At 46.8% G+C, this 64,000-nt stretch overlaps 2 protein-coding genes across 11 annotated transcripts; one reads left to right on the top strand and one right to left on the bottom strand.

Moving 5' to 3' along the window:
- The first annotated feature begins 7,653 nt into the window (after positions 1-7,653).
- Positions 7,654-24,308, top strand: TXNDC17 (thioredoxin domain containing 17). 4 transcript variants are annotated; one of them, XM_078769468.1, is made up of 5 exons: positions 7,654-8,025; positions 19,296-19,443; positions 19,750-19,831; positions 23,748-23,823; positions 23,988-24,308. In XM_078769468.1, exons 1-5 carry the CDS (start codon positions 7,687-7,689, stop codon positions 24,039-24,041), a joined length of 699 nt encoding a protein of 232 aa, XP_078625594.1. In that variant the 5' UTR covers positions 7,654-7,686; the 3' UTR covers positions 24,042-24,308. The 4 variants fall into 4 exon arrangements, with proteins under 4 accessions (XP_078625594.1, XP_078625593.1, XP_078625591.1 ...); XM_078769467.1 differs by having other exon boundaries at positions 7,655-8,025; positions 24,028-24,308; XM_078769465.1 differs by having other exon boundaries at positions 7,658-8,025; positions 23,748-23,813; positions 24,022-24,308.
- Positions 24,309-27,142: 2,834 nt separating this feature from the next.
- VMP1 (vacuole membrane protein 1) lies at positions 27,143-56,614 on the bottom strand (the record flags this gene model as incomplete). 7 transcript variants are annotated; one of them, XM_078769459.1, is given in 12 exon segments in its annotated part: positions 27,143-27,857; positions 28,946-29,092; positions 31,381-31,477; positions 32,374-32,435; positions 35,389-35,505; positions 36,058-36,141; positions 37,585-37,710; positions 42,445-42,612; positions 47,828-47,938; positions 51,039-51,129; positions 56,276-56,423; positions 56,529-56,614. In XM_078769459.1, coding segments are annotated over 11 exon segments (1,231 nt in total), but the record flags the coding sequence as incomplete, so codon positions are not given.
- Between the last annotated feature and the right edge of the window lie 7,386 nt (positions 56,615-64,000).

The following is a 64,000-nucleotide window of genomic DNA, read 5'->3' as shown; positions in this document are numbered from 1 at the left end:
GAGTTTAGGACCTTCCCATACCTCCTCCCATCTTCTTCCCCAAACAACAACTACAACAACAACTACAACAACTACAACAACGGCGCGCGCGGGGAGTGTGCGTCCTCACTCCGGCTCGGTTAGCCGCCATTACCCATGTGCACCGACGGGGTTACCACGAAGGGGCTGCCTGTCGGCCCCTCGTCAAGGGCGGAGCCGGTAACCCCCGCACCCAATGAGAAGCAACAGGCCGATTCCATCTGGGGCGGAGCTAACGAGCCGAGGGCGTGTCACTCCCCGCCGGATATACGCAGCGACTTACCGGACGTGACGTGGAGATGCGCCCCCAGCTTGAGAAGACAAGTCACCACCTCCGAGCGCTGAGTGAGACCTCCCGCATCTTTGGACTGGACCGGGTCGATTTTGCCCCTGAGCCAAGGTGCACCTTGAGCCATCGAAGACCTGCCCCTCCTTGCCATCAATCCCCGTGTGAGTCAGTTTTGTCCCGTTTATCTGTCGTCTGTCGGGGCTAATATAAGAGTGTGTCTAAGTGCCTGCCTTTCTATGCTGTCCCTCTTGTCGTTGTAATCTGACCTTCCGCCCTAATATAACCTCCTCCGGAGGTCTTGAGAACCGTATCCCTGGTGTCGTGTCATTTTAATCCCAGCCGTTGTGTCCTTTTCCTTCATTGATTTAGCGTAGCGCGACTCGGCAACGTTCGAGTATAATCGGGTAACTTGTGCGGACACGGTGGCCATTCCGCTCGGCCCACCATAACATCAAAGTCGTGTCTGTAACAATATGTATATATATGTATATATGTATATATATATGTATATATGTATATATATATATATATATATATATATATATATATATATATATTGTTGCGAATATGGAATTTGGCCTCCATATCCGCTTGTAAATATTCCCCTATTTCCCCAATACTCCCCAACTATCCCCAATCCCCCATTCCCTAGTCCCATTGTCTGTAAACAACACTCTGTAGAACCGACCTTCCCCTTTTTCCCCCATTAAATGTCGTGCCCAGGTCCACCGCATCTCACGTAGACAACTTTCGGACATCTTGCTAGTTATTCTTAGTCTGTCAGTTAAGGACTCGTTTCCATTAATTCTGACTCTTCGTTGCACCAGAATGTGATTATATGGCACCAGTAGTGAGTTCAGGACCTTCCCTTACCTCCTCCCATCTTCTTCCCCAAACAACAACAACAACAACAACTACAGCAACAACAACAACTACAGCTACAACAACAACTACAACAACGGCGCGCGGGGGGAGTGTGCGTCCTCACACCGGCTCGGTTAGCCGCCATGACCATGCGCTCCACGGGGTTACCACGAAGGGGCTCCCTGTCAGCCCCTCGTCAAGGGTGGAGCCGGTAACCCCCCCGCACGCACCCAATGAGAAGCAACGAGCCGATTCCATCTGGGGCGGAGCTAACGAGCCGAGGGCGTGTCACTCCCCGCCGGATATACGCGGCCACGTACCGGACGTGACGTGAGATGCGCCCCGAGCTTGAAGAGGAAGTACCAGTCATGACCTCCGAGCGCTGAGAGACCTCCTGCATCTTTTGGGCCGCGCTATCCTGTCCCTGAGCACAAGGTGCACCTTGTGCTGGCCATCGAATACCCGCTTTCCTTGCCATCAATCCCCGTGTGAGTCAGTTTTTGTCCCGTTTATCTGTCGTCTGTTGGGGTTAATATAAGAGTGTGTCTAAGTGCCTATCTTACTATGCTGTACCTCTCATCCCTGTAATCTGACCTTCCGCCCTAATATAACCTCCTCCGGAGGTCTTGAGAACCGTATCCCTGGTGTCGTGTCATTTTAATCCCAGCCGTGTGTCTTTTCCTTCATTGATCTAGCGTAGCGCGATTAGTCAACGTTCGGGTATAATCGGGTAACTTGTGCAGACGTGGTCATACCAAACCGCTCGGTAAATAACATCTAAGCCGCGTCTGTAACAATATATATATATGTATGTATATATAATATGTATATATATATATATATATATATATATATATATATATATATATATATATATATACGTGTGTGTGTGTGTGTGTGTGTGTATACGTGTGGCAGGCGGTACTTATCGCTCCCATTAAGGTACAGCAAAGCTGGATGGGATACCTTAATGGCGGTTCACCACTGATGGTATGAAATCGCATAATAACTGGTATATATATATATATATCTTCTATAATAATAATAGGCAGTGTCCTTCCATCTGTCTCCTCCAAAATCATGAAACCTGGCGGCCTCAAACTTTGTATGCATACACCTGGACCGACAACAAATTGCAATGATGAAAATTATGGTGTTTGGGTGTGTTATAACGCCCTTTTGGAAGATGATTAATGAAGTGCTCAAAAGAAAAGAAAAAAACCCCGAAAAAAGCTTCCCAATATGGCGGCCTGCCATCTTGGTCAGCCCACTGCACCTCGCTGGGTTCTTAAGCCGCCATTTTGTTTCAGCCTACTCAAATGTGCTTTGCCTTGGAAACACGATCAATTATCATTGCATAAACGAAGCATTTCATCAAAATCTGGATTCGGATATAAGGATTAGATGCTGTAGAATAAATAAATGTCCAAATCTGGAGTGAAATCTGACAAAATTTACCATTTCTAGCTATTTTTAAAACTAAGTGTATATATTCATTTATTTAAGCGAGGCTGTCATTCTCATTCTGGGGTTAATTTTTTTATTTAACTTAATAATAATTTGAACTTAATTCATACTTCCATGGGATAGGGTGTCACTCCATTGCACCTGCGATCTGCTTTTAAAATTCCTCGGCCATTTCAACCATAAGCAATCAGCTTGCTATCGCTTGCCAAGCCAGCCGTTCCTTATCACCCATTTCGTTGGAGTGCTTGCTAGAGTGTTTAAGCCACTTGGCGAGGGCTCTTAATTGGTCACAAGGCCGGGGAGGTTTAGGTGTGTTATAACACCCTTTTTGAATATGATTCTTTTTAACTTGATTCATACTTCCATGGGATAGGGTGTCACTCCACTGCATGCACTAGTGTACAAAATCTAGTGAGTGGGGAGGGGGAGGGGTGTTGGAGAGGGAGAGTTGTATGAGGGTAGAGTGGTGGGGGGGGGGGGGGGAGGGGAGGATGTCGGTCCCTGTACATAGTCCCGACATGGCAGTGCTCGTGCCTTTATTGTCCCCCTAGTCAGGGGGACTATGTTGTGATATAAAGACCCATGGGATTTAAATAATTAGAACATGCCACCTACCTAGGTAGACTATTTAGGTCCCAAGGAGTAAGAAAATCCATGTTGGCAAAATTGGAAGTGTTGCAGATGGCGGCCATCTTGGATTTCAATTTTTTTTTTTTTTTACCTTAACCCTTTTGTGACCGACTTTCTCAACTGCCTTTCTCAAGAACATGTCTAGCACATAGATTAATGTAAGTTTACACAATGATAAAAACCTAATTTCACAAAACAGATGCAATCTAAACTACAAATGCTCATGTTACTTAACCTTTTTTTTTTGCAGTGTGAAGCATGCGACATGGCAAAACTTGCAGTGATACAACAAACTGGATAGTATTCTCAGCATGACTAGTATGGACCCACCTTCTGCAAAAGTACCAAGGAAGGATACAAACTTTCTGCTCTGCCTTATATGCCAGCAAGAAACATATGAAGATCTTGTAGCTACACCTATAAAACACAGCAAGGTTTTAGAGTACATCAGAGAGCGGGCAACTTACGGTGACCGTAACTTCTCTGAAATCAGTAGACGGATCGGTGATGCATCGGAAGAAACCTTACTTGCCCAAGGTGCAACCTGGCATAGGAGCTGCTACCAGGAAACCTGTCATCCAAAAATGTGCAAGAGAGCAAAAGAACGCTATGAGAAACAATTATCACAAAAAGAAAATCTCATGCAGTGCCAATTCCTTTACCTTCTGCTACCACTTTCACCCGCTCCCAGTCCAACCCATATGATAGTTCTGCATGCTTTTTCTGCGATGAAAAATCATCTAGAGGCCATCCGCTGTTTACAGTCAGGACTGGCAAGGCTGGCTGGCATCTCCATTCAGCGATTGAAGAAAGCAACAAAGATAAATTCCGTGTGAAGCTCAACACGGCAATAAACCCAGAAGACGCACATGCGATAGACATACAATACCATAACAAATGTTGGACAACACACGTAACCAATGTTCTCCGCAAACAGAGTACAGAAGGGTCAAGGTGCAATGCAGCAGATGAAATAGGAGCAGACATTGAGTTCATAAGCCTGGTGGAAGAAGCTCTTCTTGAAGGCGAATTTCTCGATATGTCTAATCTGCAGACTGCATATTATATGTGGATATCCGTGTTGCCAACTGTGTTAGAAAACCAGAGTGTGCACGGAAGAAAGTTAAAGAACCTATTTTAAGTGAAATACCTGGAGTAGAGTTCCATAAGCCAAAACAACGGAATAAGGCTGAACTAGTAAGTGTGAAGGATACCAGAGATAAAGCAGTTCAGATTGCTTCAGCTTCTCAAGATAGAAATGTGGCAGCTGACATGAAAGTACTCTTTGATGCTGCCATCATTCTGAGAGATACTATAACAAGAGCAGAAAGGTGGAAGTTCAATGGTGACCTGACTGATGTAACTGATGAACATATACCAAAAGAGCTAAATACAATTCTTTCGCTGGGTTCTGCAAGGAACAAAATCTAATCTATCATCTGATATGTCAAGAGGCAGAAGAGCAACAGTAGATAAACATGCCCAAATTCTGGCTGAGTGTACAGTTTCTCATCATCTTTCAGATCGTCAAAGTGGACACAAAAGTGATGAAGTAAGACACCGCCATGAAATGCGGCGGAGCGAAAGGGGGACTATGGTTTTCCCCTCCGTCCGTGTGTCCATCCGTCCGTGCGTGCGTAAGCGAAGGACCGCATTCGAATTTGGTGTGTGGGTGCAACCCACGTCAAAATCCAAGATGGCCGCCGCCATATATGTCTGATGCCATGTATGTCTGAACCTTGTGAGCTGAATATCTTGAAAAATAAGCAAAGTACCAACTTCTAATTTGGTGTGTGGGTGTATCTCGGCATAAGGAAGAACGCTATTTAAAATTGGATCGCCACGTCAAAATCCAAGATGGCCGCCACCATATATATGTCTGAACCTTGTGAGCGAAATATCTTGAAAAATAAGCGAAGTACCAACTTCTAATCTGGTGTGTGGCTTTATCTGGGCATAAGGAAGAACGCTGTTTAAAATTGGGTCGCCACGTCAAAATCCAAGATGGCCGCCGCTATGTATGTCTGAACGTTGTGAGATGAATATCTTGAAAAATAAGCGAAGTACCAACTTCTAATGTGGTGTTTGGGTGTATCTCGGCATAAGGAAGAACGCTATTGAAAATTGGGTCGGCACGTCAAAATCCAAGATGGCCGCCGCTATGTATGTCTGAACGTTGAGAGATGAATATCTTGAAAAATAAGCGAAGTACCAACTTCTAATCTGGTGGTTGGGTGTATCTAGGCATAAGGAAGAACGCTATTTAAAATTGGGTCGCCACGTCAAAATCCAAGATGGCCGCCACCATATATATGTCTGAACCTTGTGAGCGAAATATCTTGAAAAATAAGCGAAGTACCAACTTCTAATCTGGTGGTTGGGTGTATCTAGGCACAAGCAAGAACGCTGTTTAAAATTGGGTCGCCACGTCAAAATCCAAGATGGCCGCCGCCATGTATGTCTGAACCTTGTGAGATGAATATCTTGAAAAATAAGTGAAGTACCAACTTCTAATTTGGTGTGTGGGTGTATCTAGGCATAAGGAAGAACGCTATTGTAAATTGGGTCGCCACGTCAAAATCCAAGATGCCCGCCGCCATGTATGTCTGAACCTTGTGAGCGAAATATCATATCATAGCATGTTTTCTGCGTCTTCCACTTTGTCAACTCACATCACTTCCCCGACGGGGGACCGAGGCGTAACGCTTGTTTTATTTTATTTTATTTCTGCGCACGGTTAAAAACTAAAATGTGATACGCTCTACAAACTCTTAATCTGAACCGATTTTCAAATTTTATACTGCAGAATTGAGTTTAACAGCAGTTCCAACTGCTAAACCAGAAAGTATCTGATAAACCAGAAAAATGCAAAGCCCATCCACATCCGTTTGTATTCAGACATCTTCTTCTTCATTTTCCGTATGCTCAAAATAACAACAGTTTAAAAAATACAAAATGAAAAATGATGATTTTCTGCAGCCTTGACCTTTGAGCTTTAGATCTAAAAAAACAATCTGCTTCTAGCTTTTGATTGGTGAATACATTAATTGACCCAATATGCAAATTCTTAAAATTTCAGGTCAATCGCATGAAAATTGATGATTTTATGTGAGGCTGACCTTTAACCTTTTTACATAATTATTAATTTGCCTTTTCCATATTCTCATGATAAAGCGTTGGTGAAAATTTGATGACAAATCTTCAATGGTAAAAAGGTTACAGCCCTGACACGGATACTGCACGCACACACACACACACACACACACACACACACACACACACACACACACACACACACACACACACACACACAATCACACACCATTCAAAGACTTATGGGAAGTTACAAGGGGCGGCAATTTGACATCTCACCCCAAGCGTCATTTTTCCTCGATATGCCACCGTTCCACTGTACCTGCAATGTGTTTTTAAAATAACCTCTAGAATCTAGATGATGGACCTAGATTGCGTATGTCATATTCCCGTATGTATGTATGTATGTACTGGTGAACCGGAACGGCAGATCTTTATCTTCTTTCATCGCTGCAGTGTACACCAGAGTCGCGCGGTTCTGTACGATTTAACACTCACGGGAGTGAACAATATAAATCTTCTAAGTGTTTGCATTTTGTTTAAATTTTATGTATCCATTCATGTGTGTGCTGTCCTTCGGATGGACGTTAAACTGGACGTCCCATCGCACACTCACGTCCAGGCTGTGTCTAGCCTTGGTCAGAATCTTGGTCCACATCCCTATTTTCTCCATGTCACCCTCCACTTTATTTTGTCAATCTTCCCTGCTCTTGGTTGTTTCCTCCTGCTGTTCTTTTTGGGGGGTTTTTCTGTATCAATTCTATGTTTCAGCTCATCCACGAGCCTTGATGTAAGGGGGAGGGGGCAGGAAGGAGGCATGGGGAAGGAGGAAACTTGATGTATGGGGAAGGAGGCAATTTCCGAGTCACGAACAATTTGACCGAGTTACGAACAGTGGGTGCTCCGACATGTTTTTGTTTTTTTCGGTGCTGTGGATTCTGGGAGTGGAAGCTGTTGTTTTGTTGTTGTGGTTTGTGTTCTTGCTGACTGGGCGTGGGGGTACGTACGCATCCAAGTGTAGTTGCTGCATGTGGAGGCGTATGTGCCTCTGCTGGCCCAACTTAGCTAACCGTATTGAGGTTGAAGGGCCGAAACGGGATGATGCTGAGGACTTCAATTGAAGGCCTGGTCAGTGAGGCACACTTGGTTGTGATCAGGTGTTTTGAAATTATACATATATGTGTGGGTGTGTAGGATGTTCCAAAAAGACCTGGACAGCTATGGTTGATATATTTAGTTGATATATTTAGTACCCTTTGTTTTATGTGATATGGAAACTCAAAGTTTTCTTTATTTTCAGGTCTGGTGGTTTAATGTAAAAGAAAATGGCGACTCCTCAGGAGAAATTTCAGTGCGTCGAATGGTTCATCGAGACGAGATCCGACACGCAAGTTCAGCGTAATTTCCGTACAAGGTATGGAAGGAAGCCGCCATCGCGGACTAGTATCAGAGAGTGGCACAAGAAGTTTAAGGAGACGGGAAGTTGTCAGAAACAGAAAAGTACCGGTCGACCAAGAACAAGTGCAGCAGACGTTGAACGAGTACGTGAATCATTTCAACAAAATCCAGGAAAATCAATCCGACGCACATCCAGAGAGCTGGGACTACCAACCACCACTGTACACAGGATTTTGCATAAAAGACTGAAGCTTTATGCCTATAAGGTGCAGATTCGTGACAGAGCTCAAATTGAAGTTTATTGATGGTGTGCACAAACCTAAGTTTCTGTATCATATAAACCAAAGGGTATTGTTGTTACATTTGTGATTCTAAATATATTGACAAAGTTGTCTGGGTCTTTTTCGAACGCCGTGTGTGTGTGCATAATATATACTGTATATATATCTATCGGCACCCTGGTGTTGGGCTGGCGGCTAGGGTGCCGGCTTAGGATCCTAGGATCCTGGGTTCGAATCCCGGTCGATCGCTGAATTAACGCCAGGGGGGTTGACTCAGCCTGTCATCCTTCCGAGGTCGGCTAATTGAGTACCAGTTCACTGGTAATTCCCTGTTTGTCGTTAAAGGCGGCAAAAAGGGTTGGCGGCAGGAAGGGCATCCGGCCGTAAAACATTGCTTCAAAAAGGGGACCAAAAAAAAACAACAACTACCACGGTTCCCGAAAAGGCCAACCCCCGCTCTGCAGGGAAACATGGCCTCTAAACGGTGGTATATATCTATCGGCACAATATTTACACCATATTACAGAGGAGAGAGTTACACATTAATCGTGTGCAGGCTAAAGGAACCATGACACTTAAAACTAAGCAATAGATGTACTGTATAATGAAATTATCACTTGTGGTTCCCAATCAAAAATAAAATATAAAATATTGATTTCGTAAACCAAGCAACTCCACTCCCCACATCATATCCCCCATCTATAATCTTCTCCCCTTTCTCTCCTTCCCATGCGAAGATTTCCCGATCGTCTGTGAACCAGGCTTTTTCCTTAAACAGAAAATATTAACCTGAGATCTCAACCCTTAGGTGAAAAGGGATAATCAACCAAATAAGTCGGTGGGTGGGCGGGAATTTTTTTTATTTTTTTTTGCGCATGCGAATACGTAGGACTGGGAATGTAGAAGCGGACGCATTTCTTCAACTGTGAATACACAGAACCGGTGAATGTTGGGACCGTGAATGTTGAGGTCCGACTGTATATGTATATATGTATGTGTACATATTGTGTTATGTTTTTGGGGTAGGATAGAGATTACCTGAGAAGAGATAGAACTGTGTAGCATAACATGGACCACGTATGAGTCGGAAACCATTCTCGATGTAAGGAAGTAGGGATTTGTTAGCTTAAAGATTGTGTTTGAATGTGCACGATACGAGGGTCATGCTTGTGATAAGATATAGATGGATAAAGGTTAAGGAAACGTGTGTAAAACTTCATGTAAACTTCCGCCATGTGTGCCGGGTGACATCTCTGTTGAACATTTTTCACAAAAGCCCAGAAAATCGAGGGTGGAAGCTGTGGCATTCTGCTCGGCAGGAGAGAGGGGGCGGAGCTATAATCGTCCCCTGGATGGGGGTGGAGCCCAAGGGCTGTCAAGGGAGATGAGGGAGGAGCTAAGAGCAGTCGGTTCTGTGAGGAGAATCGGGTGGGATGAGTGTGAGGAACTCGCAGAGAATGAGGAGAAAAGGGAGTTTTGTGTGAGGAGAACGGTGGTGCTCGCTGCATTTGTGAAGAGAGCGGAAGAGTTCTGAGGAGAACTGAAGGAGGAAAACTTTAAGGAGGCCATCCTGCCCGCCCGCCTTGGTCCCTTGTGCTGTCTTCTTCCTCCCCCCCCCCCTAACCTGTGGTTTTGTCCTACGAGATAAGCCGCCTGGTTTTGTCCTCCCACTCTGTCTGTCATTGTGACAGGAGAGACGCAGTAGTTTTTAATAGGATTTATTTCACCCTTGTGTCGCTCATTGTATATAGTCGTTATTGAATTCATTTTCCCTGCTTGTCGTTTGTTTGGGAATAACCCCGTTTGGTTTATTTAAAAGCTTTGAGGTTCTCGTGAGTCTCCTCATCTGCGCGCACGACCTTATAATCACCATAATTTGGAACGCTTACACTGGAATCAAGACCGTTTGGTACATTGCGGGATTCTAATCTTCCGCCGAAATGTGCTCGACGTTAGTTGAGGTGTTGATGCTACAATATAATGACAATGCATGGTTTACTAGTCTGTGCGAGTTATTCTGGCGCTAATTAAACGTGCTTCCTAATTAGCCGATTTGATGAGCCAAGGTTGAGACTATTAATCTCAGCAGATAGTCTACAGTGGTATATTCTTCTTGTCATTGGTGTCGATGTTGTTCTTGTTTGTTTGTACGAGACTATTCAAGACTAATGATAAATCTGTCCGTTTAAATGCCAATGATGTGACGTTGTGATTATGTCTATACTGTATTCTCGTCCAACATTCATTCTGTGGTCCTGTCTGTGTTTTCTCTGCCTGTGATCGATTGGTCGTGATCTACCTGCGGTGTTTTCTGAAAAATCAACAAACTATACTCAGTGAGTACAGTCTTGATTGGCTCTTCATGCGCTTGGCAGTTTATCAAAAAAATCTCTCTGGCTGAGACTTTGTATTACCTCCGCCACCAAAGGTGGATGGAGGTTATGTTTTCACCCCTGTCTGTCTGTCTGTCTGTGTCCGTTTGTTACTTTCCGGAATAGATTCAGGCAAGTATGTTGGTTGGTCGGTTTGTGTCTGTTTGTGCGCAGTACTACGTCTACATCGTTGCACATAGCATCGACATACTTTACACACATATTTGTCTTTCCCTGGAATAGACTGTGCCCAATTTTTAACTATCTAGGCCCAAGGTCAAGCTCAAGGTCACCCAAAACGTGAAATCAGGGGGGTCGAGTTTTCATTTAAAATATATTTCAAACCACTACAGTGCGTATCAAAAAAAAGGTAATCCGAATTCAAGGGGTTAATATGCAAAGGTTATTTATTTTGACAATTTACATGTGGTTTACTAATTAAGAGGAGATCCTCAGCTTTCCATCGATACCTTCCATGCATCATTGCTGTCACACATGACCGAGTACATGTTCATTGAAAATGACAAGTTCAAATCGCATTTTTACAAGTTTGGCTAATCGGTACAAGACAGGATAATTGGTGCAAAATGAACGTCAGATGTGAACTTTTCTCAGGAATGATTGGCCTTTATGCACCCACACCTTCAACATGTCCACCTCCCCTTTCAACACAAAGCTCACAGCGGCGGAGCATGCCCTGAACTGCTCGTCTCACCATAGCCGGGTCATTGTGCAAAGCATTCACTTCATGTCGAATACGGCCCTGCAATTCGTCAAGGTCATGGGGAGGAGTTACGAACACCTTGTTCTTTAAATTGCTCCAAAGGAAATAATCACATGGCGTGAGGTCAGGTGATCTTGGCGGCCATTCCACTGCATGGTTGAGGGCGATGACTCGGTCTCCAAAGAGTTCCCTCAGTCGATCTCGGACAGCGATAAGACGATTTGCTGGGGCGCCGTTTTGGGCCAACCAGAGATATCTGAAGACACCACGAACCTGTTGCTCAAAGTTCTCCTCCAGCTGCGGTAAAACATCATTGATCATCTGCAGATACCTGTTACCATTGACATTCCTTTGAAAGAAAAATGGTCCGATCACCTGACCACTTCCACAAAGTCCCAACCAAACAGTCCACTTTTGTCGATTCATGTTGGTGTCAAAATTAAATTCCGGCGGTTGTCCTGTCGGTGCATATTCAAGAACATTATGGGTATTGACCTTGCCGTCCATGGCGAAAGCAGCTTCGTCGCCGATAACGAGATACCACAGGAAATTGACATCTGCTTCACAACGTGCTATCAACCATCTGGCAAGCACCAGCCTCCTGGCAAAATCCCCTGGTGTAAGTTGATGCCGGATGTGAATCTGATATGGATGTTGGTGGAGGTCCAGTCTTGTGATTCGGTTGAATGTTGCCGAAGGCAATCCCGTCCCATTTTGTCTTGCGCTGGTATCCCAAGGATGCTCCAAAACTTGCTGCCTTACTGCTGCAATGTTCATTTCCGATCGCCCAGTGCGCCTCCTACCAGAATTCCCCTTGTTGCGGTTGAGGCTAGTGCCATGCTCTTGGTATTTTCTAACATTCGCCCAGATGGTTTTGGCTGCTGGACGCTCCCGTTCTGGGAAACGTTCCCTGAACGCATCATGAGTTCGCTGCAAACTTCCAGTTTGGTGAAAGGTTGTAACCACGAAGGTCCGCTGTTCAGTCGTAAGTTGAACCATCTTTTCAATGACTCAGACTGTCTCTAAACCCATACACTGTAGGCCCATCTTCAACAAAGGATGACGCAACCGACGATTACCAGACCAGCTTAACAATTTTACATAATCAACTTGGCAGTCGACAAGTAATGCGTCCATTTCAAACTGTCTTGCACCGATTAGCCAAACTTGTAAAAATGCGATTTGAACTTGTCATTTTCAATGAACATGTACTCGGTCATGTGTGACAGCAATGATGCATGAAAGGCATCAATGGAAAGCTGAGGATCTCCTCATAATTGGTAAACTGCATGTAAATTGTCAAACTAAATAACCTTTGCATATTAACCCCTTGAATTCGGATTACCTTTTTTTTGATACGCACTGTATAACTCTAAAAGTACAAGAGATATACAACAACACAACAACATGCATTTTAAAAGGCCATTTTCCCTGCTAGAGCGGGGGTTAGCCTTGCGGTCCCCATGACAATCTTCTCCATTTTGCCCTATTTTCTGCATCTCTCCTTGTTAACCCCCTTGCCCGCATTTCTTCTTCCACCATCTTTAGCCAAGTCTTTCTCGGTCTTCCCCGTCTTCTACTTTCTTCTACATTCATTTCCATCACTCTTCTCAACCAGTCACTTTCATCCTTCCTCAACACATGACCAAACCATCTCAACCTGTTCCTCTTCACAGCATCAATCACAGGCTCTATTCCCATCATCTTTCGCAATTCATCATTTGTCTTCCTCTCTCTCAACGATACTCCGCACATCCGTCGAACCATTCGCATTTCCACCCTTTCCAACCTTCGTTGCTGCTCTACGTTCATTACCCATGTCTCGCTCCCATAAATCATAACACTTCTCACACATGCAGCACACACCTTTCCCTTCAGCTTCAACGACACGCCCCTCATCATCAGCACGCCACTCAATTCCCGAAACTTCTTCCATGCACATCTCACTCGAGCAACCGTTGCCGAGTCTGATCCACCTTCTCCATTCAGCATGTCTCCGAGGTAGCAAAATGTTTTCACACCTTCCAGCTTCACACCGTCTCCAAGATCCAACTCAACATTTCCTCCATCTGCAGCTCCCTCTGTGCACACCTTACATTTGAATGTAGCTGCCACACTGGTTAATGACCCTCTCAGACCACTACATTTTTGATGAACCCACTCAGCGCACATTGTACACTGAATGGAGTTCACTCCGACACCCTTCCTACACACAGCACAGGGCCACTTCCCAGTTCTTTCCACCTCACCACATGCTTTACCACTTGCCATCACCTTCGTCTTTCCGATATTCACCTTCAGACCTTTTGTCTCCATACATTCCTTCCACGTGTTCATCTTTTCCTTCAGTCCATCCATACTTTCCGCAATCAACACCAGATCATCTGCATACAACAACTCCCAGGGTAAACCCTCCTTTACGTTCTGAGCCAGCACCTCCATCACAGCTACAAATAGTAGTGGACTTAGTACCGACCCCTGATGCACTCCCACCTTCACCTCAAACTCACCACTGTTCCCGTCCTTCGTCCTTACAGCTGTGCACGCTCTTGTACATTGCCATCACTACTCTGATCAACCATTCCTCCACTCCTAACTTCCTCAATGCCCATGTCAATACTTTGCGTGGAACCCGATTGAATGCTTTCTCCAAATCAACAAACCCAAGAAACAACTTCTTCCTCTTCTCCATGTACTTCTCCTGCAACTGCCTCACAATGAAAAGCACGTCTGTCGTTCCTCTTCCTGGCATAAATCCAAACTGCATTTCGTCGATCTTCACTTTCTTCCTTATCCTCCTCTCCAACACCCTTTCCAATACCTTCATTCCATGCTCCAATAACTTTATCGCTCGGTACGAGCCACACTCCAGAGGGTCACCTTTCCCCTTGTATAGAGGGACGAGGGTACTCAGTTCCCAATCCACTGGAATGCGGCCTTCTTTCACCACCAGATTACAGATCTCTGTCATTCTCTTCACACCCCAGCTTCCTGCTGCCTTCAACATATCTCCCACAACTCCCGTCGGCCCTCCCGCTTTTCTACCCTTCATTGCTTTTATCGCTTCCTCAACTTCCTTCTCAGTTATCTTCTCTGCCGGTCCTAAAACTGGGTTACTCTCTATGTTGCCATCCCATTCATTCTCTGTATTCAACAGCATTTCCATATATCTTTTCCATCTTCCTTTAATTCCATCTGGGTCGACAACGATTTGTCCCACTTCATCCTTCAAGCAGCTCACCCCCATCACATCACACCTCTCTTTCGCTATCTGCTTTGCAATCCTGAATACCGCTCTCTGACCCTCTTCCGAATCCAAGCGTTCTCCGAACATTTTCCTACATGCCTCCTGCGCCTTTGCTACCTCTTTCTTTGCAGCCTTCCTGGCTGCCTTATAACTTTCATGCTCTGCTGTTTCTGCTCCCGTACCCTTCGCCTTCTGCCACTCCTTGAACTTCTTCCTCTTCTCGTCAATCCTCTTTCCAACTTCATCATCCCACCACCATGTTTCCGAGTGCCTCGGTGGTCCTTTTGTCCATCCACATACCTCACCAACGACTCCCAACAGACTAGCTTTCATTGACATCCAACCACTTTCAAGCTCAACCACATCATCCTCGACCCTACTCAGCCTCTCTTTTAATGCCTCCCTTACTGTCACCTCTTTCAACCTCCACACCTTCATTCTCGGTTGGTACTTCACCCGCCGAGCTCTCCTCGCACCTTTCACCCTTACGTCGCAGACAACCAAGTGGTGCTGTGAAACAGCCTCCTCCCCCGGGATCACCTTTGTGTCTCGGAGGTGCCCCCTATCTCGCCTACGCACCATCAGGTAGTCAACGGTTGTCGTCGACCCACCTGACGTGTATGTAACAAGCTTATTATCCTCTTTCTGGAACTGAGTATTACAAATCAACAAATCAGCTCCATCAGCAAACTCCAAAATCCTTTCACCTTCTCCATTTCTCACACCATATCCGTAACCCCCATGAACTCCGTCAAAACCATCCATACTCCTTCCCACATGTCCATTTAGGTCTCCTCCTACCACAACAACTTCCTCATCTTTCACGTTTTCCATCAGCTTCTCTATCGCACACCAGAACCTGTCCTTCTCTTCATCGCTCCGACCAACCTGCGGAGCATATCCCGAGATGACGTTCACCAAGAGCTTTCCAATCATCATTTTCACCATCATCAACCTATCACTCACTCTAGTCACACTCACCACACTGTCTACAAACTCCTCAGAAAACAGGACACCAACACCATTCACACCCTCCAGGCACCCTTGCCACACAAACTTGTATTTCTGTCCCTGCCTACCCTTCACCATTCTCACACCACTTCCCTTCCATCTCGTCTCTTGCACACAACATATGTCCACTCTTCTTCTGACCAATACTTCCACCACTTCTCCTGATCTCCCTGTCATTGTCCCTACATTCCATGTCCCAAACCTCAGAAACCGATCTCCACTTCGGGCTGTACCCTGCCCACATGTAGTTGTAATTGTCATGGTTCTCTTTTTGAGGCAATGTTTTTTTTTTTATGGCCGGATGCCCTTCCTGACGCCAACCCTCTTAGTCGCCTCCTACGACACGCAGGGATACGGCATACCTATTCTTATCCAGGGTACACACTGGGAAACGTCTAAAACATGGAAATCCTGGGGGGGGAGGGGGGGATCACCGCTGCGGTTTAAACATATTTAAATAAATATTTAAACAAAACCATGAAAACAATCTGGGAAAAGTCTCTAAGTGAGAACGTGGATTTGAGAAAGCAGGAGCAGAGGTGAAAGAACAAACGAGAATATAGGGGGCGGGGCACAAGTCGAGACGAGGAGGCCGCACGAGACACCAGGCCGCACGAGGCGCGGACAAAGAAACGACTAATTACACACAAATTTGCAACAACTACAAAACCAAAACCAAATAGAAACACACAATAACACATACGCAGCGGAAATTTGACAAAGAAACGAACGGGAAAACACTCAAACTTTGATGCCGTGGAGAGATCAAAGCAAGCCCCGTCGCTCGAGGGACCGGAACCAGTACAAGAGATATGCATACACTTACTGTTACTGACATATAGGAAGTCACATACGACATTTCATTTGGTACCATGACCTTTGACCTTGAAAGGTCAAACTCAAGGTCAAAAATTGTTTTTTTTACTCATAACTCTGTCAAACATTATCCGATTCCCTTCCAACCAACACCAAAATGTTCATTATTCAATTCCCGAAAAATAACATGTGGCATAAAATGGTCAAAAATGCTTGTTGTAATTATTTTCTGGGGTCAAAGGTCAGGGGGCCAAGTTTTCATTGAAAATTTATTTCAGACCACTATAACTCTGAAAGGACAAGGGATATGCATACACTTACTCAGTTACCATTGCTTAGCGTATATACATGTATAGATTTCCAGCCATTTTGGATTTAAAAAAAAAAATACATTCCGGCAAGTCCTCGGTCTCTGACCGATTTTTCATCTGTCTGTCTGTCCGTTTGTGAACAAAATATCTCAAAGTTGTGGACGGATTCGGACGAAATTTGGCGGAGATGTAGCATAGGTGACATGGACGAAATGATTAAATTTTGGTGAAGATCCGGTTTTGGCTCCGGCAACTAGAACTTTTAATTGATTCTTCACCATTGGGAGATCGGGCCAAAAACGATACATAGCAGGATATCTCAAAAAGTTGTGGACGGATTATGTCAAAACTTGGTGGATGAGTTGATTAGATGTCAAGAACAAACCATTTCGATTTGGGTTTATGTCTGAATCCAGATGTGGCCTATCAGTGGGATACAAAATAAACTGTGCAGCCCGGTCGGTGGAGGTATGCTCTCTACCGAGTGCCGGTCCAGTTCACATTTGAAATGGACCAATGCAACATTTCTTTTCAACTAGAACAGCATACCTCCACCTGGTGAACAGTTTACGTTTTGTATCTCAGAGTCGACCAGAAAATCACAATACAGAATCACATTTAATCAAAATCAATCACAGGAATCACCATAGGTCCAGTCTTTCATACCCTGATCTACACCTCGTTTTTGGCCATATCACTCAATGGTGAAGAATCACGTTTAAAATTCTACTAGCTGGATCCGGATCTTCACCAAAATCTAATCATTTCGTCCTTGTCACATATGTTACCTCTTTGCCAATTTCGTCCGAATCCATCCATAACCGTTTGAGATATTTTGTTCACAGACACAGATGGGGTTGAAAACATATTCTCCATCCACATTCGGTGGCGGAGGTAAAAAAAAAATCTTGCCATGAAGGATGTTAAGGGAGAAAATTGCAATTTTGAATAATGTCATTTTTTATCCTTTGGTAAATTGCTTTCATCGAATCTTTTTTCATACCATTACTAAGGCCAACTCGTAATGCATATTTGTCAAAATCTCGCTTTTCATTCCCCAGTAAGGACTCGTTACTTTTCCCCTCTACCCCCAATTCCGAACCAAAAAGTGTGATGCTGTGCTCGTCATTTCCTTTTCCTTCCACAAAACTGGAGAATATCTCGTGGAGAACTTTTGATCAAAGATTTAGGAAGTCAAGCGCTATCAATTGTTGTTAAAGAAAAGCTTCATCCCATGATTTTAGTCCAAAAATCATTTTCTAGCCACATTTTTCATATCGAGCATCTAAATATATCAGGTTTCATGAGATGACTTTTAAAACCCTGATCACACATGTTTTTTGTACAAAAATAGTGCATTGGGTGTAAACATTGTTGACATGTTTTTGCGATCATTTTCCTGACTTGTGATTATGAGTGATTGATGAAGTATGGATTATTACCTTCGCAGGAGCACATGGTATTGCACTTGAGGCTGTTTGTTATTTGGCAAAAAAATAAAATAATAATTTGCAAGTATGTTGATCACTCCGGTTTGTGTGTTTGTTTGTCTGTCCGCTCACTTATACTTGCCGACAGGTTAGTTTTTTCACGAAACTTCACCAAATGGTAGAGTTCGTGGTTTGACAAATTCCTATATATTTTTGAGCTCAAACGGTCAACATAGGCCAAAGGTCAACCACTTTTTTTCAAATTTCTAAAATCCTCAATTTTAATCCGATTGACTTGAAATTTGAATAAGATTTTCATGTCAGCTAACTGAATTCAACCTTCAACTATTTTTGAGATCAGCATTCAGCATAGACCAAAAGGTCAACATAGGCCAAAGGTCAACCACTTTTTTCAAATTACTAAAATCCTCAATTTTCATTCGATTGACTTCAAATTTGAAAAGGATTTACATATCGGCAAACTGAATTCAACCACCAACTACTTTTGAGTTCAACATATGCCGAATTTCTAAAATTGTCAATTTTCATCCGATTAACTTAAACTTTGAAGCAGATTTTCATATCAGCGAACTGAATTCAACCACTAATTATTTTTGAAGTCAAAAGTATGCTCCACCGAGTGCCATTCTACTTTGTCCTGTTTTGCCAAGTGTCGCTCTTTGAGTGATTTTTCATTTGTCTGTTTGTCAGCAACAACAACAACATGCATTTTAAGGCCATTTTCCCTGCTAGAGTGGGGGTTAGCCTTTGTCAGCACAGAATAGCACTGTCAGTTAGCCTGCTGTTTGTCAGCACAGAATAAATATGATTTTCTCTGCAACCGTTGGTCCGATTGACAGGAAATTTTCACCATAGGTGCAACTCCACCTGTATAATTTTCTAATGATAATTATGACGTCATAGGTCACGTGGTTCGGCCGCCATCTTGGAAAACCCGAAAAACTTTGCACCTCTATATCTCCGAAAGTGCTGAATAGAAAAAATTGAGACATGGCTCATTGTAAAGAACTCTCCATGGGGAATAAAATATGTTAATGATTATGTCATCGGTGCCTCTATTATGACATAATTTGACAAGTACAAAACTTCATCTGATCAAGATGAAATTTCTTGAGCATAATCTAGGAATAAATTAGGAGAAAAAACAATTTAATGATGACGTCATCGGTCACGTCGTTCGGCGGCCATATTTGTTTGAACACAAAAGCCTTTAAAACCACTTAAAATACATCCTGGTGAGGGTCTGCAATCTGATTGCTCTTGTTTGTTTTGCATTTTACCGGTATTGTGGACCTTTATCCGTGCACGATTGTCTGTCTGCAGGACACGATGGTTGGGCAACAGGTGCAGGTGTCGGGATATCAGGAATTGATGCACCAAGTGCAGGAGAGAAGCAAGCAGACACTCTTTGTATATTTCTGCAGCAGTAAAGGAGCCGATGGTACCAGCTGGTGCCCAGACTGTGTTGAAGGTCTCACCCGCCTTGTTCCCAATTTGTGATTGTAAAAACCCCTATAGGCAGTCACGCACTCCAACACCACAACAGATACCACAGCATTTATTTAAATATCATATGTTGAATCAAGTAAACCATCCAGTGTAATAACACCAGTCATTGGAACTGCTCCGGAAGGACTGAACCTGCCTTTGGGTAGAGAAACCAGAGTGATGATGTATAAATCGTTTATGAAAGTGTGACTTTTGATATGCAGTGTTTCTGACACTGACACACACACTGACACACACCTCTCTCTCCTCAAACCCTTTACCTATGTAGCTGAGCCTGTTGTTCAAGCTGAGCTGCAAAATCTTCCAGCAGGCAGCACCTTCATTTACTGCCAAGTTGGAGATCGGCCTTAGTGAGTATTCAATGGTTTTTCTCTCACCTCACACCTTGTTACGGGGTCCTCCCCTATCCCCTGGTCTCGGTAAACCTCCGAACCCCGAGCGGGTCCCCGGCAGAAAAATGTTATCCTTTGTTGAAATTAATCAATAATGAAACTCTCAATGAAACCATAAAATCAATAATGAAACCACACCAAGGGTTATGAACAAATCTATATAATAATAGCGTAAGGACTCGACTTTGTTATCCCTTTTACGCCGCACCCAGTGACCTGATGCCCACGGCACTAATGGATTTACGATCTACGAACCTCGCTCTTTATCACGTACAGCCATACTCGAAAAATCTGAATTAGCCGACGTTTGGGGCCCAAAAGCATCCGATTAACTGCCGATACGACGCCATCTTATGACGCCATCGTATTGGCGTCTGCTGGGCGAAGGCGAAGCAAGCCGTCCGCTGAGTGGACAATCCAGAGCATGCATTTGTGCCGGTGTCGGCGATCGTTGTTCATATACGCACTCTTCATTCTCATCTTTCTTCCTAACTCTTACTCGGACAAGCAAATCCCCTATGCCATTCATAATGGTACACTCTATCCATACACCACATCCTCCCTTCCGTGGATGTTCCACGGGTTTCGGCTAGTATTATATTAAAAGCACACCAAAAAGCACCCCACAACAATGGGGCAATCACCCCTGCAATCCAATCTTAAGATGGTACCCAGCTCAGACTCACGGAACCCCCAGGGACTGAAGCAGAGCCCTTCTCAATGTCTCTAGCACACAACGGTGCTCCTGGCGTGGAGGCGATGGCGATGAGGCGGGAACGGAGATGTAGGTAAGGTGGGGACCGTCACGTGGTCCCAGCCAACTCCAATTGGCGGTGGAAAGAGGAATCCCCAAAGACGCTATCCAACCGTGCACCTACACCGTGCAGTCGCTAACCGCACCATATTCTTCAAAGGCCGCTATCGCGCACCCACATCCTCGGCAAACCACCGGAGGGCTGGACCAGTGGACGCGACTAATCAAGGGTCCGCGAACGACGCGCGAGGTCCCCGAAATGGCGGTATCTTCTTCCTCGGGTCGCAGCCACCAGGCAAAGATTTTCCGGAATCTCCCACCTGTACCTGGCTTCACAGGCCTTTCCATGACCCCAGCGGTATCAACGATCACACGATATTCCTTTCCAGGCCTCAAAGTTCCCTCTCCATGGACGCTCGACCAAGCTCGGTGCGGAGCTGTTCCCCAAAACGCCTCGTTTTTTCTCCGCCTTACGCGCTCTTCCTCATCGCTCCCTTTTGCCTTCAGGGTCACCATCCGATTTCCGGCCACATTTTACCTGGAGCGCTTTTAAACCTTTTGACCACAATAACCCTTACTGAGAACCAACAATAAGAATAATACCAACAATAATTAGGGCCGAATCCGTAACACTTATATTATGCCGATGGGATCGAAGTATGCCAATCGCCGTGGGAAGCAAGAGGAAACTGGTTTTTGCTCTGAAGAAGGGTTGGCATACCTCGGTCGGCGTCTTGTTGATTTATTCCAGGCTTTAAACATCTTACTTAAAGAAAATCTATTATAAAAGTGTTTCCAAGATCATTTTGAAGTTTAGGAAAATTAACAGACATAGCAATACACCTTCATATTTTGGACACATGCGCTAGCTCACTGGGCTGGCATGACGGCGTGGAGGTAACCCAGAAGGTAACTTGCGTCTGAGCAATCTAGTCTGGGTTTCAATATCAGCCCAACTATAAACTGCCGTCCTGGTGTTTCGCATTCAGGCCGATGCATCGATTTGTGGGCCGTCGCCCAGATGGATGTGAAGTTGGGAGTACCATCTACTAGCATTAGTTGGTGAATGTTAAAGATCCCACGGTGAAGAGGCGAGTCATCTCCGGCATCCTGACCAAATTACAAATCCCTAATCGAATGAGCATCAGAAACAGACACACATCAGATGCAACCAATGGGCTGTAATCAGATTTGAATCCCAGTACAATATGCATTCGCTCGGATGGGATTTGAACCTGGTGTCCCAGTATTGAGCTCCATCATTTGATGTGAATGCCAAACGAGCAAACCCAAACTTTTTGACATCTTCCTCTTCGTTCGTATGCAGCGCAAGGCTGCGGGGTAGCGTCATTGGCTGAGGGAGTAGCTGTACCGCTGATGCAGTGCCCTCTGTTGGTCAGGGCAGGAATTTGTAATTTATTCAGGGTGCCGGTGATAAGTCGCCTAATCTTCACGAAAGGCACCATGGGATCATTAATGTCCACCAACTAACGCCGGCAGATGGGACCCTGCCTGTGAAACACCAAACTGTCAAGTTTATAGCTGGGTCAGGATTCAAACCCAGGTTGGACCGCATAGAGGTGTGTGTACCTGTGTACATCCTGCCAGCCAATTCATTTTGATATTTGATCACATCCACTTTTGCTTTGTTTTGGGTTTTTTTCATGTTAATTTGTCTTCAAATAATTTCAGAAATTGAATTTCTAGTTACAAATCCAGTAGTTATAATTGATGGTGATTGTGCTGTTTGAATAATATTGTTGCGGATCTGCCGCCGGCCTTCTCCCCTTACCAAGGGGGGATTAGTCCCCTTGTCTTTGCCTGACATGGCGTGACCCGAGACCTATCACGTCCCTTCCGGACAGCGCTAGATAGGGTTTCAGGACCAAGTTCGCTGTTACCTAAGTACTAACGCTGCCCCGAAACGAGGAGATAAGCCCCGCACGAACCACGTGTGTTGGTGATACGCCGAGCGGTTTGCGTACACGTGATTCGCGCTATTATCACTTACTAGACCCGATTGGAGCGATCGTATTCGTACCACGCTTAGTCAATGGAGAAATCACAGGTACGATCGAATCGGGAAAGAAAGGGAGAACAAATGGTTTAATTACTATTGCACGTATTTACAGTACAGGATGCAGAGACACAGAGCAGCTTATACAGTCTTATTCTTAATCCCAAGGACACAGGCCCGTCTCACACACACACTCACACGGGGATTGCAGATGGCAGGACGGTGTTCAGAGCGTCCAGGGATGGCTCCTGTGCAGCCCTCTCTCCGGTCCCCGGCACGTCCCGTGTAGATGGAAGGAGGAGAAGGCAGGAGCTCACCGCGTGTCATCTGAACGGAGCGGGTTATCACGAGGCGAATGGTAGGGAGCGGACTTTGGCATGGCTGGCGGTTATGGCCGCGCTTACTCGCGTGGGTGAAAAGCGCAATATGCGTTACCGGCGCATCTGGCTGCGCCCGCGTACTTTGTACAGTTCAACGCCTCTTCTTCTCTCTCTCTCTGCGCAAGTCCTCAAACGACGCACGTATCCTCTGCAAGTCCTTTGCAATGTGCTTATCCTCTGCAAGTCCTTTCCTTTCGCCACCGCGGTTCAAGTCCTGCTGATAAGTCCTCTCGAGGGCTTTTCGCATGGGCTTTTATAGACCCGCCCCGCGAACCCTCTGGAACTCACCAGACGCACCTCACCCCGCCCTCACGCCATGCCGCGAGAGCCCTGATTGGCTGGTGGCTCTTACCATCTCCCCCACGTCGCTCACCCCGACCCCGCACCCCTCCTACTCAGGCCTACCTCATGTTACTCGACTAGTGGCCAGCCGAATGGGGCGCGGGATCAATTACGCCCATAGAGGTAGAATTGCGCCCATCCCATATTACACCCATAGAGGTAGAATTGGAGGGTGGACACAAAATGAATGCGGCTTACTCTCCTGTCTTTACACAACACAGGTACTAAGAGGGGAAATGGCCTATTCTTACACATACTAAGACATAACTATACTACAAATGGGCCTTTGTGTTGCTCGTGTGACTAACTATGGGGGGGCAAACCTTTAATGCCTTCAATGTGCCAATCTCAAAACCGCAGCAATATACTTGTGTTCTGCAGCTGGAAAGATGGGCATAATGAGTTTCGGAAGGAGCTCAAGGTGACAAGCATTCCGACACTCCTCAAGTACGGCACGGTAAGAAACTCGTACTGCTGGCATGAATGTTTTGCTTTGTAAGAGTCTGGAAATGAAGTTATTTTTGTAAGAGATGATATTCCAGTGGCTTTGCTTTTTTGGGAAATATTTTGGGAGGGAAATATGATGTACAGCTGCCACATGTGCTTCCATGCTACATGCAGATCGACAGGAAGTTGTTACCTGTCACCTGTTCAGTCACAGAAGCTGGTGGATAAACAGTGTTGCCAGCCGGAGCTCGTGCGTATGTTGCTCACAGAAGAGGTTTGACATCGCCCACGACATGAAGAGTGCAGCATCGTCTTTCACGGGAAGCAGTGCAAGCAAGCCTTGGATTTGGAAAGATGCAAAAGTGATCTTTCGGAAAACCGAGCGCTAAGCGCAGAGATTATTTTCGAAATTAAATGCTTTGCGAGAATGGCATTGGTCATTTTGAAGTAACATTTGTTGCAGTAAAATTAAAAAAATTGATTGAAATATTCAAATGCATCCTTTAAACTTTTTCATTGGTTTTGCGATTTTAACTCGAGCAAGGACGCAAGGTTATTTGAGTGTTGGTGTCAACCATCCACACTTTCATTGGAAGGTAAAGGAGGTGAGCAGTAATTCTGGATTTGGGGGTTTCACTAGAAAAGGGTCGATGATGGAAACCTGTGGGGGACAAAGCACGGAAAGAGCAGAGGGTGCAAAAGCAGAAAGGAGGTGGTAGAAGACAGAGACCACAGACCTGTCTGCAATGGGAAAGCGATAGGCCCATAGACTCGGCTTCCTCGTGGCAGATTCCAATAATCCTGAAGGCCTTGGTTTACACGGCGTCAAGCTGAGCAAGATGTGAAGCAGGGGAGCCAGCCCATAGCAGAGCAGTACTCCAAGCTGTGGATGAAGGCCTTGTCGGTGGATAGGAATTCAGGTGTGCCATGGAAGGACTTTGTACAATGGAGGATGCCAAGTCGGCACCTGGTTTTGGAGGCCAAATTTGAAATGTGGTTTGCCCAAGAGAGATCATGGCTGATAGTGAGGCCCAGGAGTTGCAGTGATTGAACTTCAATAGGATTGTTAAGAAATTAGATGAGAGGGTTTTCCAGACGCTCCTTTTGGAGTGAGAGATTTGTCTGGAATGAAACAAGATCTGGATTTTTATTTTCCCCAATGTTGTTGTGTAACTGCACCGGTATTCCCAATCCCAAAAAGTACTCCTCTGTGTGATCTCTATCACAGTGTACTTGAGGGATTCTGTACAGACCGAGTGATAAGAGACATGTACAAAATAGCATTGATCCCAAACAATATGGCGATGTGAAGGGCAGTTCAATTGTGCATGACCTTGCAAGTTTGCTGGAGTATTCATAGCGGTGTTAACCTCACGGCAATCGCCAGATTTGTCATGTGCCAATGATCTATTGTGATCTATCTTAGCATTCTTGATGTGGGATCCAATCAGAATGTTGAAATTTCCAGTTTCATAATCGACTCTCTTGTTGATTTGGTGTCATGATAATGATATTGTCACGTTCCTGGTGATTAAAATCTTCCAAGGAATCGGATTTCCGAACGGGATTTAACTCTGAGGCGTTCAGTCAAAATATAGCGGAGAATACGCGTGGGGGAGAGGCCAGAGCGCTTACCTTCACGGATTCCACCCGACATCCTCGACCCTGCAATAAATCAACTCAAACGACACAGGATTTAAAATGTACAAATAAATGCCGGCTTTATTAAGAAACGCCGGTAACCAAATTAAACACGTAACACTGAATTCCTAAATTGAGGGACCCTCCACACAGACTTGTATATGGACAAAGGGGAACAATAACTGAAAATAAATGTCTGTGTGCACTTAGCTCTGAGCGTCTCTGAAATCTCGTCAGGGATCGTGGAAAATTTGGTGGGAAAATGCGCTCGTTCGCATGGGCTAGGCCTCACCGCGCGTCTGCTCACTCCTGGCCTCGACGTGCTGCAGCGAGCGGGCAGCGCCTGTCCACTCGTCGTTCTTGCTTGGACAACCACAGCTCTTCCTCCTCATGACCACCAGCAAGATGCCGGAACATGGCCACCCGCGATGAAGCCTCCCCGCGATGAAGCCTCCCCGCGCAAGAGAAGCAAAGTGCAACCGTCCACTATGGATCCAGGATCAGCAGCCCAAGGAAGAGAGAGAAAATGTCCACCAGCGCGTTCCTTTAGCGTCCAGGCTCTGACGTCATCTGTCATGCTTCACCAATCTGAGTCTTTTCTTACCAGTCGTCCTTCCCGTAAATAAAACCCTAAACCAATCGCTGCTCTTTGGGCATGTCTCCACGGCCCTGCCTGTCCTGCATGCTCACCAAGTTGGGGTTGTCAGCGGTAGTGCTTGGTTTTCAGTGGTTTTTATTAACTGGTGTTTAATGGGCGATTTTGGCTCTGTGTCCAGCGGGATCATAAGGAACAGAGGAATAAATTAGAGGCAACAACACACACAGGTGATTAATTTACCCATAATCCCTCGCTAATTAACAAGCCTCACCCCTCGTGATGGGGACAAATATACAAGCTTACCCGACATCCGGTCTACACGAATTTCCCTACTTATGGTACATCGAGGTTTCTTCTTCTTCACGACAGCCAGAGCACACTACCGAAATGCACTCTACCTGAACTAATGTATCCCTACCCCCACAAACATAACAATATGAAGATGAACCCAGTGAAAAAGAAATCTATTCAGACGCAGTCCGCCACCTCCCGTTCAACCGGAGATCAATGATGTCTCACTGGAATGATGGCATAGAGGTGTGTGCAAACTCACCTCTAAGTCATCTAACTTGGGTTTGAATCCCGAACAAGCTAGAAACTGTCATCCCGGTGTTTCACAGGCAGGGTGATTCAATGTGTGTGCCTCGGATGGACGCTAAACCGGACGACCAGGCTGCCGGCATGCATCACACGGTGTCCTTTACAAAGAGTAGGCGAACAAATTACATATTCCTGCCCTAACTACTTATAGTTCTCAGCTTCAGCCTTGACTACTCTATCCTCGTCCTAATAGTAGTCCAAAACCATATCAGCTTCCCAAACACCCATAATATTTCACAAGAATTACAACAGTGGACTTTACATCAAAACTGCACATGACTTTGGATATGACATCCCAGCATCACAAAATATGCGCTTAGATGGGAACGCCAGTCCAAATGGACAAACTACCGATTTTAATGGCAATTCACATTAAGGTATACTCAAGATGAACTGTCCGCAATCCATTCGTCTTGATGATCCCTGCGTTTTCAAACCAAAGGTGAGAATGGCAGAAGGTAAAATTCAGGACACTTCTCAACTTCAGGCATTAGTCTCCAGCTTGCAAACCTCCAGGTTTATTTCATGAGCAAACAATGATCATTTATTGCTGCGAAACATAAAACGAGTGCGAGCACTTCGGCTCCGACGTGCAAACACTTGTAGGACAGAGCGCGTTGTACCAGGAAATATTAACATGGAATGAAAGAAACTCCAATAACACAGATGTACCTTGTGTGTTGATCCGCTGCTTAAAAGGGTGAGTGTTCATTTGTATTCTTGCGCAAGTATAATCGGAAAACGAGGCTTGGTCAGCACAAGCTTCGGCGTTTGTACACGAGAAGATGCTTTAGAAAGATGAACGTAACGGACAATATTTAATACCTTATTGCAATATGCAATGGCGGCACCAAATTCTCACCTCAATCAGCCATAGGCCCAAAAATATAGTCTTTCTTCCAGCTTCTCTAAAAACTGCAAAACACTGCGACAGTCCCAGCATGCTGTTCGTTTTGGACATGAGGTGCAATCTCACTCTGCCTTCATCGCAAACACCAACGCTTTCCCTTCGTCGTCGGAAAACGCCGTTACGTCAAAGACAGAACTCTTGGAGGGTTGGGAGAAAATCAAATCCTGAATTACGTTTGCCAAAGTTACTCTTGCAGCAGGTGCAAATTTCAAACGAAGCAGCGGAAGGGTTTCGGTCGGAAGATTCCTGGAGGTCAGAACGTCATACGCAGAGAAGGATGAATTGTCCACGAGAACTAGAAAAGACAAATGCAATTCCATGAGGAGAAAATATCCACTTTCTTCTGGAAATGTCGACATTCATCGCGCCTTTAACTTTTCCATTTTGCTCCTGACCGCGTTATATGTGTAAGATTAGTCACGATCAAATTTACAACAATTTATATGCACTCAATGAGCAATGCACAACTATGTCTTCAGCAGAAAATTTACAGATGCTTGTATCATGTGATTTCAAGTACTGCATATCGGTTTATCGAATCTAAGACGTCAACTGCAGCCGTTCGAGCCGGTGATCGACGGAGCGCCATCTGTGAACGTGAAACAAATTCACTGCTTGCCAAACGCAAAAGCATGCGCGGTCAAGAACAGGCCATGCAATAAATAAATAAATTCACACACAGGTGGTCTATAATCATGAAGCGGGTCATTATTGCTCGTTGACGTTAACATACCGATTGATCGTACACAAGTCACCGTAAAGGAAAGTGCGAAAATGCCATGACGAGGAAAGTTATGCGAGTGATGGTGTCGGTGGAATGTAATCGAGTCTTGCACCATGGATGTATATTCCCGATAAATGATTGTTACAGCTGCACATATGGACAGTGGCAGAAGCAAAGCTTGAATTCTGAACGATACGTCAGAAACTAACGCTCATTTTGGGATCGATTTCTAATGCACCGTCAGCATCACTTCCACAAACTTCAACATCAGACAAATGAAGAGGGAAGAGACACACAAAGCTTTGTGGGGCGGGCGCACTATTGAAGTCCGACACCTCAAACAAACTTTTAAAGTTGAAATTACAAATCGAATATGTGCAAATAAAGTTTGTGAGATCTAAAGTACATGTTTTGGGAAAGAGCAAAGAATGAAATTTGTTGGTTTGAAAACAGCACTTAGTTTGATTACTACCCACAGTCGAAAAGAGGTTATAAATCACAACACTGAGATATCACAGCAAACTAACATGAATTAGAGTAAGAAAAGGTTAATCGTCAGGTACCCGATACGATATGGGGTTTGGGGCACTTCGGTGGAATCGCAGTTGCAGCCGCACCACCTATGAAATATCAAAAGCTCAACCAGCGCTATTGTTCACCCGTCTTCATCGCTTTTTGGCTTCCGCAGCACGCTGCTGCAGTCGTTTGGCGTAGCTCTGCGCCATCGAGTTCACAATGGACAGCACAAAGTAGCACACCATGAAAATGATCAGCTTCTCAAAGGCCCAAGATAACCAGCCGTCAGCCTGCACAGACGTCACATCATTTATCAATAACATGTATCTCACCTCAATGCATCACATGTATTAACTTAAATTCAGTTTTCTAGCATATTATAGAAAAAGCCAACAGGAATACGATGTCACAGCATTACAAAATAATCTTACCGCTGGTGACAGAAATATGCAACACCAGCAGAAGCCTGTGGTAAAAATACAACGATATAAACGAGGAAGCCTTTTATCCTTAATCTTGCACTTGCACTATTCGTCCATTATAATTTTCCCATAGGTTTGGATTGATTTGAAGTAATTTTATTTGGTAATTTAAGCGGTGAAGCCACTTCAATATTTGCCTATGTCCTTCTTTCCATCCATCCATAAAAAATGAAGAAGAAGAACCTTTCCAACCCACAGTGTTTAATTCAAAAGGATACTACCAAAAGGCCCATGGCACTGCAGCCAACCTCCCTGGACGTGGCCACAAGAGAAAACTTGATTGAAGATTACAGCGAAGGATTGTTTGAATGGTGGAGAAAGCACCTCGATCAGCTGCCAAACAGATTCAAGCTGACCTTCAGGCACATGGTACGACAGTTTCAACTTGCACCATCCGTCATCAACTCAATGAAAGGGGGGTCTATGGTAGGAGACCCAGGAGGACCCCACTGCTGAGAGAGAGACATAAGAAATCCCAACTGGAGTTTTCCAAAACACACCTGAACAAGCCAAAATCCTTCTAGGAGAATGTCCTGTGGACAGATTAGACCAAAATAGAGCTTGTTGGTAAAGCACATCATCTCTATGTTTACAGAAAACAAAATGAAGCCTTCAAAGAGAAGAACACCTTCCCTGCAGTCAGTGATGTTTTGGGGTTGCTGTGCTGCCTCTGGCACTGGGTACCTTGAATGTGTGCTTGGCATCATGAAATCATGAGATTACCAAGGCATTTCGGAGCACAATGTTCAACCCAGTGTCAGAAAGCTGGGTCTCCGTCGAAGGTCATGGGTCTTGCAGCAGGACAATGACCCCAACACACTTCAAAAAGCACCCAGGAATGGTTCAAGACAAAACGCTGGACTGTTCTGAAGTGGCCAGTAATGAGTCCAGATCTAAATCCCATTGAACACCTGTGGGGAGATCTGAAAACAGCAGTTGGGAGAAGGCACCCTTCAAATCTGGGAGAACTGGAGCAGTTTGCACAAGAAGAGTGGGCCAAACTGCCAGGAGAGAGGTGTAGGAAGCTCATTCATGGCTATAGGAAGCGCTTGACTGCCGTTATTTTGTCAAAAGTCTGTTACCAAATATTAAGTACTGAATCAAAAACAAAGGATCTGTAATATTAACAGTGAAATAAAGAATTGTGGAGACCAAATACTTTTGTCAATTTCAACTTATTTTTAGAGAAGATTGTGAGTTATTTGAAAAAAGAGCAAGGGTACCAATATTTTTGGCCAAGACTGTACACAGGCATTTCACTCCTGACCAGTTTTTTGTCTCCTCTAATGTTTATTTACTTCACATAATATATGAATTACATGTCCGTGCACATGGGAAATACGGTTTGTTTATAAATCCTGGACTTGCACACTATTCAGCCTGAAAAACTCAGGCGAAAACCAAAAGTTTTTTTTTTTAATTGAAGACCACTATTTTCTTTCCTCTGCATTATGAGACTGTACCTTCTGTGGGCAGTGTATATTAGACCACTGCTGTGATCACTCAAAACAAAACACGCATTACCTTGTTTCCTCTACACGAGTGGTAATCAAAATGCACCTTTGTGTCCTCAAATCGATACCTTTGTTTCATGATAGAAGACGCGTTGTTCAGTTTTAAAATGTACATGATAGGCCTGCAAGGCCTGAGAACAAGCACGGAGCAAACAAAATGCCAGCAAATGGACTTTACAATACAACCCTGAGATTTAAAATAGGCCTATTTTCACTTAAAATGCATCTTTGGCTAAAAACACCAATTTTCATCATATTTCCTTCCCACTTTATACAAACCGAGTGTTAAACCATCTGTGACTATAAAAATGAAATCAGATAGCAAATTGGAGTCAAAATAAAGCCATGAGAGAGTAAGAAAGTGCAAGCCTTACAAAAGAGGCCTATGAGGCCTGGGAACATATAAGGAGCAAACAAAATGGCGGCGATTTGATTTTGAAGCCGCACCCAGATGGCCAGACAGAGGCACAGATAGACTGGCAGAGAATATATATATACATATGGATGGAGATAGATTGGTGTTAATTTGACTCAATGTGTCTATCCATCTGGTGTATGCATTGCAGTCAACAACAGTCTTGCCTGTGTGATGCTGTTGGGGTGGTGAAGCTTCATCTTTTGATTCTCCAAGTATTCGGTGAAGGGTTTCTGCAGTGATGGGCCCACAGCAGGAATGAAGCTACGGATTAAGGAACAGATACATGTAACTACAATTGATTTAACACAAAATATTTTGAATACAACAACACAACAACAACATGCATTTTAAGGCCATTTTCCCTGCTAGAGCAGGGGTTAGCCTTGCGGTCCCCATGACAATCTTCTCCATTTTGCCCTATTTTCTGCATCTCCCCTTGTTAACCCCCTTGCCCGCATTTCTTCTTCCACCATCTTTAGCCAAGTCTTTCTCCGTCTTCCCCGTCCTCTACTTCCTTCTACATTCATTTCCATCACTCTTCTCAACCATTCACTTTCATCCTTCCTCAAGACATGAACACAAAATATTTTGAATAATGTCCATTAACCAAAGTAAGGAAGCAGTTTTCTATCATAGTGATCACATGCTCATGCTCGACCTAGAATCTGCCAAAGCAGTGTATTGGCCTGACTAAGCCTGCTGTGAAGCGGGTGAAACGTCGCCCGATACCGGGTCTGCTCTTGCTCATTTGCTGAGTAGATCCAATTTTACTTTGTGGTTGGAAGCGCCTTCTTCCTTTAAAAATGTGTAATCTCAACTGCCCCAATCTTTTACCATATATGTTTGTTTCAGTGCAGGAGGAGATGGGAATATAAATAACTAATGCAACTATCCATTATTACAATCAGCATCAGAAACAGACAGTAAATGATCAGATGGTCATACATTCTAGATCATAAATCAAAGTTTAGACGACGAAGTTTTATGCTTTACATTTGCTTTTATTTAATCCACAACGGTGAAATAATCCCATTTGTGTCAGTAAAAAAAAGGAAACTCTTAATTCTAACTGAAGCACAAACAACTCCCTTGAAGCCCTTTCTTAAACAGATGCCCATATTTATTGCAGGTATGTACAAAAAGGATGAGATACTTACCCGACGAGTGTGACAATCTGCTCCACGATGTGGTTGCTGAAGGTCACGATCACAAAAAGTTTCTGCAGAAAAGATTTAAAAGAAAATCTCTTCAAGTCAAAAAGAAAAAAAGGAAGCAATTTGCAAAACTTCCCAAGGATGCATCATTGAGGCAATTAGGAGACAAATCACATTTTGGCTCATGGTGGAACCAATCACAAATTAAAACAAAACAAAGCCAATGATAATAAAACTAGAACACTGAAGTCACAACGTCAACCAATATGCCTCCACCCAAATTATTACATCATTATACTTACTTCTACCAAGTTTGGTTTAAATGCATTCAGCTGCTCCCAAGTATCACAATTTTACCTGACCTCACCAAAATCATCTCACTCCTCACCTTTGATATAACAACAACAGGCATTTTAAGGCCATTTTCCCTGCTAGAGCGGGGGTTAGCCTTGCGGGCCCCATGACAATATTCTCCATTTTGCCCTATTTTCTGCATCTCCCCTTGTTTAACCCCCTTGCCCGCATTTCTTCTTCCACCATCTTTAGCCAAGTCTTTCTCGGTCTTCCCCGTCCTCTACTTTCTTCTACATTCATTTCCATCACTCTTCTCAACCAGTCACTTTCATTCTTCCTCAACACATGACCAAACCATCTCAAACTGTTTCTCTTCACAGCATCCATCACAGGCTCCATTCCCATCATATTTCGCAATTCACCATTCATATTATTTCTCTCAACGATACTCCACACATCCACCGAACCATTCGCATTTCCACCCTTTCCAGCCTTCGTTGCTGCTCTACGTTCATTACCCATGTCTCGCTCCCATAAATCATAACACTTCTCACACATGCAGCATACACCTTTCCCTTCAGCTTCAACGACACTCCCCTCCTCATCAGCACGCCACTTAGTTCCCAAAACTTCTTCCATGCACATGTCACTCTAGCAACCGTTGACTCCTCACCTTTGATGCCAAAATATAATCAGTTCATCTTTGCATTATAATATATACTTTGCATTTATTTATTTATTTATTTTTTTGTATACAAGATCGAGGCTCATGAAAGAGCTAACATTGATCACACAAAAAGTCAAACCGACACATAAATCACAAAATAAGGGGAGCGGTAGACAAGATGGGGAGAGAGGGGGAAGGACACAAACACAACATTTGAGAGCAGGGACATCGAGAGAACTGTTGGAGGCAGAGGGCTTGGGGGGAGTTGGGAGAGGTATAAAACATATGGACACTGCAAGGACTTCCAGGAAAGAAGTTGGAATTTCAAAAAAGTGTATCTGGGGTGAATTAGCAGGGGTAGAAAAGATCAAGGTTTTGGATGGGGGAAGATAAGAGATGGTGGTGAACAGCTGTTTTAAAGACCTGGAGGGAGGAGTGGGATTGAAGGGAGTGTGGGAGTTTGTTCCAGAGGTGGGAGAAAAGAGGAATGAAAGAGTGAAGGTGAGCAGAGAGCCGAGATTTTGGCAGTTTAACCATCAGAGGGTTGCTGGCAGATCTTGTGCGACCTGTAGGAATACTAGGGGGGACAGAGCACAGAGAGAGCTGGGGGAGCAAGGCCGGAGAGGAGTCCGTAGGACAGACGGTAGGACAAAATAGGACAAAAGGACAGGACAAAAGGAGGACGGTAGGACAAAAGGACAGAAAGACCACCAACCTGCCTGCGGTGAGTGAGTGAAAGGCCCTCAGAGTTAGCTTCATCGCAGGAGATTCCAATGATTCTGAAAGCTTTGGTTTCAACAGCGTGAAGCCGAGCTAGGCGTGAGGCAGGAGCACCGGCCCAGAGGGGGAACAGTATTCCATTGAGCTGCGGATGAAAGCCTTGTATGTGGTGAGGAGCTCAGGTGTGCCAAGGAAGGACTTCGTACGACGGAGGATGCCCAGTCGGCGAATGGCTGTGGCGGCCAGCTTGGAAATGTGGTTTTCCCAAGAAAGATCATGGCAGATAGTGAGACCCAAAAGCTTGAGCGACAGAACTTCTTAGCGAGGATTGTTGAGAAAGTAGATGGGAGGGTTTTCCAGTCGGTCTTTTCAGAGAGAATCACATCACTGGTTCACAAAACATCACAAACAAACACATCATAAACTTATACCAAGTTTGGGCAAAATCACATCACTGGTTCACAAGTTATCACGGTAACAGGATTTTTACCGAATGTGACCTTTGACCTCTTGACCCCCAAATTTAATCTGTTCATGTTTACATTGTTATACATACCTGTACCAAGTTTGATTGAAATCCCTTCAGCTGTTCTCAAGTTATCACATTTGTACCAGAATTGACCTCTGACCTCTTAACTCCAAAATCGAATCAGTTCACCTTTGCATCACATTTACTTTTACAAAGTTTGCTCACAATCCCATTAATGGTTCACGAGTTGGTGTGGCCTATCTCCCAATAGTGAAGAATCACTTAGAAATTAAATAACTCTCGTATACAAATTCATATTCAGATCTTCACCAAAATTGAATCAATTCTTCCTTGTCACACACACAACCTCTCTGAGGTTTTGTCCAAATACGTCCATACCTTTTTGAGATATCCTGCTATATATCGTTTTTGGCCCTATCTCTCAATGGTGAAGAATCACGTAAAAAATTCTCGTAGCCGGATCCGAATCTTTACCAAAATCGAAACATTTCGTCCTTGTCACATGTGCTACATCTCTGCCAAATTTCGTCCGAATCCGTCCATAACTTTTTGAGATATCTTCTTCACAGACAGACAAACAAACAAACAAGACAGAGACAGACAGACAGGGGTGAAAACATAACCTCCATCCACCTTTGGTGGAGGAGGTAATTATGAATACTACTCCCTTCGTGTGGCTAGAGCACCTGTCACTTCTTTTCCAAACAATGTTTTTGTCCTTTCCAACAGAAAAGTGAAATAGTGTGATACTCGATGTGTGACCGACTTTTTCAAGTGGGAGGTATTCCATCACCTAATATTTTCACAAGATTTAAGTTGACGCGACCTGCAGCAGGAACAGAATTACCTGAATGTGCATTTTGATCACCGCTTTGCCGAGGAGCGTTGCGCCAAAGAACGTCCAAAAGGGCACCAGAAAATGTCCGCACGTAATGCCAGCGAGGTCAAATAATGGGTTCGGAATCTGTCACAGTCAACACATCATAAAAGCTATTGGGATGTAGCAGACAGAATAACAAGCAAAATATCCTAAAGCGTTTGTAGGTTTATACAACACCTTGCAATCTAAGCTCCATGAATATGAATATATACTGTCAACATTCTTCCTCTGAGAAAAAGTGCAAATAAAATTCACAACAACAATCTCACATCAACAAAGGCTCGTAGTTTGCAACAAGCTAAGCAAATGACCAAGTGGGGTTTCCAATCCCGAGCATTCCGACCTGTACTTTGCACAACGTCGTCGAAGTAAAGAAAAACATGTTTAGGTCCAGTTTGTTTTTCCTTTATGGTTTGCTCTTTCTCAAGTCAGGGCCAATGGACTTGCTTGTTGAAAACGGAATTGAAGACAAAGTGCAATTTACAAAAAAGCTTGAACATATCGAAATGCTATTCAACAGTACAATGATGGACAATGCTAGAATAATTAGTGCCAGACAATGGGAACCACAAGGTTTTATCTATTGGAGAAAATGCATCATTTCAGCCGGAAGCGAGTGCCGCAGTGAAATCTCACCGAAGCGCAGGCGAGAATACCAAGAAATCCGACACTCTGCACCAGGTGTTGCATCCCGAGCTTTGCACGTGTCACAAGACCCTGCTTTCGAGGACACCATGTTAGCTTGACAGGAATAGTTTTATGCCCCAAACAGGCAAAGGCTGCCCTGTCAGTGCTTTGTGAAACTAAAGCATATTTACGTTTAATTGTACTTAATGCAATGAGGGGGAAAAATAAAGAAATAAATCACAACTAGAAAGAGCAATCAGAGAGTAATGTCAGTCAGAGTACCAAGTAATGCTCTAGACTAGAGTCTAGAAAGTTCATATAAAGGGGCGCCCTACATATATCGGTTGAAATACATTTACTTCTTCATGCAGCTGTATGAATCAAATTGGCGCCCCTTTATATGAACTTTTCTGTAGCATTACTTGGTTCCTCCTAAGAACACAAGGGTAGTCCAGCATGCACACGAGATCTTTTTGAATGTCCCTTCTCCTTCTTTTCTATTGTTTGGCATTTTATACAAGCTATGGAATGTCCCTTCTTTTCTATACTTTGCCACGTGGCGCACACCATATAAAGGGGCCTTTTCTGTGCCCCCTGACATTTTTCCCAATAATGCCTTCTAGAACAGCGTTTCTCTGTCCATCTGGTGTTTGTATGTATGTCCCTTCCGCCGACATTTTGCAGGTTTATTCCCTTTAAAATTAGTCCTCGTAAAATTTGGCACCACCCTTTTTGGCGGCGCATTCCTCATTGGCCGTCGGCTTCTGTGGACATGCCATCTTATAGGCAGTCTTGCCCCATGGGGCGGTCCCAATAAAAAGTCTTACACCATACTCCAATGCTCCGCAACCAATCTCGCTGCCATGGCCAGCCGTCCACTCTCCAAGCAGTCAAAGCTGTTTCCTCCTAAAGCGCAATATGCTTTCCAGTTATGCCTTTATGCCCAAGTCCTCTCCTGGCCTCACTTACACAACAAACTTACTCTATACTGTCAAGGTTAACACTCATAGCCACCTTGGTGCAAGTTTTACAAGATGACTTACTCTGACATTTCCCCTGTTACAGGCCGACTAAGCTACACGGTCACACTGTCCATGCTATCCTTACCACAATTTAGCTATGAACCCCCACACCTCCCACCCCCAACCCCCTTCCACATAACATTATGCTTTGCAAAATCGCAACCACATTTACATGTTAAATGCAAGCATCGATGAACATTCTCAAAAAGGCAAATTTATGGGTGTTACTAAAGTTGGATTTTCAATATAGTCCCTTCTTCTCCCTGCCCTTTGCTTCTAAAATACAATTGCACCACATTCAGAAAAAGGTGTTAATCGCTACAGGAGCCTTTTTGGTTATGTTATTGCTTTCAAACAAGATCCAGATGTTTGCATTTAAACTTTTAATTTATATTTTCTAGTTTATTCCAATAATGCATTTTGAAAAGTGCCAATTCAAACCCCTTGCACTTGACCAAGTGAAAACAAAAGCCAACGGTAGGACACGCTCAATATGCCGGCAATGTGTGCTCACTGGCTGTGGATCCTGCGCATGCTCCTGGATCTCCTCGTATTCTTCATCATCAGGCTCCAGCCCTGACAGTCGTGCTGCCCGAGCCATGAAGTATGGGGGAAGTTCACCAATCGCTGTGCCTGCTCCCTGCAAACAAACCACCACCATTCCTTACCATCTTTAAAAATACTAGGGCATGCCCGTACTATATCTATATCTAAAATTATATCCCCCCCCCTCTATTTACATGAAATGGTTTGGTCCAAAGCGAACGGCTTGCGAGTGGTGACAATCCCCCCCCTCTATTTACATGCAATGGTTTGGTCCAAAGCGAACGGCTTCCGGAGTTTGGTAAAGAAATCGCCATCGCGTGCACAAACGCGCAGGAAAGCGAATGAATCGCAAATTCGTTTTTATTAGTTGTAAAACATAGTTTAACGCCAACATAGTTTGCAAACGTGAAATAAATGAATACGCTCTCAAATGTGCCATCCGAGGCAGAGTGTGCCCGCCACGTTCGGCACACGCGATAGTTCGCTGCTCTCTGATTGGTTGAATCGTTTTTTGGACATAGCTCGGTAAGTAATTGTCCGATTAATATGAAACCTTGAAAAGGCACATCCTCGGGTCCCCAGCAATATACCTGGCAAGTTAAAAGTATATCGGACCCGTGGTTGTCGAGAAACAGCGGTCACAGACAAACGTACAAACGTACAGACAGAGATTACTGGAATTATAGATAGATATATTCAAACCTCTCCACAAACAAGTTTTTAACTAGAACGGGCACTCGGTAGAGCGCATACCTTCGCCGCAGCTACTGTTCTGTACTTGGCATGGGAGTGTAGGGAACAGAACAGTGAACAGTTTGGTGCTGATTTCATGCAAATCGGATAAGAATTGACCGAGTTATGACAAAAAACGCACATTTTGCAAGGTCGTGACCCCCCTGACCTTTGACCCCCAACCGCTAACAAGGGTAATGTCTTCACTGGGTCATGTCGTATATCACAAGATCGGGCATTGAATTCTGAACATTTTGGCATTAGTTGCATGCCAATTGGATAAAAATTGACCGCGCTATGGTAAAAATACGATTTTGACCTTTTCGTGACCTTGACCTTGACCTTTGACCCGATTGCTCCCAAAATCTAATCAAATGTGTCCCGTATAATAACCAATCATCCCACCAAATTTCATGCAATTCGGTTGAATACTTTTTGAGTTATGCGAATAACATACACACACACACACACACACAGACATACAAATAAATACACAGCGATCAAAACATAACCTTCCGCTTTTGCGAAGGTAATAATAACGATAATGTGGTGGTTCACATGCAAGCCTGTGGCTGCTTGGCTGCATCACTTTCTAGGGGTGCGGATGTGCCGCTGATGCAGTGCCCCCACATTACCAGTAAGCTGGTACTCATTTTTCCGACCTCAGCAGGATTTACTAAAATCTATTACTATTACTAAAAACCATCCATTACTAAAAGGAGATGAGTGTGTGTCTTGCAAAGAAGAAGAAGCAGCACAACTGTGAGTTCCAGCAGTTCCTGCCATAATACTAATAATAACGAGTTTATAGAACACGATACCCCACGCAGTGTTCAAGTATGTAAAGTACCGTACTTCAATTTAAATAAAGTAATGATTTTAACGATCGTCAAAAAAAAATCTGAAAGTTTAGTGCTAAATTTAAGTCGTCCTTTTTATACACCACCCCATTTTGAACTTTTATTTAAATTGAAATATGGAAATACTGGAGCTTCTTGGAAGTATTAAGAAGGTGATTTGTGCACAAATGTTAAAGTAAATCATTAAATTTAAATAAAATAAAGATTAGAAAAGCCGTATAAATAAATTATTTCCGGGTTTTACCATCAATTCCCACAGTGTCTATTACACCACCCCATCTAAAACTTTACATTAGTTATTAGTGCCTGTTATTTGTGTCCATTATGACATCCTTAAAAAACAGCAGGTTTTCTGTTTGGAATGATTTTCACTTTTGTTTGATTGCCAGGCAGACAGATATCTCGCTCGGGTAGCAGACAGACAAAAATATCTTCACTCCTCTCTGCATATATGTGATCGGGCCAGATTCTGAGCCAAGATACTGTAAAACGAAAGGCTTGTCTTCCTATTCATGTTCCGATTTGTGTTCAAAATATAACATTCAAATTTAAATAACAAAATATAACTCACTTTAAAACAGCTGTTCACCACCATCTCTTATCTTCCCCCATCTAAAACCTTGATCTTTTCTACCCCCGCTAATTTCACCCCATATCCACTTTTTTGAAATACCAACTTCTTTCCTGGAAGTCCTTGGTGTCCTTGTGTTTATACTTCTCCCACTCCCCCCCCCCCCCCCCTCCTCCCCTTCCCATGCCGCCTCCCCCCAAGCCCTCTCCCTCCCACACATTCCCGATGTCCCTGCTCTCAAATGTTGTGTTTATGTGCTTCCCCTTCTCTCCCCATCTTGTCTACCGCTCCCCTTTTTATATATTTTGTTTGTTTGTCTATTTGATTTGTTTGTGTGATAAATGTTAGCTCTTTCACGAGCCTCGATTATGTATACAAAAAATATATATATATATATTTAAATTATAACTCCTTCGATCATAAACTCACAATCATAACCTGATAGACAGACTGTGCAAGCAGGAAACTAGTTTGTGATGTCTCTGTAAATCCAACAATGCCTTTGAAAGATCTACATAGGTCTATGTCCAAGATGGGGAACAGTGTTCATCAATCAACAATATCCCATTCCGTTCACAAAGCTGGCCTCCATGGACAGGTAGCAAAAATAAGCCATTAATGATAGACGCATCTCAAAGCTCATATGGAGTTTGCGAAAAAGCATCTTAATGATACTGCAGGCACGTGAAGAAAAGTTTTGTAGTCAGACGAGAAAATAATTGAACCTTTTGGCCTAAATTCAAAGCGTTGCGTCTGGTGCAATCCTAAAACTGCACATCACCCAGTTAACACCATCCCTAATGTTAAGCATGGTGGTGGTATAACATCATGTTATGGAGCTGCTTTTCATCAGTAGGGACTGGCAAGCTTGTCAGGACAGAAAGGCCAATGGATGGTGCAAAGTACAGGAGAATCCTTGATGAAAACCTGCTTAAGTCAGCCATGAATCTGAAACTGGGTAGGAGGTTCACATTTGCGTAGGACAATGATCCGAAGCCAAAGCTCAAGCCACACTGGAGTGGCTCAATAAGAAGAAAATAAATGTTCTTGAGTGGCCATGTCAAAGTCCTGACTTGAACCCAATTGAATATTTATGGCGAGACTTGAAGATTGCAGTCCAGCAATGACATCCATCAAACTTGGCAGAACTGGAGCAATTTTCACATGAAGAAAGGGAAAATATTTCACCATCTCTCTGTGCAAAGCTGGTAGAGTAATTCATCTACATGTGGCATTATTGGTTGGGGGTGAATACTTTTGCAGCCCACTGCACTCTGGGAGAGAGATATGGTATCAAAATATCACTATCGTATTGAACACTGCTCACACTATCCAATGGTACTAATACTTCCTCTGCCATCGACATGAAAGAAAAGTCCAATCTTGAACCGGCATATTCTGCCACATATAGTGCAAGTAAAACCATTTGTAGCTTGATTCTGAGCATTGACTTCATGTCATATTTTCTTGAGCTTGGAGGAAACATTTTGCTTTGAAATTTTCAAGACCAGTATAACAGGATTTTTCTCCATTTATTCCGGTCAAGCGCATCATGCTGACAAGAAGCAATGTCCATTCAGCAGGCTTCAATGTTCGATTTCCATGTATCTATAAAGTATGGACTTCCCACCACCATCAACACACCCATGAAACTTGGTCTTTACATGAGCATCATGGTACCAACCGCAATCTATGCCGGTGAGACATGACAGTAAATGTGATAAGGCTGGACAACTTTCACCAGCAAGGTATCCACAAGATCATGGGCATCACCTGGAGAGACCACATCACCAATGAGGATGTCCTGGCACAGAGTGGACAACAGCACCAGAGAGGTCATGGTCAGAGTGATATTGCGACGGAGACACATCTGAGGTTGGAGGTCATGTCCTAGGACTACCCGAGAGTCACCCTGCTAGAGTCACTAAAAAAAAATATAACCACCTTTAGAGGCCATTTTTCCCCGCAAAGCAGGGGTTGGCCTTTTTCGGGAACCGTGGTTGTTGTTTTTTTTGGTCCCCTTTTTGAAGCAATGTTTTACGGCCAGATGCCCTTCCTGCCGCCAACCCTTTTTGTCGCCTTTTACAACAAGCAGAGAATTACCAGTGAACTGGTTCTCAATTTGCCGACCTCGGAAGGATGACAGGCTGAGTCAAACCCCCCTGGCGTTAATTCAGCGATCGACCGGGATTTGAACCCAGGATCCTAGGATCCTAAGCCGGCATCCTAGCCGCTAGCCCAACACCAGGGACTACAAGATAAGAATCACTATAAGAGTCACTATTGAATGGATTACACCTGGCGAGAAAAGAAAGAGAGGAAGGCCAAAAAAGACTTGGAGCCTGAGTACCTTCAAAGAAGACTTGACTAAGACAGCAACCACCTGGAGCTGAGCGAAAAAGCTGGGCTGGCTTGGAACCAGATTCAATGGAGACCATTCGCTGCCCAATGTCACAAGCGGGACGGGAGGAACTAGCTAACTATATCTCGTATGTCAACCACAATTCCTTGTACCATCTTTTAATTGCCCATATAACACCAATAATGCATGCAAAATTATTTTTATAAGTACTGTATTGTGTGTCAATTAAATTAGTCATTAAACTTAAAAACTTTACAAGCAATTATTTTCTAGAAGGCTACGTAGTGTCACTGCAATCCTTACCCACATGCAGGCCTCAAGCCGGACTTTTGACATGATGGTCCACAAAGTCATGTGCTCGGGCAACACGTCACCGTTGGGACAGATTATCTCATCTGGGTAAGGCGGCTCAGGGAAGTTTACCGAATCGCACTCGTATGCCGCCAATGTCACCGATGCTATGTGTGGGCCCTGAAAATATATCGCACAGCCAAACAGAAATGTTAGCAGTAAAATTACCTCCAAGTAAAACTATCAAAGTTAATATTCCGTTGTCCAAATAAGATCCCTCGAATATAGTATTGTCAAACTGCAATTTACTATCTTGAATAAAAATGGAAGCTTCTAGATTGACTTCATGTAGATATCTTTCCGGTTTTACAATTTTAACTCTCACCACTCGAGATAGCTGAAGATCAATCTCTAAACGTAGCACAGTAGACAAGAGTAGCTGCAATGCAACTCCTTGCCACAAGTATGTCTGTGGTGAAAATGTAAGTTGAACCCAGGTGTGACGCTCACTTAAACCACTGGGCGGTGTCTATAAGACCTCGGGACGTCCGCGACTCGAGGCCACTCCTGCGACTTTATCCAATGACATGTAGAATTGAATGGTACGTACCCACTTATATTCTAGGCTTGCTTGCATTGACTGATATATCCAATCTTTCTCATATGATGCCTTGATCCTGACATATATGTTGCATGGTGTATTTTACAGGATGATGTTACGATCTAATTGAAATTAAACCTATCTATGGACGAGTTGTGGATCTGGTTGATTTTTCACAACACTTAATTTCAATTATGATCTTCGGAAAGGGCGGGACACGAGTCTTGCGATGGCCGGATGAACGCAGATCACAGACGAGCGTTCCCGACATTCTCTGCGCTCCTGCGAGGCCCACCTCGGAGAAGGATGACCGGCGGAGGACCCGTCGAGCTAGCTCCAGCTACGGAGCTCTGACTACTCTCGCCGCCGGTCTGCCTCAAAAGGACCGGATGCGATGGGACGTCGCAAGCCTTTTTGCGGGACCGCGTCGACAAAACGCAAACTGCTCTCCTGAGGCCCGAACGCCGGAGCAGGCATGACAGACTCCGGCAAGGCGCCTGCTGAAGGAGGCCACTGGGAAATGTCCTGGGCCGCAACCCCGTCGGAACGACGGACCCGCTTGGCGCCGCAGGTACGAGTCAAGCCTCGGTTGCTCGAAACGCTAACGGCTCCGTCTGAGAAAATCATCCTAGATTTGCGTGCCTCGGCCCGAGATGAGATTCCCACGCGAGTGATCACGACTCCCATGTCGGCCATGCCTCCACACGGCCGGCACACTCCGACCACTCGCTGCTCGGTGGAACCACCTGCTCCGCGCGAATCGCGCACTGCTCGTCGGGATCACGCCGTGCCTCACACGGCCGGCTCACCCTGACCACTCGCTTCTCGGTGGAATCGCCTCCTCCGCGCGGATCGCGCACTGCTCGTCGGGATCACGCCGTGCCTCACACGGCCGGCTCACCCTGACCACTCGCTTCTCGGTGGAACCACCTCCTCCGCGCGAATCGCGCACTGCTCGTCGGGATCACGCCGTGCCTCACACGGCCGGCTCACCCTGACCACTCGCTTCTCGGTGGAACCACCTCCTCCGCGCGAATCGCGCACTGCTCGTCGGAATCATGCCGTGCCTCACACGGCCGGCTCACCCTGACCACTCGCTTCTCGGTGGAACCACCTCCTCCGCGCGAATCGCGCACTGCTCGTCGGAATCACGCCGTGCCTCACACGGCCGGCTCACCCTGACCACTCACTTCTCGGTGGAACCACCTCCTCCGCGCGAATCGCGCGCTGCTCGTCGGAATCACGCCGTGCCTCACACGGCCGGCTCACTCCGGCTGCTCGGGCCCTGCGCCCTTCGCGGGCACCACTCTGCGAGGCCGGCGATTCTGATCGCGGCCGTCGAAATCCCACCTACATGTGGCTACTCAACGAGGCCGGCGAACTCCGCTGCCCGGAATCGCCTCAATGGAGGCTCGCTTGGCACCATGCGAGGACTCGTCGCAGCACGGATGAGTTTCTAAGGACGTCGAGCGGGACCGTCATAGCCTTTCACGACACTCGGGCTTATGCTTATGATAGATGATCGTATACCATGTGTGTTCTATAAGATGATCGTATACCATGTGTAATCTATATGGCTACCTATGTTGAAAACTCCGGACAAAACACGGCCCGAAAGCTGAACAAACGAGACGCTACTTCCGATCCTTTGACCCGAAAGCTAAACAAACGAGACGCTACTTCAGGGCGTGATATGTATTCGATCCTTTGACCCGACAGCAAAACAAACGAGACGCTACTTCAGGTCGTGCAGTCTATCGCTGCCAAGCATGCTCGCCCTCTCGACTCGGTGTGCTCGCCCCTCGACTCGGCGGGCTCACCCTCTCGACTCGGCGAAGCCGCACTGGTTCAACGGGCCGAGCTCAACTTTCGGTTTCCCTCGTACGCGGTGCGCCCTAGATAATACTTTTCGCTCGTCGGCCGGGTTCGTATTCCGTATACCGATCTCGAGCCCGCTCGAATGCTGCTGCCCAATGGACGCGAGACTTTAGATTTCGGAGTGCTACTTTACTCCGTCTGGGGATACCGCTCAGCTGGAACTCGCCGTCAAACCCGCCCGCACGCGCCCGAACCAATTGATGACGTCATCGACTAAATCACGCGTTTGCTTTACAGCGTCATTAACGTAATTGCGTGCTTCACGCGATCTCATCGGGGATTCGTTTACATTTCCATGTACCTTGGTAAACTACGTACCAAATGTCCTTTACGTAAACGACGTAAACTACGTAACGCGGCGCTACCTCAAGGTCGCGCGCCCGCGCCGTTTAGGGAGTACACGGTGACCTCGTGAAATGGTGACATTGAGCGTCGCGCCCGACTCCCTTGTCACCTGCGCAAGTAACGGGGGCACCGTACTGCCTGCTCGCCCTTGACTCTGGGCTTGTTGTTTATCGGACAGAGCTCTTGGCTCGTATCCACGCACATTTCGAGACTGCGAGATGCCTCATCTGATTCCATTTTCCCTCTGCCCCAGACTGACTGTGGCTCAGACTGACCCAGACTGTGAAGGTCGTCTGACTTCGGTATGCAGCGCGCTGCTGCAACCTCGGTGGGGGGGGGGGGGGATCCCTGGAGGTTATTGTTGCTCGCCCGGATGCCGTCCGGTATAACGCCTCCCACCTCGCCCCTTGTGGGGACCCAGGATGACGTCCATGGATCTTTGTGTCTTTGAGTGAGTCTTTGTGTCTTTGAGTGAGTCTTTGAGTCCATGGATGGTCGATCCGAGCCATTCAATGAAGGCGTTGAATGGATGGATTGGTCGGACATCCGTGGATGGTCAATCCATCCGGGACATCTAGCATGGATGGACAGTCCATCCGGGGCGATGGCTGTCTTTGGGTCTCTGAGTCTTTGCGTCCGTGGATGGTCGATCCATCCGCGGTCCGGCTGGATCCGTGCCATGCAATGAAGGCGTTGAATGGATGGATCGGTCGGACATCCGTGGATGGTTTGTCCAGCCGGGACTCTCTCTCGGTTTGTGAATGGGACAATTCAATTCGCTTTGAATGGGACAATCCTTCCATCCGGGGCATCCTCTCGGTAGCCGGTATAGCCGATCTTCTCCGATCCTCCGCGCGCTGTACAGCAGGACAGGATTGCCATATGCATCCCGGAGGTTCTGCGCGCTTCGCTGGAGAGGCGCGTTTCGGTCGTTTTTGTCGTCCATCCGGGACGTTCTCGGCAGCCGGTAAAGCCGGTCTTCTCCGATCCTCTGAGCGCTGTACTGCAGGACGGGATTGCCGTATGCATCGCGGAGGTTCTGCACACTCCGCTGGGGAGGCGCATTCCGGTCGTTTTGTGCGTCGTCGTAATCAGCCATGCCGGTCGTTCGGGCAGCCTACGGAGGGCACCCGTGGCAAACGTTTTGCTTGAAACTATTCGCCGGAGCTTGTAATCCGTACGCGCTGCCGTCAGAGAGCGCTCGAGCCTCGTGATTTCAAAACAGGGGGACTCCGGGGTATCGCGTAACTCTCGTTATGGCTCTCGTCGGTTCTCTCCCTCGGCAATTCCATGACATGGATCTAATGTGGATCGACCATGTACCCTTGGGAGCCAAGGCAGGTACAGACTTACTGTAATGGACTTACTATAATGGCCTCCTGTCATGTAATCTTACTTACTGTTACAACTCCTAGGCCGGTACAGACTTACTGTAATTGACTCACACTGTCATGGCCTCCTGTCATGTAATCTTACTTACTGTTACAGCTTACTGTAAAGAGGCTTACTGATTTACACATCTTCCACATCGACACATCTGCCTGAAATGCGTTGCATTGCGACGAATGGACATTCGCTCTTCAACAAGGTACACCTTATGTAATGAGTTGCATATCGCAAAGACAAGGTACACCTTATGTAATGAGTTGCATATCGCAAAGGTACACCTTATCCAGCACATAGGCCTGTGAGACTAGACTATTGTGACTCACAGGCTCATCGTCTGCCAGTATCGGACATGTTTGCTAACCAGGCTATGAGTGCGCCTAGAGAACATCTGCCGTCCCTCCCTTCGCCTGATACACCCCTGCCTGAAGCGGTGAGGGCACTGAGGTGCCCCTCCGACACCTGCCTCCAGCGGCTACTCCGAAGCAGGGGACTCCGGATTTGGGGACGTCGTACCCGGTAGTTTCCGAACCTGTGCTGGCAGGGTAATTCGCCACACTGACCTCTACGGATGGACCGACTGACCTATACTACTGATAATGGATTTGTTTCGTATAGCGCTTTCCAGGAAGCCCTAAAGACGCTTTGACAGTGTGCGAAACATAACACAATGGCGCAAAGACAAGAATCAATAGGGATATTTCTTTGACACCCTAATAATGATATAATGACTTCCTCTGCCCATTAATGCTAACGCGCGCTCGCTTCCTGCCTAGTGGCAGCATAGTTCTAACGGCGGGGAGAATGTGGTGAAAATGTAAGTTGAACCCAGGTGTGACGCTCACTTAAACCACTGGGCGGTGTCTATAAGACCTCGGGACGTCCGCGACTCGAGGCCACTCCTGCGACTTTATCCAATGACATGTAGAATTGAATGGTACGTACCCACTTATATTCTAGGCTTGCTTGCATTGACTGATATATCCAATCTTTCTCATATGATGCCTTGATCCTGACATATATGTTGCATGGTGTATTTTACAGGATGATGTTACGATCTAATTGAAATTAAACCTATCTATGGACGAGTTGTGGATCTGGTTGATTTTTCACAACAATGTCTATCAAGATGGAGAAGCTGATATTCAAATTGTGCTCGGGCAACACAACACAACAAATACTTACCAAGTAAAGCAGGAAGGTGTGCAAGCCTGTGCCCAAGCCAAATGAAGACAGAATGCCCAACCCAAGCCAATAGACGCACCAAAGCACTTTCTTCTCCAAGTAGCGCACATACTGCACACACACAACAACATGCAATCACATTACAAATACCACAATAATATAAATTTAATTATCAACCGATTCAGAGACAGAATGATGCCCCGAAGGAGCACAATGCACAGTTGGTCGTTGCAACATTGTTTATACATCTTGCTCATTGACATCTGTAATAACAAGAGGGACAATTGCTTTGCACTACATGTCCCCTACTGGTCCCAATTAATGTTCTTGTTCCAAGCACTCAGCAATTGTGAGCCATTTACAGTAGGACAAATTGTTTTAGGTATGCAAAGCTATAGAATCAGTTGCAGTTTCTGTAACTCATCAGAATTAAGCCATGTACCAAGTTTCAGTTCAATATGTCAAAGGGTAAGGGGGGAAAAAAAAGTCTGGAAAACTGACCTATGTATGTGCATATAATCTATATTATAAAACAGGAGTGTCTGTCTATATGTCTATCTGTCTGTCTCTGTCTCCGTCTCTGTCCATCCCCAAACTACTCCCTCAGTTTTGGGGCTCACCCCACCAAACATCCTGTGGAACGTTTTGGGGTCCCAGCGGATGATGTAAGGTAGGTAGGTGTCAAAAATTCCTCCATAAAATTATGATTTTGAAATTAACTCAATACGAACCTGCCGCGAATCCGGAAACCCGATGTTGTGACTTACCAATATGGTGGCCCGCCATCTTAGTCATCTCACTGCACCTCACTGAGTTCTTAAGCCGCCATTTTGTTTCGGCCTACTCAAACGTGCCTTGCCTTGGAAACACGAGCGATTATTATCATTACACAATTTAAGCATATCTTCAAAATCTGGATTCGGATACGAGGATTGGATGCTGTAAACTAAATTACCGAATCTGGAGTGAAATCTGACAAAATTTACCATATCTCTCGATTTTATAGTAATTGTATATATGCATTTATTTAAGCGAGGCTGTGATTCTCATTCTCAGGTTAGTTTTTTTTTTTAATTGAACCTAATAATCGTTTTTAACTTAATTTTCACTTCCATGGGAACAGCTCGAGACGCATTTTTTGAATGAAACGTTTTTAGCAAAGAACAGTATTTTAGTAGTTGGGAAAGCTGTTACTACACACAACAACATGCATTTTAAGGCCATTTTCCCTGCCAGAGCAGGGGTTAGCCTTGCGGTCCCCATGACAATCTTCTCCATCTTGCCCTATTTTCTGCATCTCTCCTTGTTAACCCCCTTGCCCGCATTTCTTCTTCCACCATCTTTAGCCAAGTCTTTCTCGGTCTTCCCCATCCTCTACTTCCTTCTACATTAATTTCCATCACTCTTCTCAACCAGTCACTTTCATCATTCCTCAACACATGACCAAACCATCTCAAACTGTTCCTCTTCACAGCATCAATCACAGGCTCTATTCCCATCATCTTTCGCAATTCATCATTTGTCTTCCTCTCTCTCAACGATACTCCGCACATCCATCGAACCATTCGCATTTCCACCCTTTCCAACCTTCGTTGCTGCTCTACGTTCATTACCAATGTCTCGCTCCCATAAATCATAAAACTTCTCACACATGCAGCATACACCTTTCCCTTCAGCTTCAACGACACTCCCCTCCTCATCAGCACGCCACTCAGTTCCCGAAACTTCTTCCATGCACATCTCACTCTAGCAACCGTTGCCGAGTCTGATCCACCTTCTCCATTCAGCATGTCTCCGAGGTAGCAAAATGTTTTCACACCTTCCAGCGTCATGCCGTCTCCAAGATCCAACTCAACATTTCCTCCATCTGCAGCTCCCTCTGTGCACACCTTACATTTGAATGTAGCTGCCACACTGGTTAATGACCCTCTCAGACCACTACATTTTTGATGAACCCACTCAGCACACATTGTACATTGAATGGAGTTCACTCCGACACCCTTCCTGCACACAGCACAGGGCCACTTCCCAGTTCTTTCCACCTCACCACATGCTTTACCACTTGCCATCACCTTCGTCTTTCCAATATTCACCTTCAGACCTTTTGTCTCCATACATTCCTTCCACTTGTTCATCTTTTCCTTCAGTCCATCCATACTTTCCGCAATCAACACCAGATCATCTGCATAAAACAACTCCCACGGTAAACCCTCCTTTACGTTCCGAGCCAGCACCTCCATCACAGCTACAAATAGTAGTGGACTTAGTACCGACCCCTGATGCACTCCCACCTTCACCTCAAACTCACCACTGTTCCCGTCCTTCGTCCTTTCCTTTTTTCCTTTTTCTTTTTTTTCCTCGTCCTTTTTTCGTTAGTGTGTGACACTAACTGTCAAACATGGAGGAGGAAGCGTGATGGTCTGGGGCTCTTTTGCTGGATCCAGAGTCGGCGACTTGCACAGAGTGACTGGCTCCCTGAACCAAAAGGGCGACCTCAGCATTTTGCAGCGCCATGCAATACCCTCTGGTATACGCCTAGTTGGTCAGGGGTTCATCCTACAGCAAGATAATGACCGTAAACACACCTCCAGGCTATGTCAAAACTACCTTCGAGGAAAAGAACAAGACGGTAGGCTTCAAATCATGGAATGGCCAGCACAGTCTCCAGACTTAAATCCCATCGAGCTGGTTTGGGATGAACTGGACAGAAGGGTGAAGGCAAAGCAACCTACAAGTGCAACACATTTGTGGGAACTTCTGCAACAGTGTTGGGAAGAACTTCCCGAACAATATTTGATTTCCATTGCAGAAAGAATGCCAAGAGTGTGTTCGGCGGTTATATCTGCAAAAGGTGGCGACTTTGCCGAGTCAAAAATTTAAATTAAATTTTGTTAAACAAAATGATTCTATGATTTCTTTTTTTTATCTCTAATTGTTTAGTTCTTCTATGCTTAATTTCAGAGTACATTGAGACATTAAACTGCATAAATTTCAATAAAAACTTTTTAAAATTAGGTGTTCGAAAACTTTTGACCGATAGTGTATATATCTCTATCCCTCTCTCACCCCTCTATCTCTATCTCCCCCCCATCCCTCCTTATCCCCCCCACCTCTTAATATCCCAGTCAACAAAGCAATGGGTGGTATTTGCTTGTCCTAAATCAACATTATAACTCCAAGCACTCCTTCCCAAGTCACAGCTGATCCTCACCTCCTGATGTTCTCCCTCCATGTAATACGTCATTGTAAGCCCCACCAGCAGCATGGCAACAGCAGTTACATAGGCTCTCCACCTCCATAACCTGTCACACCGTAGAAAAGTGATGAATAAATAGTACAGGTCTTGCCACCATAGCAGTGCCGTGGCATTTATTTTTTAATTCAATAAGTTTTTTTCCAGTGGCATTCCATCCACTCTCCCCCTCCACCCACTTCCTGTTCCCCCAAATACCTCTTTCCATCTTTCTGCTCCATTGAGACTTCAAATGCCAACTTGCCAGCTGGAAAGGCTCTCCAACAACCAGCTCAGGGCTCCTTCACAAAAGCCAGCTGTGATAAGGCAAGCCTAACCTAGTCTAAATTTTCCAACTCTCCTCTCTCCCAACAGGACAAACTCACTTCAAGACCAAATCAGGTCTTACATTTGCATCATGTGATCCACATCTGCACACAATGCTTCTTTTGCCATGTAGTACTGTAATTAAAACAGCAAAAAAAAATTTTTCAGAAACCACCCATCAGTAGGCCAATGCTCAGTAGGCCAGTAGGCCAAGACAGGGCTTCATAATCATAACTCTCAAATATAAACTCGTACTAGATACCCTATGAACCTGTTAAGAGTCCTGACATCAAGTCATCCTGGGAATTCTTCTGAAGAAATTTGCTCTCACTCATGCACAAATTTATCCCACCCCATCTTCAGTCGTCATACCCTTCCTCCTGCCGATGGTGCAATGAATCTTGTAGTAAGGCAGTTGCCCTAAAACAACTGCCAAATCCCTCCTCCAAATCAGGTCCCTCCTCCAAATCATGGTGGCTTCTGGTCAAATATGTTTCTGGTGTTTGTTCCCCTTCCACCTCCTCCCTTACCTCAAACGGCTACACAGCTGACACTGCACACGACAAAGCTGAATGCCTCAACTCTGGTTTGGGACACAAGATTTTGAGGCAAACACAATCGCTCTCTGTACCCACCTTACCCAGTCATACCCAGCTGCTCCTGGACTCTGTGCCCTTCTCTCATGACAAGGTGGAGAAGTTTCTATCAAACCTCGAGTCTGATTCTGCAACTGAACCAGACGGCATTAGCCAACGAGTCCTAAAATCCTGCTCTGCCGCTCTATCTCACCCTCTCTCTGTTCTCTTCACCCTCTCTTTTGCTCAAGGTCATCTGCCATCTGCTTGGAAATCAGCAAACATTACCGCTTTACACAAAAAAAAGGTGCAAAAACAGATCCTTGCAACTACAGACTAATCAGCCTGCTCCCAATAATCAGCAAAGTCATGGAATCCATCATTGCTTCTGATATTAAATCCTTCCTCTTCTCCAATGGCTTTATCTCAGATCATCAATTTAGATTCAGCCTAGGTCATTCTACTAGCCTGGTGTTGGCTTAGCGGTTAGGGTGCCGGCTTGGGATCTTAGGATCCTGGGTTCGAATCCCGGTCGATCACTGAATTAACGCCAGGGGGGTTGACTCAGCCTGTCATCCTTCCGAGGTCGGCAAATTGAGTACCAGTTCACTGGTAATTCCCTGTGTGTCGCAAGAGGCGACCAAAAGGGTTGGCGGCAGGAAGAGCATCCGGCCATAAAACATTGCTTCAAACAGGGACCATGGTGCCCGAAAAAGGCCAACCCCTGCTATGCAGGGAAAAATGGCCTCTAAAGGTGGTTCTAGGTCATTCTACTCTGGACATTCTGCTTCTGCTGTCTCAACAATGGATGGAGGTCCTCAATGCCAAACAGAAAATCAGAGCCGTCTCCCTCGACATATCTCGTGCCTTCAATACGGTCTGGAACCCCGCCATGCTCACCAAACTCTCCTCTTATGGTATCCATGGAGATTCACACATGGCTTGCGGACCTCCTCTCCTGTCGTAGTCAACATGTGGCTCTCAATGGAATTCTCTCATCTCCTCTTCCTGTCCAGACTGAAGTTCCTCAAGGCAGTGTTCTGGGCCCTGTGCTTTTTCTGATCTTCAATGACTTTGCCGACTCGATAAAAAATCCTCATAACTTTTTGCTGATGACTCCACTCTCTGCTGCTCCGTATTTCAACCCCCAGATCGGCAGGCAGCAGCCTCACCACTCTCTGCAGACCTTGAAGAAATCAGAAACTGGTCAAACACGTGGAACATGTCTTTCAATCCTGACAAATCTCACACTCTCACAACGTCTCTCCGAAAAGACCGTCTGGAAAACCCTTCCTTCTACTTTCTCAACAATCGTCTCAAAGAAGTTCATTCACTCACGATTTTGGGTCTCACTATCTGCCATGATCTTTCCTGGGAAAATCATATTTCCAAGCTGGCCTCCCTCCAAAGCCAGTCACTGACTCGGCATCATCTGTTGTGCGAAGTCCTTCCTTGTGTTACGGATTCGTCACTTCCGTCATTGTGGTTTTCATCCACTGTAAGCATTTTTGGTTCCACGTACTATTATTGTTATCGTTTAAATGAAATGGAGATAACTGTTTTCAAAAGGTAAAAAATTAGTGTTTTAAAAGAAACCGGAAACCGGATCGGGAGGAACCGGAAGAAGAAGAAGAGCAAGAAAAAAGCGGAGCAAGTGAGGTCGGGAAGAAAAGCCAAGCTGCTTTGAGTTCTCGAGGAGACACTGGCGAACGGGGGTCACGAGCGAACTTTGGGTTTCCTGGGAAAGGGATTCCTGTGACAGAGTGGTTATCGCTGTGACAGATAAACCTGCGTGACAGGTTTTGCGGTTGATTCCGAAGAGAATCGTTTTTGGAGTGCAGGTACGCCTCCAGTATGGGCCCGTCGGACATTATGCCTCGCTCCCGCCATTTCGCATCGCTCCAGCCTTTTCACCTCGCTCCAGCCATTTCACCACACCCAGCCATTAGCCTGGTTTGCATGTGTAACGTGGATTTTGATTGGGAATTTGTCATTCTCCGTTTGGGAGCCGTTGAACGTTCATACCCGAAGGTGTGATTTCCCAGTCGCCTTTTGAGGGCACCTTTGCGCCTCTTTGGCAGCGTGACTATCAGCCGAACTGGATTGTGGTCTCGATACAAAATTTTTCTTGCGATCACCAGAGCGTGGATCGACTTTGGCTTGGTGCCGGGACAGAGACTTTGGGAATGTTATTTTCGCTCACTTGGAGCACAGTGAGTTATATTGTAAGAAACTGATGGTACCATCATAGGAATGATATAATATTTGTTGTACAATTGATTAATATTGTTCTTGTGCTGTTATTCTTGTGTGACCTTAATACAATACTTGTTTTTTGGTAACAATTGGTGTGGTTTCACCATTGGTCATTGACACACAGAATAACACATCTTTCTGCCGTGACTCCTTTCGGGGCTCGGAGGTACACCGTGACTGGGGTTTGGGAGGAGCACGGAACGCTTGGCATTACTGATGTCACCACAAACAAAGCTTTCACCCCCAGCTTGATGAAATACTGATCTCCCCTTTGGGCTGGTGCTCCTGCCTCACACATAGCTCGGCTTCATGCTGTGGAAACCAAAGCTTTCAGAATCATTGGTATCTCCTGCGATGAAGCTGATTCTGAGGGCCTTTCACTCTCTCACCGCAGGCAGGTTGGTGGTCTTTCTATCTTCTACCGACTCATCTCCGGCCTAGCTCCCCCTGCTCTGTCTGTGCCCTGTCCCCCAAATATTCCTTCAGGATGCACAAGATCTGCCAGCAACTCTCTTCTGGTGAAACTGGCAAAAACAAGACTCTCTGCTCACCTTCACTCTTTCATTCATTTTTTCCCCCCCACCTCTGAAACAAACTCTCACACTCTCTTCAATCCCACTCCTCCCTCCAGGTCTTCAAAACAGTCGCTCACCACCATCTAATATCTTCGCCCATCCAAAAGTTTGATCTGTTCTGCCCCGTTAATCCACTCCGAACCCACCACCTTCAAATTCCGTTTTCTTTCCTGAAAGCATTTTAGCTCTTATACGAGCCACGACTAAGTATATAAAAAAAAAATTAGATTTCTCCATCTGGAAGGCATTGCAAGATAAGGATAGCTTTCAATCCTTCCAGAGAACCCAGAAATTGTATCTCAGTCTTGAGGCATGCGAGAGAAATGAACAAATTGGGACTAAAGAGCAATCTTTCAGCATTTTCACTTTCTTCCCAAGTCACAGTGGTATTTTGGCAAGTTGGTATCGTTATCGATGGTGCATTCCTTCTCTACCCCCCTCACTACCTTTTCATGACCAACAAACTTTGACAAGGGTGAGTGACAAATGTTCCATCAAATGCCTGTCGCTAACCTCTCGAGCATAATCCTTGCACCATCCACTTCCGACTCGCGTTTCTTTCCTACCTGACACCTCTGATCTGAATATAACTTCTGCAATCAATGGCAATTTATTTGTAAATTTTATCAGTTTTTAACACTATCTAAAATGCAGCTCGCCTTGGGAATCGACATGCTAAAACGATCAAGGATTTCTCAAAATGTCATTTGCGGACTTGCCTATGCCAGAATGCAGTGTGTGACCTTTTTCAGGCACCTTCCCTTCCCTTCACCCACTCTTTGACAGCTGATACCTACAGGATAGAATACTGCAGCTCTTGGTTAGAAATGACCCATTCATCTCCTGTGGCTCAATGGTAGAAGAGGTTCAGTCTCTGAAATGCCCCGACTTATTTTTGGCAGGCCATGTTTCCAGACGGGCCTACATGACCAGACAACAAATGGACATTCTTCATTGTGCCGACTTCTCCATTGGCCTTTTTGATGCTGCAGACTCCAAGAAGAATGAATCACTGGCATCTGTCGCTATGTAGGGGTGCAGGGCCACAATCATTTTTTGGCCCACAATCATTTAAAATTTCTCTGCATGTAATATATGTAAGACTTGTACCACTTTCTTTCTCTTCATCATCTATCCTGCCTCAGCTTCCCCAGATAGAACATGTTCAGATGACAATCCTCTCTTGATTTGATGCAAGGCAATGCAGCTATAGCCAAGAAAAAACATCTCCCCGCTACACCCCCCCCCCCCCCCCCCCCAAAAAAAATTCACTGGTTATCGCAGGTTCCTACTCAAAATGGATAAATAAAATTACATTTTGCATTTATTAAAAAATAGAAGAGAAAAAGACGTTAAACAAAAATCACAACAAAGAAAAGGAAGAGGACCACAAAAGATATTGTCATCGGAATGATATTAGAGCTGGGCATCCTTTATCAGCCATGTGCAAGGCATGACCAGGCAAAGACCATAAAATACATACTGCATCACTCCTTCGCATGCTTTCACACTGCTCTCACGCAGGAAGTATTGACATGTGGTGATTGGCCGACGCCAGAGCACGATGCCCTGTCGCTCCTTGCGCTCCTGTTGGTGTAGCTTGTGTAGAGCGCTCAGCGCTGCCTTGCCCACTATGGGTGTGAGGATGGAGGGGCGGGGGCAGGAGGCACATTACATTCGCATAAAAAATTACGTTTGCACTTGCCATTAGGACCGGGGAAAACGATGTGGCATACTTGTGGGAGAAGGAAGGCCATTTGATCCATCAGACTTTCTTTGCTTCGTTTTTTCTGCGGAGGAACCTGCCAACCACGGTACAAACCTGAAAATGGAAAGGGTGAGGGGGGGTGGCTTGTCAAACATGCTGTTTTTGTGTCCATGTGGCATGTGTTGATGACTGCAAGTATGTTAAATAATGAGGACAGAGCTTTCAGATTGTCTGAAGCTACTCGGTATTTGAGGTCTGGATTTTCCTTCTTGATCTATTCTATGGAGTGTCAAATTAAAATTTGATTTCTCTTGTGACAGGGCTGTGTTAAAATGGGTCACGAGGACCAGATTTATAATTGAGCTGTTTTTTTTACAAGGTCCCAAGGCTCGTAATGGAGCTGCCATTTACACATCTCAACACAAATAGACAAACTGATGAGACAAACACAGCTGCTGAGCTTGGAGGAAGTGCTGTCACTTCCCAGAACACTCTGGGTACCAGTGACGTCACAATAATGGCACCGCTTTTCTCACCGCACTCAGTAGGGCATTTCCTCAGGAGAAATTCCCTCCTCCCCATGGATGCCAACCTATGGTGATTGACAAAAAAAAAATCTCACTGGACACTTATCTTTGAGCTGTCAAGTCTGAGTTCAATTATTGACCCGACTGTAATCCATCGGACTTGGTGCTTCATATGCAAGGCATCCAAGTGTGCCATCCCACGGATGGACATCAACGTGAGGACCCGTCTGCAAGCATTAGATAGCGGACGCAAAAGGCCCCAGTGTCATTCATAAAGAGTATCGCCGGCACTCTGAACAAATTACAATGTCCTACCAGCTCCAGTTAGATGTCAGGTCTGGTCAGTCAGTTTGAGAAAGTTTAGCCAATCTGCCTCTTGTGGCCTGTCCTGCAAGGTAGAATTAATCAGTACCAGTAAAGAAGTAGTCATAAGAGATTTATCAAATAACTGATGTGAATGCAAGTTGCATTTGAGTAGTGACAAGAAGGTTCTCTTGTGCCCTCATGACAAATGAGAGCAAGAACAGCATTTTCATCTTCATGTTCTCTTGTGCTCTCATTTATCGAGCAACATTGCTTGCATTCCTCTCTTAAAACGACTTAATACCCCGCGCAAAGCTAAAAGAGTGGTTAAGCAATTGGTTCACTTTCTCTGTCTGTCGACAGACTTCAGTTTATGATAGAAGCACAGAGGAGTGAAATAATAAGCTTATTCCTACTCTGTCTACCTGTCAATGTAGTCAATCTGTCAATTGACCTGGCAGTCAATCAAAACTGTAAATCATTCCAAACAGGAAGCTTACTGTTTTTAAGGACATCATAAAGGAGAAACCTGCACAAAAAGCTGATTACACATATTAAATAATGTGGTATACCAGACGCTGCTTCAACGGCAGTAAACTTCTGAGAAACCATTTTTTATACATCCTTTAAAATCTTTAATTATATTTCAATTGAATTATATTGTTACGAAACCGGGTTTAGGGGTTTACCATGAGGAGACTTCTTGGACTCATCCCAAACTCAGGCCCTGGGGCCACCAGCCACGGATAAATCTGCGGTCTGGCGGATTGCTCGTCAACTACAAACGCCAATTGATACCGCCAAACATGGCAGAGCCTTTGCTCGTTTACGAAATTGTTACCTACTTCCGGTGGGTTTGTGAAGACAATTTGGGCACATACCCTCAGTGCGTACTTGACTACATAGTTCAAGTATTGTCGAGCGGAACCGTCAACTACGTACCGGATAAATAACGGAGCCAATCTTTGGGGGAGGACTTCCCAGCTATCTAAAGGATTACACACTTAATCGAGCAAATAGAAAATGAGACAAAATGGAGAGGATGGAAACAAACCTTTTACCAAAGAAGCAAATACTTACAAGAATCAATCATCAAAAAGAAACAGTTACACAGTCACAATAATCAATGAAAGAAAAGGCACAGTCATAAAGTTCTTAACCTTAATTCTTATCCCCTTCTGCAATCTTACTTAACAACTACACGTGGGACATGGTGCCAGCAGACCATACCAAGGAAGCTAGAGAGAAAGAGAAGAAGAGAGATACCGATCAGGGCATGTTGGTGACCCTTCGGCTCACTGGAGGGGCGGAGGCACCATCGACAGATGTGTGCAACTCCTGATACCAGCAAGGAAGAAAGGCGGGGGCACAATGAACGTAAAAAGTGCAATGTAGAAGTGCTGGGGCATGCGGTGTTTGCTTTACAGGAAAGGTGTGAGGTACAAGTGTACACCTTGCCTAGAAGGGTCAAAAGGTCAATTGTTGACAACTTTCTTTCCTTCCTTCCTTCCTTCCATGCAAGTGCTGCTTCATCAGGATGAAGATTACAACACTGCAGTTGGGCGCACGCAGAAATCATTTGCACTGGTTGACGGCTCTTTAGAAATCTTACGTGGATGAATTAGGAAGTAAATGAGAGGGACAGCCAGAGAACATTGTGTATGTAAGTTATGGAGCTATCTCCCCACATCAGGGACCTGCTTTCTGCTTGTCCTCACGCTCCTGATGCTCCTCACATCATCCCCACAGTGCCCCTGGTCCGGCACGACCAAGCTGCAGCACACCTGGTCCCATGTCCAACGCAACTTCCCTGCAGTGGCTCTCCCTTTGGTCAGAGTGGGCTGGCAGGTAATGTCCAGCACAAGTCACAGCAGAGTCCCTGGCACGGTTCAACGGCAGAGTCCCTGGCACGGTTCAACGGCAGAGTCCCTGGCACGGTTCAACGGCAGAGTCCCTGGCACGGTTCAACGGCAGAGTCCCTGGCACGGTTCAACGGCAGAGTCCCTGGCACGGTTCAACGGCAGAGCCCCTGGCACGGTTCAACGGCAGAGCCCCTGGCACGGTTCAACGGCAGAGCCCCTGGCACGGTTCAACGGCAGAGCCCCTGGCACGGTTCAACGGCAGAGCCCCTGGCACGGTTCAACGGCAGAGCCCCTGGCACGGTTCAACGGCAGAGCCCCTGGCACGGTTCAACGGCAGAGCCCCTGGCACGGTTCAACGGCAGAGCCCCTGGCACGGTTCAACGGCAGAGCCCCTGGCACGGTTCAACGGCAGAGCCCCTGGCACGGTTCAACGGCAGAGCCCCTGGCACGGTTCAACGGCAGAGCCCCTGGCACGGTTCAACGGCAGAGCCCCTGGCACGGTTCAACGGCAGAGCCCCTGGCACGGTTCAACGGCAGAGCCCCTGGCACGGTTCAACGGCAGAGCCCCTGGCACGGTTCAACGGCAGAGCCCCTGGCACGGTTCAACGGCAGAGCCCCTGGCACGGTTCAACGGCAGAGCCCCTGGCACGGTTCAACGGCAGAGCCCCTGGCACGGTTCAACGGCAGAGCCCCTGGCACGGTTCAACGGCAGAGCCCCTGGCACGGTTCAACGGCAGAGCCCCTGGCACGGTTCAACGGCAGAGCCCCTGGCACGGTTCAACGGCAGAGCCCCTGGCACGGTTCAACGGCAGAGCCCCTGGCACGGTTCAACGGCAGAGCCCCTGGCACGGTTCAACGGCAGAGCCCCTGGCACGGTTCAACGGCAGAGCCCCTGGCACGGTTCAACGGCAGAGCCCCTGGCACGGTTCAACGGCAGAGCCCCTGGCACGGTTCAACGGCAGAGCCCCTGGCACGGTTCAACGGCAGAGCCCCTGGCACGGTTCAACGGCAGAGCCCCTGGCACGGTTCAACGGCAGAGCCCCTGGCACGGTTCAACGGCAGAGCCCCTGGCACGGTTCAACGGCAGAGCCCCTGGCACGGTTCAACGGCAGAGCCCCTGGCACGGTTCAACGGCAGAGCCCCTGGCACGGTTCAACGGCAGAGCCCCTGGCACGGTTCAACGGCAGAGCCCCTGGCACGGTTCAACGGCAGAGCCCCTGGCACGGTTCAACGGCAGAGCCCCTGGCACGGTTCAACGGCAGAGCCCCTGGCACGGTTCAACGGCAGAGCCCCTGGCACGGTTCAACGGCAGAGCCCCTGGCACGGTTCAACGGCAGAGCCCCTGGCACGGTTCAACGGCAGAGCCCCTGGCACGGTTCAACGGCAGAGCCCCTGGCACGGTTCAACGGCAGAGCCCCTGGCACGGTTCAACGGCAGAGCCCCTGGCACGGTTCAACGGCAGAGCCCCTGGCACGGTTCAACGGCAGAGCCCCTGGCACGGTTCAACGGCAGAGCCCCTGGCACGGTTCAACGGCAGAGCCCCTGGCACGGTTCAACGGCAGAGCCCCTGGCACGGTTCAACGGCAGAGCCCCTGGCACGGTTCAACGGCAGAGCCCCTGGCACGGTTCAACGGCAGAGCCCCTGGCACGGTTCAACGGCAGAGCCCCTGGCACGGTTCAACGGCAGAGCCCCTGGCACGGTTCAACGGCAGAGCCCCTGGCACGGTTCAACGGCAGAGCCCCTGGCACGGTTCAACGGCAGAGCCCCTGGCACGGTTCAACGGCAGAGCCCCTGGCACGGTTCAACGGCAGAGCCCCTGGCACGGTTCAACGGCAGAGCCCCTGGCACGGTTCAACGGCAGAGCCCCTGGCACGGTTCAACGGCAGAGCCCCTGGCACGGTTCAACGGCAGAGCCCCTGGCACGGTTCAACGGCAGAGCCCCTGGCACGGTTCAACGGCAGAGCCCCTGGCACGGTTCAACGGCAGAGCCCCTGGCACGGTTCAACGGCAGAGCCCCTGGCACGGTTCAACGGCAGAGCCCCTGGCACGGTTCAACGGCAGAGCCCCTGGCACGGTTCAACGGCAGAGCCCCTGGCACGGTTCAACGGCAGAGCCCCTGGCACGGTTCAACGGCAGAGCCCCTGGCACGGTTCAACGGCAGAGCCCCTGGCACGGTTCAACGGCAGAGCCCCTGGCACGGTTCAACGGCAGAGCCCCTGGCACGGTTCAACGGCAGAGCCCCTGGCACGGTTCAACGGCAGAGCCCCTGGCACGGTTCAACGGCAGAGCCCCTGGCACGGTTCAACGGCAGAGCCCCTGGCACGGTTCAACGGCAGAGCCCCTGGCACGGTTCAACGGCAGAGCCCCTGGCACGGTTCAACGGCAGAGCCCCTGGCACGGTTCAACGGCAGAGCCCCTGGCACGGTTCAACGGCAGAGCCCCTGGCACGGTTCAACGGCAGAGCCCCTGGCACGGTTCAACGGCAGAGCCCCTGGCACGGTTCAACGGCAGAGCCCCTGGCACGGTTCAACGGCAGAGCCCCTGGCACGGTTCAACGGCAGAGCCCCTGGCACGGTTCAACGGCAGAGCCCCTGGCACGGTTCAACGGCAGAGCCCCTGGCACGGTTCAACGGCAGAGCCCCTGGCACGGTTCAACGGCAGAGCCCCTGGCACGGTTCAACGGCAGAGCCCCTGGCACGGTTCAACGGCAGAGCCCCTGGCACGGTTCAACGGCAGAGCCCCTGGCACGGTTCAACGGCAGAGCCCCTGGCACGGTTCAACGGCAGAGCCCCTGGCACGGTTCAACGGCAGAGCCCCTGGCACGGTTCAACGGCAGAGCCCCTGGCACGGTTCAACGGCAGAGCCCCTGGCACGGTTCAACGGCAGAGCCCCTGGCACGGTTCAACGGCAGAGCCCCTGGCACGGTTCAACGGCAGAGCCCCTGGCACGGTTCAACGGCAGAGCCCCTGGCACGGTTCAACGGCAGAGCCCCTGGCACGGTTCAACGGCAGAGCCCCTGGCACGGTTCAACGGCAGAGCCCCTGGCACGGTTCAACGGCAGAGCCCCTGGCACGGTTCAACGGCAGAGCCCCTGGCACGGTTCAACGGCAGAGCCCCTGGCACGGTTCAACGGCAGAGCCCCTGGCACGGTTCAACGGCAGAGCCCCTGGCACGGTTCAACGGCAGAGCCCCTGGCACGGTTCAACGGCAGAGCCCCTGGCACGGTTCAACGGCAGAGCCCCTGGCACGGTTCAACGGCAGAGCCCCTGGCACGGTTCAACGGCAGAGCCCCTGGCACGGTTCAACGGCAGAGCCCCTGGCACGGTTCAACGGCAGAGCCCCTGGCACGGTTCAACGGCAGAGCCCCTGGCACGGTTCAACGGCAGAGCCCCTGGCACGGTTCAACGGCAGAGCCCCTGGCACGGTTCAACGGCAGAGCCCCTGGCACGGTTCAACGGCAGAGCCCCTGGCACGGTTCAACGGCAGAGCCCCTGGCACGGTTCAACGGCAGAGCCCCTGGCACGGTTCAACGGCAGAGCCCCTGGCACGGTTCAACGGCAGAGCCCCTGGCACGGTTCAACGGCAGAGCCCCTGGCACGGTTCAACGGCAGAGCCCCTGGCACGGTTCAACGGCAGAGCCCCTGGCACGGTTCAACGGCAGAGCCCCTGGCACGGTTCAACGGCAGAGCCCCTGGCACGGTTCAACGGCAGAGCCCCTGGCACGGTTCAACGGCAGAGCCCCTGGCACGGTTCAACGGCAGAGCCCCTGGCACGGTTCAACGGCAGAGCCCCTGGCACGGTTCAACGGCAGAGCCCCTGGCACGGTTCAACGGCAGAGCCCCTGGCACGGTTCAACGGCAGAGCCCCTGGCACGGTTCAACGGCAGAGCCCCTGGCACGGTTCAACGGCAGAGCCCCTGGCACGGTTCAACGGCAGAGCCCCTGGCACGGTTCAACGGCAGAGCCCCTGGCACGGTTCAACGGCAGAGCCCCTGGCACGGTTCAACGGCAGAGCCCCTGGCACGGTTCAACGGCAGAGCCCCTGGCACGGTTCAACGGCAGAGCCCCTGGCACGGTTCAACGGCAGAGCCCCTGGCACGGTTCAACGGCAGAGCCCCTGGCACGGTTCAACGGCAGAGCCCCTGGCACGGTTCAACGGCAGAGCCCCTGGCACGGTTCAACGGCAGAGCCCCTGGCACGGTTCAACGGCAGAGCCCCTGGCACGGTTCAACGGCAGAGCCCCTGGCACGGTTCAACGGCAGAGCCCCTGGCACGGTTCAACGGCAGAGCCCCTGGCACGGTTCAACGGCAGAGCCCCTGGCACGGTTCAACGGCAGAGCCCCTGGCACGGTTCAACGGCAGAGCCCCTGGCACGGTTCAACGGCAGAGCCCCTGGCACGGTTCAACGGCAGAGCCCCTGGCACGGTTCAACGGCAGAGCCCCTGGCACGGTTCAACGGCAGAGCCCCTGGCACGGTTCAACGGCAGAGCCCCTGGCACGGTTCAACGGCAGAGCCCCTGGCACGGTTCAACGGCAGAGCCCCTGGCACGGTTCAACGGCAGAGCCCCTGGCACGGTTCAACGGCAGAGCCCCTGGCACGGTTCAACGGCAGAGCCCCTGGCACGGTTCAACGGCAGAGCCCCTGGCACGGTTCAACGGCAGAGCCCCTGGCACGGTTCAACGGCAGAGGCCCCTGGCACGGTTCAACGGCAGAGCCCCTGGCACGGTTCAACGGCAGAGCCCCTGGCACGGTTCAACGGCAGAGCCCCTGGCACGGTTCAACGGCAGAGCCCCTGGCACGGTTCAAC

The sequence above is a fragment of the Myxine glutinosa genome, unplaced genomic scaffold (genome assembly GCF_964187855.1).
Source record: "Myxine glutinosa unplaced genomic scaffold, kmMyxGlut1.1 SCAFFOLD_2610, whole genome shotgun sequence".
Taxonomy (NCBI): Eukaryota; Metazoa; Chordata; class Myxini; order Myxiniformes; family Myxinidae; genus Myxine; species Myxine glutinosa.
Note: the sequence above shows the minus strand (reverse complement) of the source record. Positions and strands in the feature narration are given on the sequence as shown.

Coding starts and splice junctions, on each gene's coding strand:
- TXNDC17 (XM_078769465.1), top strand. CDS start 7,687: ATGGCGACTCCTCAGGAGAAATTTCAGTGCGTCGAATGGTTCATCGAG. Junction 8,026..19,295: donor TGAAGCTTTATGCCTATAAG/GTGCAGATTCGT, acceptor GTCTGTCTGCAG/GACACGATGGTTGGGCAACA. Junction 19,444..19,749: donor GTGCCCAGACTGTGTTGAAG/GTCTCACCCGCC, acceptor TTACCTATGTAG/CTGAGCCTGTTGTTCAAGCT.